The sequence below is a fragment of the Schistocerca piceifrons genome, chromosome 7, assembly GCF_021461385.2.
Source record: "Schistocerca piceifrons isolate TAMUIC-IGC-003096 chromosome 7, iqSchPice1.1, whole genome shotgun sequence".
Lineage (NCBI taxonomy): Eukaryota > Metazoa > Arthropoda > Insecta > Orthoptera > Acrididae > Schistocerca > Schistocerca piceifrons.
Genome location: NC_060144.1, coordinates 91917101 through 91989189, shown reverse-complemented (window position 1 = coordinate 91989189; position 72089 = coordinate 91917101). Strand labels below are relative to the sequence as shown.

The window sequence follows — 72089 nt, the reverse complement described above, 5'->3', positions numbered from 1 at the left end:
GCACGCGTCAGTCTCTTACCAATAGTTGGTGCCACCTTCCGTGTAAGGCAAAAGTAGACTCACTGACCAGGTTTCATTTGAAAGAACCTCATAGATATACTGAACGGGCTTCCAGTAAAGATCGTGACGATTTTACATCTTGTTTTTATTTGTAAACATCAATATGTTAGCTCATACAAAAAGGCCATTGTACTACTGCATTACAGAAAACATTTCGAGTAATGCTAGATAGTATGGAGAGATTTTGAAGCCAGCTCTTGTCAAAGATTTATGACCAGGTTCTATGACAGTGTACAGTCCTTGCGAGAAATCACTTCACTTGTTTCTTCGGACCACTGGGGGCCGAATAGTGGCGGTTTCTTCGCTACTGTCGCGTATCAATAAAGACTTCCAAGCCATTGTATAGCCGCCGCCTGTTCAGCGTTCAGGCTTTAACCACAGTCTCGCTGGTGGGCCTTGCCGGAGCGTAACTCTCAGTATCGACAAGCCATTGCAGTGGTAACCAATATAGACATCTCTGCTGCGACCACTTTATACGATTTCATACAAATGTCCACAGAGGGCAGTCTACATACAAAGTCGGTCAGCCGGCCGGGGTGGCCGAGCGGTTCTAGGCGCTACTGTCTTGTAGACAGGAAGTCTTGGTCTTCTTGTATATCTTCTCCTCCTGTACGGCATGGCTGTGTGCTCAGTGCGGCTGCCTCGAGTAAAATGAGCGTGCAGCTGCCAGTACTGCGGAAGTTCCCACTGATAAGAACTGGGCGCGGCAGGAAGTAGCCTCGGGCATGGATGTGTGTGATGCCCTTAGGCTAGGTTTAAGTAGTTCTAAGTTCTAGGGGACTTATGACCTCAGAAGTTCCCATAGTGCTCAGAGCCATTTGAACCATTTGAACAAAGTCGATCAAATCATGTCCCTTATGGATTTATTTATTTTAAAAGATTATGAAAGGATCTGTAGTGAACCATTATGGATGTAATTTTGGATATATTTTTGAATTTATTGATGCTGCAAGTCTGAACTATACTGTTTAATGTAACATACCTCACGTAATGAGTACATGACTGGTTGTCAATGATGTAGCCCCGTATGCGCTGGGTAGGAATTACAGCATAAGTTGTCGAGTAGCGCTGCCATATTCAATCCTGGAACACCATGAGCTCCTCCTCGCCTATCGCATCCGCCTCCCCTCTCCCCCCTCCCCCCTACGAATTAATTTCGTTCCCACACCTCCTCCTTTTCCTCGAACGGATACGGATCCTTTACACCTCCCGCAAACTTGATCACCCTCACCCGTTGGCTCTCCCATCCTTTCCCACCCCAGTCTTCTGCCGCGCCTGTACTCCCCTCGATCTCTCCACAGTCAGTACCCTTGCCCAGGGTGGTTTCCGCCAACACCTCCATAATGATGCCCTCATCCCTTCCATCTACTCCTCCTACCAACTTTGATCCTCCCCTTCCTCCCCCTATGTTGTTCCTCCACGGCACCTTCTTTACCTTCTCCAAAAAAATGGTTCAAATGGCTCTGAGCACTATGGTACTTAACATCTGAGGTCATCAGTCCTCTATAGCTTAGAACTATTTAAACCTAACTAACCTAAGGACATCACACACATCCATGCTCGAGACAGGATTCGAACTCGTGACCATAGCAGTCGCGCGGTTCCAGACTGAAGCGCCAAGAACCGCTCGGCCACCCCGGCCGGCTTCCCTTCTCTCCTTCCTTTCTTCTTCCCTCCCTCCCCCCGGGCTTGCACAACGCCCCCTCCTCTCTCCTCACCTACTGGCATCAACACCCTCCCCCTCTCCCTCCTACCCGCACCTCTTCCCTTTGGCAGGTCCCTGGCTTTGCGCGTGAACAATGCATCTTCGTGCGCCGGAGGTCGTCGCCAGTGCTCGTGTGTGTCTTCGCGTCAGTGCTTCAGAGTCTCTCCGTTTGTGCTCTTCCGTTCACGTGTGTAAACTCGTTCTTCCCCGTTGTGTACAGTGCGCCCGTAAACGGCTTCATTTATGTTTACTATACCTATCTCCCATTTTTGTCCACCATGTTTGTTTGTTTTTCTGTCTTTCTGTTTCCTGTATGTGTTCACTGTGGCCGAAGAGCGGCGTAGATAGGCCGCTACTGGCCTGCCTTTATTGTAAAGGTATTAAAATAACAATAAAGAAAAAACTGTCATATTCAGCACTACACGTCCGTGCACTTGCGGATATTGCTCCGTTCACCGTCACTGGGGCCCATCATGGATACAACATTTTATTTTGCAATTATTGTAGCTTTTATCGTAACTTTCATTCTAGATGTTTTTAGCCAGGTTACCACCTCTTCGTTTAGGAATCTCTGTGAATATGTATCATATTGTGTTTATGCCTTCAGGATAGTCTAAAGTATAGACCATAACTGATTCCAACCGAGAATAAATATCTGTTGCAATCGATAATGTTTCAGTGTAATTTAAAATTCAACACCAACCGATGTTCGCTCTCCACTGAAATAAAGCTTTCTAATATTTCGTTGGGTAGTGGTTTTTTCAAATATACTTAACCTCTCAAATGCTCTTCAAGAATAATTACATCTTCCATAGTGGACTTTCCAAAAAACTGATCGAGGATATCAACTCGACAGCCACTGTACCTTTGAGCTCTTGGTCTTATCAGAAACGTAAGAGCAATACGGCAAGTATCCACAATTACCGGACTTACCGAGGATGCCTTAAGAAAACGTATTAAGCCCGGCAAAGGTAGAGTGCACCTAGAGCGATTCATAAAAACTTTTTCATTGGAGGAAGAGCAAGCACTAGTGCTGCACTGCATTTCCCTCTACAAACGCATTATCGATCTTACTCTCAGATCATTACAATTACTTTTTGAATTTGCCGAAGAATAAGGGGTTCCTGGTATGTCTTTGTACGTACTGGTCCGTAGCCTCTTTTCTTCCGGTTGGAGGTAGAAGTAGGCGCTGTGTGTTCTTGGCCCTGTCCCGCGTACTGTTTTCTCACTACATGTGGTAAGAGTACGGAAAATTAATTTTTAGGGAAACTTTTTCTGCTCCTTTAATAATAACTCTATGACAATGAAGCTTTTACATAATCTTACCAAGATGTCAGACTAGACAATTTTTGACATAAATTTGTTTTTAGTTCTTTCTAAATATTAAGTAAAACAAATAATGCGTAGCTACACCCTCACCCACCATTTGAGTGCTATATACATATGCTGAAAATTAGATGGGCGTAACAGATAACTACTGAGGAGATGCTGAATCGTACTGGGAAAAGAAGAAGCTGGTGGTACTACATGGCTGACATAAGGGATCAGTTGGTGGAAGACATACTTAGGCATCAGTGAATCATCAACTTGCGGATGTTAGGTAGAAATTACAGACGGAGGCTGAAATGTACGTAGATTTCAGTAGCAAAGCAGAGGTAAAGAGGTTTCCAGAGGATATGCAAGCGTGCAGCGCTCTCATTTAAATATATGGCCGAAAGAGTCAGCCTATAGGAATTGTGAAACGCACCCTGTCGTCGAGGACCGTGTGCCACAAAGGGCGCAGATTCATCACGAGATGGGGAAATTCACAGGCGTCTGTTGTCTACTGAGGCCTAAGCGCTGTAGTGTGCGAGTGAGACAGACGAGATCCTACGTCATAGGGGACCCCAGTAGAATCCGTTTGTGGCCGAGGAGACGTAGCAGTGTTAAATATGGCGGACCTAAGATCGGCCATAAAGGGTAACTTTTATGAAAACTACTTAATTCTGTAGTAATGCAACAATGAAGCCAGATTAATTTTAATCTACCATCCTTCATAAATTTTCATGATGATCCCAATAGAACTTGAATATTAATCATATCTTTAATAGTTTAGGATTTACTGTTAAAGTGAAATTAGCAAGTTTTGTAACAAAGATGTGAATTCTTGATCGACATTTCATATAGACGCGCATCATTAAAATGAAAAACGTTGTGAATATCAACTCTGTAACTTCATTTGTTTAAAAGTTATAGTAAATTTAAGTTATCAGTATTTTCAATTAAGCATCAGATCGTCATTTCCTCCACACAAAACACACTGAACGATGTCAGTATGACACCTTATTGAATCACTAGGTAATAGAATATTTGTTGTAAAGTTTAGTGCGTAATAGTCACTTTTGTTATTTATTTATTTATCAGAAAGCACATCGGTGCAAGGTTACTGGCCGTGACATTCAAAGTTAAGAAGGAAATTGTACTGGCTTTATGTAAAAGAATTTAAGGTTTATTATGTAATGGATATTATTGTTACTTCATTTAGAACGTGAAAGTGGTCAAGCTTTGATTATTTAAATATGTCAAAATGTAAAGTAAAGTAGAATGAGCTGTAGCCAATCAGATGGACGGCTTCAGGAAAGGGAACTGCGCTAGTCAGTTGAGCGAAGATGTTCGGCGCGCGGGAAACGTGGTCGGAGACGGGCAGAGGGGGACAGTTGTGGTCTATACACCAAAGAGTACAGTTCGGCTGGAGCAACCAAAGGGACAGTTCGGACTGAGATGCGAAAGCGGACAGTCGGTCTTTATGCAGCTAGGAGTGAAACGACTTAGAAAATTTCACGTTTTTTTTTTTGTTATCGCGGGACTAATCTCTGAGCGGTGAGCAGCCACGCGCCTGGTGTGAACTCTTATAACTTTTCGCGTAGTTAACGTGGTGCAGTATCGAACTTGTAATTCGCGATGAGGTTGTGAATGATCGAACTGTGTCAAATGGATATGCGCTTGAGTTTAACAGTAACTCTAAATATGACCAATTTCGATATTAGTTTGTTTTCTGAATAAACATTATTCTAACTAAATCACAACTGTGTGGGCTACAACATTTATAGGTCGTTAATTTAGTTCCGATGTTATTATTACTGTTATTATATATTATGATAACTTTGTATTTCACAAACTTGCCATCAGCCAGACAATTTAACCGAAGTGTCACAAGTATCTAATTTAGGGCGTGTAATGCCCGAACATCTTTGGGATATTAGCTCCCACTTGGGGGCTCGTTCGGGATAATAACTTGGAAAGTGTTAGTTGAGGGATAAGAATCTTGCAAAGTGTTGGAACAAGAATGGATTTCATAAAGTGTTAGTTGCGGAATATGAACTCTGCAAGGTTTTAGAACTGTATTTGAAATCTGCAAAATGTTTTCAAAAGTATTATCTAGACATCGATAGGCAGGACCTCTCGCAAAAGATAAATGTGAGATCGGTTCAGGACTGAATATTAGGTTTTTTAAATTGTTGTGGAATTACAATCGTAATTCTCACAGTTAACGACATTCTGTGACCTAGTTCCCAAGACTGTGGCAGTTTAGGCAATTTGCGTGTGGGCTGAGCTACGAATTTTGCAACAGTTGGGTACACCGAGTTCTATCAGTGGCTAGGAGTGATAAAAAAGTAACGCGGAAGAAGAGGCGACATCCAAATCACGTGCTTCCAGCCAGCAGCGTCATCGTCAACGGCGATTCATCGCACAGCGGCGGTTGCAGTACCACAGCAGAGACTAGGAGTTCTTCAGCGTTGGCTTCAACTGCAACATCGGCAGCAATACCATGGCAAGAGGATCCAGCAAGACGAAGCTGAATACCTGTGCCGATAGCGAGATTATGTAAGATTCTGTAGTTCAGTCACCCATAATACAGGGTGGCCCATTGATAGTGACCGGGCCAAGTATCTCACGAAATAAGCGTCAAACGAAAAAACTACAAAGAACGAAACCTGTCTAACTTGAAGGGGGAAACCAGATGACGATATTGTTGGCCCGCTAGATGGCGCTTCCATAGGTCAAACGGATATCAACTGCGTTTTTTTGAATAGGAACCCCCATTTTTTATTACATATTCGTGTCGTACGTAAAGAAACATCAATGTTTTAGTAGGACCACTTTTTCGCTTTGTAAAAGATGGCGCTGTAGTAGTCACAAGCATATGACTCAGAAATTAAGACGAACAGTTGGTAACAGGTAGGTTTTTTAAATTAAAACACAGAACGTAGGTATCTTTGAACATTTTATTTCGGTTGTTCCAATGTGATACATGTACCTTTGTGAACTTATTTCTGAGAACGCATGCTGTTACAGCGTGATTACCTGTAAATACCACATTAATGCAATAAATGCTCAAAATGATGTCCGTCAACCTCAGTGCATTTGGCAATTCGTGTAACGACATTCCTCTCAACAGAGAATAGTTCGGCTTGCGTAATGTTCGCACATGCATTGACAATGCGCTGACGCATGTTGTCAGGCGTTGTCGGTGGATCATGATAGCAAATATCCTTCAACTTTCCCCACAGAAAGAAATCCGGGGACGTCAGATACGGTGAACGCCGGGGCCATGGTATGTCATGAAATATGCTAATCAATACCGCTTCAACCGCATGCGAGCTATGTGCCGGACATCAATCATGTTGGAAATACACCTCCATTCTGTCATGCAGTGAAACATCTTGTAGTAACATCGGTAGAACATTACGTAGGAAATCAGCATACATTTCACCACTTAGATTGCCATCGATAAAATGGGGCCAATTATCCTTCCACCATAATGCCGCACCACACATTAACCCTCCAAGGTCGTTGATTTTCCACTTGTAACAGCCATCGTGGATTTTCCGTTGCCCAGTAGTGCATATTATGGCGGTTTACGTTACCGCTGTTGGTGAATTACGCTTCGTCGCTAAATAGAACCCGTGCATAAAATCTGTCGTTGTCCCGTAATTTCTCTTGTGCCCAGTGGCAGAACTGTACACGACGTTCGAAGTCGTCGCCATGTATTCCTGGTGCATAGAAATATGGTACGAGTGCAATCGATGTTGATGTAGCATTCTCATTACCGACGTTTTTGAGATTCCCGATTCTCGCGCAATTTGTGTGCTACTGACGTGAGGATTAGCCGCGACAGCAGCTAAAACACCTACTTGGGCATCATCATATGTTGCAGGTCGTGGTTGACGTTTCACATGTGGCAGAACACTTACTGTTTCCTTAAATAACGTAACTATTCGGCGAACGGTCCGGACACTTGGATGATGTCGTCCAGGATACCGAGCAGCATACATAGCACACGCCCGCAATAGCCATACATCAACACGATATCGACCTTTTCCGCAATTGGTAAACTGTCCATTTTAACACGGGTAATGTATCACGAAGCAAATACCGTCCGCACTGGCGGAATGTTACGTGATACCACGTACTTATACGTTTGTGACTATTACAGCGCAATCTATCACAAAGCGAAAAAAGTGGTAGAACTAAAATATTTATATTTCTTTACGTACTACACGAATATGTAACAAAAATGGGGGTTCCTATCTAAAAAACGCACTTTGATATCCGTTTGACCTATTTCAGCGCCATCTAACGGGCCAACCACAGCGCCATCTGGTTTCCCCGTTGAAGCTATACGAGTTTCGTTCTTTGTAGTTTTTTCGTTTGATGTTTATTTCTGGAGATATTTGGCCCCGTCACTATCAATGGACCACCCTGTAGATGTCGCTAATATTAAGCAGTCGGCCAGTTTGTGTGGGTCCGAAAATACCATCGTGCCGCTTAGCCCTAAGTCGCAGCAGGAGAGCGTGATCGGTGGTGAAATTAGGGGGTCAAATAGTCCGAAATCAGGCAAGGGAGATGAGTGTGAGGGAGGGATGGTGTCGCAATTAATGAAAATGATAAGAGGATTGGGTTCAAAAATTTATTCTGTTATGGTTGCTCGCAAGAGCTCCATAAGACCAGTCTTCGTTCTGAAGGCGACGACGACAACAACAACGGAAACTATGGGGGATTGATGGAGCTTTCACTGATTTTCGTCTATTCGCTTCATGGAACACAATTTCCGATGTCATCACTAACACGTAAATTGCCATTTCCAACGATATGCTTGAGAGACCTCGAATTCCACTGCCTTCGGTAGCACTGTTATTTCTTTGTTTTCTCGATGAGTGAAATTTTACCATTTGCTAGTGTCAATGTGCACCATTCTGCAAGCTGCGCTGGGCACTCTGCATTCAACCAGTCTCGTTGCCACGCCTATGCCGTATTGCCTATGATTGTGTATCCGGTTGTACCGGAATATGCGACCAGCATCTCCATCGAACAGCAGTAGTAGTGTTTGTCGTTGGACGCTTCACTGGGACCATCGTGGTGTAGCGGCGGTAAGTCACAGCTGTTTGCCATCTGTCAAATAACTCGTACGACACCGGACTTCAGCGCCTCTACGACAGTAAAAACAGAACAAAAATAATAGCGGCGGCTAAAGACGTGTTTACAGGCCGGCAGCAGTGGAATAACAGCCGTTCGAGGCGGCTGGCCGCGTGCAGGCGCTCCTGGCAGCGGTCCACGGCACTGTACGAGTGTAAAGATGGCCCGTTCCACAGCCCGCGTATCGTGTCGCTCTCATGCACCGATCGATCAGCGGGCAGCCTCACAGGGGCAGATACCTCCAGCAGCTGGGGTCGTTTCGTTAATAATGCATGAACCGGTGTCGGCCACTGTCTTTGATCTACGACGTTGCGTGGCGACCTGAAGCTCTCCTCACACTTAACACACTCCACGTAAAATTGCTTCCGCGTTAGGAGGTCATAAACATCCTCCTCATTAGCTACTAAGCGATTTCAGGTCCCTGTCTCATTGCCAGGAACTTTCGTTCTTTTAGGAAAACTGTTTATTCAAATACTGTTGGAATTTAAATATGAGTCTTACCTGTTTAAACACGCTCCTCCTATCTTTACGCATCTATCATTCACAGCAAGTCGCTACGTCGTGTACCATCCAGAGTGCGGCTCTGCCCGTCTCAAATTTTGGTGGGCATTTGGGAGCGCAAATCTCTCGGTTCAGAAGGGCTCTGAGCACTATGGGATCAGTCCCCTAGATCTTAGAACTACTTAAACCTAACCAACCTAAGGACATCACACACATCCATGCCCGAGACAGGATTCGAACCTGTGACCGTAGTGGTCGCGAGGTTCCAGACTGAAGAGCCTAGAACCGCTCTCGGATTGATGAAATTTCATGAACTGCGTGTCCATATCGCTGTTTCTTTTTAAATATACAGGGTGTTCATTTTAATTGAAGACCTTGTAATATATCGAAAACTACACATCACATCAAAAAAATTTATAATTCCTATTTGTTTGTCTCGGAGGGGGGCATTAAATGATGCCACACATGCCCCCCGACCGCACACCGTGTATCGGTGGCGGGCGGCAACTTTGAAATCTTCTGTAGAACCTCCCTTTTTTATTGCAGATTACGATTCTACAGAAAAATCTATATACGTTTTATCTAAGGAAAATTTCTTCTTTTAGCCAAAGAGGGCGCTGTAATCGGAGGAATATAAATGGGCACACAGTTGAATAGGAAACTCTATTCGCACGCTGTATGGAACTTAGGACTACTCGACGTGGCATTGTGGCCATGGCTACATTAATATTTCAATTGAAGTAAATGTTCAAACGTAGAACGGCCAACTTCAATACGCTTAGTGATCCGCTTTTCAAATGGTGCTGGTGGTGTTAAGTTCCTACGGGACCAAACTGCTGAGGTCGATCATCGGTCCCTAGGCTTACACACTTCTTAATCTTACGCTAAGGACAACACACGCACCCAAGCCAGAGGGAGGACCTGAACCGACGAGTAGGGAGAGGGGGGCAAACCGTGGCAAGGCTCCCTAGTCCGCGCGGGTATTCAAATGGACGTTCGCTGGATAGAAGTATGTCTGCGGGAACGTCAGCACAGGCGTTTATGATGCGGTCGACCATAACTTCACAGCATGTTGTCAATTGCCGGTACACCTTGTCTTTTAAATATACCCACAGAAAAAATCCGGTGACGTCAGATCCGGTGACTTAGTGGGCCAGTTAATAGGACCACCTCTATCGATGTACCGACCAAGGTAAACGCGGTGTAGTACCTCTCCTGCTTCAGTTTCGTAATCCTGCAGTATTACCCGTAGTTCCTGTTCCAAAAGCGATCAATATTTGCGTCAATTCGACGTGCCGTCGATAAAATACAGACCGATAAGTTTTTCCCAATGATGCCACACCATACGTTGACCTTCCAAGGACGTTGATTGTCAAATTGTAGTAACAAGTGCGGATTGTCTACACTCCAGTAACGCATGTTATGCCGGTTAAGGCTACCATGGTTTTTGAATGTAGACTCATGGGAAAATAGTAACTCGGGAAAGAAAGGGGGTCGTTTGCTTTTGCTGACGTGCCGATTCACACAACTCTACCTGGTTAAGGAAATCGGCGCTATTAACTTCTTGATGCAGTGACAGATGATATGGATGATACTTATGACGATGCACTATTGTGACAATACTACCTACGGATGTATCACAGCCGCGGTGTAACTGCCGGGCGCTTATCACCAGGTTGTGGTGCAATGCTATTCCATTATCTTCTCCTGTAACACGTTTGCTTCATTTTCTTTTGCCGGTCTGCCATCAGGCATTAAGGCATTCAAAACCTCTAAAAGAACGAATAGAGCCAGCTTTCTCTGAAAAAAGCTCAGCATATAAGGTAACTGCAGCCTCAACATTTTCCTACATTCTCCGTAAATCAGGATCATTTCAGTTTTTTCTTCTGTGGTTGAAACATTCATCGTCCATTTACACGTCTGTTCTCCAAATCGTAGGTAGGTGTGCACGCAATATACACTGCCCAAAAATTGCAATGTTTTGAATCGCTATCTGTTCTACATCTGCACGATATGTGAGCTCCGGTGGCAGTATACAGCATGTTATGGTAGGGCGTAGTTCCCTCCACGGCCACGTTGGCGCGTCGAGTAGTCCCCTGCTCGATAAGTCGGAGGAATACAACGCTGCTAATGGGGTTACCAATTAGAAGCTATGAAATACTGGCATATACTATCCTCGCACAAAGGAGGTGGGGTCCCACGTTCCACTGGATATTCAAGGCCCGTTGAGTAGCATGGTGCAATTAACGATTGTATACCCATTTCTATTTCTCCGATTACAGCGTCGTTTATGACGTTACGAACGAAATCCTTCAGACAAAACGTATGGAGAATTTGTCGTTGAATCGGAATGTGCAATAAAAAAACGGAGGTTCGCATGGAAGATTTCAAAGTTGAGCCTCGCCGCCCACGCACAGGGTAGGTTGGGGTTCGTGTGTGACATCATTGCGTGCCCCCCTCCGAGACAAACAAATTGAAATTATAACTATTTTTTGATCTGATGTGTAGTTTTGGAGATATTTAAATGTCGTCAGTGAAAATGAACACCGTGTATAAGGATATGCTTATGGAGGTAGATGAAGTTGAACAGACTTCATTACGCGCCACTATGCAAACAAAGTGTCGTCTGTGATTAGTTCACTCCGCCGCAGCGTCGCAAGTGCTTCGGACTTTGCGCTTTGTTGGTTGGTTGTTTGGTTGATTGGTCGGTTGCTTGGTTTGGGGAAGGGGACCAGACAGCGAGGTCATCGGTCCCATCGGATTAGAAAAGGACAGGAGCAAGTCGGGAAAAAAATGACAACACAACAACGCCGCTCAACAACTTCGTGAGTCTTTGCTCAGAAACAACGCAGAAGTTGTTTGAGCGCTGAAAAAAGTTTACATTAGTTCATCCTACGCAGTCCAACATATCAGCAATTCCAAGGCCTAGCTAATCAAAAAGCAGGGTCGTCATGTATAATGAGCCTAGTGTTTTTAAAACCTTCCGAACCTAGGGTAGAAAGTATGCGTGGGTGACTGACAAATTGTTACTACTGTTTTAAATTTAAGGAGTAGTCACCCACACTATCAGCTCCTTTTTTTATAATTTTATTATTATTTTAAGTAAACAGATGATGGGGAAAATTAGATTAAAAAAAAGTAAAGTAAGTTTAAACTTTTATATTTATTTTAAAATTCATCAATGTTCAATGAAACGTATAACACATGCTAAGTTTGTCTCAAAGCTGGCTCCCTATTTACTCTTGCGAATTAATCAAGAAAAGTGTTACTCAGAGGGGGTTCAATTACCATAAAACGTGATTTTCAAAGAATAGGACACAAAGAATAGGAAACAAAGGATAGGAAACAGGATGAGATACTGCATTCAAACAATTACACAAAGATAGTTCAAGGGTACACAAAAAGGAACTGAACCGTAACCAGTCCATTCTATTTAGGCCAAGGAAATTTCTCTCCTAGCACAGCCGTGTTCCCAATGGATAACCACAGACTGGTACTGGCAGTTTAAACAAAGATCACGTGGTTTGATATATCCACAATCTTACCAAAATGCTCTATAAAAATCTTTCTAGAAATTGCCAAATAGTAATACTGCTCGCGATAGAGATTAATTATGTTTGAATTCGCGAAATATTATGTAGAAAAGTAGCTGAGGGCTAGTATTGTTACTACACCACATATTCCACGTGTACAAGTAAATTTACAGAAAATGTGTAATTCCACAACGATTTTAATGACGAGATCAAATCCAAACACATTAGTTACAAAAGAAACTTCCGAGCTGCGTTAATAACAGCATAGTATTGGCCTGATGGCTCAAACAGTTTTACGAGCACGTTGTACTGCTACTACAAAGCACACACCACTTGGGTTGAACACAAAGAGAAATCATCAATTTCAAAAACTTCAGCGAGAGAAAACAGCTACAAACACATTCACACTAATGAACGATGATGTTAATCAGAATTACGCCTCATGACAACGTGATTCCACTTTCCTTTATTGGACTGGAAACAAAGCAACTACCGCAATACACTCCGAAACCAACACTGAAATCGCACTGCATCCCAATTTAAAATAATATATAAATCATTTTCGATGTAGATATGTAAGAAAAGTATTAATATTTCAGCTCGGCTGAAAACTTAAGAATTTCATTGTCCTTCGTACTCACCAAACACGCGCTTACCCGTAGATGTTACCACTTGAGAAACTGCCTGCAGACTGGCTAGCGTGAGCCCTGTCCGAGGGTGTCCCACAGATACAATAGGAAGTGACCAAGGATTCCTTTACCAACCTGATAAGGGACGGACAGAACCACACCAAGGAGACAAACCTCTTTGCCTCAGAAATCGTATCTACCTACTCAGATGTTGGTCCTACTGTTCTCCAGCAGACAGAACTTCTCTGCTATCACATAGCATGTAACTACAAATACACTCATTCATCCTTTCACACCAGAAGGGAAGGAAATGACATTATCTTAAGACATCATACAGACTACGTAAAGGAGGCGGATGTGGGTTTTATAGGAAACTGTATGATAAGAATTACACTACTGGTCATTAAAATTGCTACACCAAGAAGAAATACAGATGATAAACGAGTATTCATTGGACAAATATATTATACTAGAACTGACATGTGATTACATTTTCACGCAATTTGGGTGCATAGACCCTGAGAAATCAGTACCCAGAACAACAACCTCTGGCCGTAATAACGGCCTTGATACGCCTGGGCATTGAGTCAGACAGAGCGTGGATGGCGTGTACAGGTACAGCTGCCCATGCTGCTTCAACACGATACCACAGTTCATCAAGAGCAGTGACTGGCGTATTGTGACGAGCCAGTAGCCCGGCCACTACTGACCAGACGTTTTCAGTTGGTGAGTGATCTGGAGAATGTGCTGGCCAGGGCAGCAGTCGGACATTTTCTGTGTCCAGAAAGGTCCGTACAGGACCTGCAACATGCGGTCGTGCATTATCCTGCTGAAATGTAGGGTTTCGCGTGGATCGAATGAGGGGTAGAGCCACGGGTCGTAGCGCATCTGAAATGTAACGTCCACTGTTCAAAGTGCCGTCAGTGCGAACAAGAGGTAACCGGGACGTGTAACCAATGGCAGCCCATACCATCACGCCGGGTGATACGCCAATATGGCGGCGACGACGAATAAACGCTTCTAATGTGCGTTCTACGGGATGTCGCCAAACACAGATGCGACCATCATGATACTGTAAACAGAACCCTGATTCATCCGAAAAAATGACGTTTAGCCATTCGTGCACTCATGTTCGTCGTTGAGTACACCATCGCAGGCGCTCTTGTGTCTGTTGCAGCGTCAAGGGTAACCGCAGCCATGGTCTCCGAGCTGATAGTCCATGCTGCTGCAAACGTCGTCGTTCGTGCAGATGGTTGTTGTCTTGCAAACGTCCCCATCTGTTGACTCAGGGATCGAGACATGGCTGCAAGATCCGTTACAGCCATGCGGATAAGATGCGTGTCATCTCGACTGCTAGTGATACGAGGCCCTTGGTATCCAGCACGGCGTTCCGTATTGCCCTCCTGAACCCACCGATTCCATATTCTTCTGACAGTCATTGGATTTCGACCAACGCGAGCAGCAATGTCGCGATACGATAAACCGCAATCGCGATAGCCTCAACCTGACCTTCATCAAAGTCCTTACACGAGGCATCACAACAACGTTTCACGAGGCAACGCCGGTCAACTGCTGTTTGTGTATGAGAAATCGGTTGGAAACGATCCTCATGTCAGCACGTCCGTAGCACGTCATCTTTGTGGTGAAACAATTTTAATGGCCAGTAGTGTACATATAAAAACTTGTTTGAAAGTGTTGTATGTCAAGTTGTTCTTGTTTATATGTGAATATAACAAATTCCTCTGCCCAGTCTCCTCCCAGATAAATTTATAAATACTACAGTAAATTTAGAGGTGCAAATACATGACGTAAGCAACAATAAATCGAGGAAAATAGCATGAAAGGAATGTAACAGAGACCTTTCAAGGTACCATTCCGGCATTTGCCTGATGCGATCTAGGGAAATCTCGGGAAACCTAAATCAGGATTTCCGGACAACGGACGTGTCCCCCCCCCCCCTCCCCTCCCTAGTTCGGCTAAACACTGCGCCTCCTCGCTTGGTCTTCTTTCTGTGTTTGATATCGTCATTGTCTCATCTCATTCTCCGTTGGTGTGTGTCGGACGGCAGCCTAGTCCGGTCCTGGTTGTTTCTAATGGCGTCTTAGAGTGTTTCATGCAAAGGTACTGTGAGTTTTTAATTCGGGAAGTCGACAAGTACCGTGCAGCGCCGATGTTTAGAAATCCATGACTGGTTACTTGATACTTTTCACGCTTATAGAACTGCTCAAATATTTTGTACTTCTCATGTTACCTCAGATCGAGTGCATACTGCCTATTTTAACAGTGAGATTTATGTTCTGTGTGAAATTAGTAGATCCCTTGAAGTAGACAAGTTCCTGTTAAATCATGGTAATCAGGTTTCCTTTCTGGAGTATAGATGATTCACGCAGCGCGGCAAAGGTTGCGAATGTCGTGTGGTTCAAAAAAATGGTTCAAATGGCTCTGAGCACCGTGGGACTTAACTCCTGAGGTCATCAGTCCCCTAGAGCTTAGAACTACTTAAACCTAACTAACCTAAGGACATCACACACATCCATGATCCATTCCCGAGGCAGGATTCGAACCTGCGACCGTAGCGGTCGCGCGGTTCCCAACTGTAGCGCCTAGAACCGCTCGGCCACCCCGGCCGGCGTCGTGTGGGTGAGTACACAAATTAAGTTCACTTGCTACTAAGAGTGCCGTCCATATTCGTCACTAGTGCATAGTGTTTGTATTTACTTCACCAGGCGCGATTGTATTATCACGGGTACAACGTCTCTTGATAACACATATTTTTGTTTGCTCTTGTACAAAGAGTCCTACCGTAAAATACACATTTACGTGTACTACTTCACCACTGACAGTACTGTTTGCCATTGACAACTTATTACTCAGACTCTGTCGGTATGTGTCATGTTACTTACAAATATGTTCAAAGAAAAATCCCACAGCTTACATACTCTGTTGTAGGTACTAACTGTATGATTTACATAGTGCTTATGTTCTATAACTTCCTAACTTTTTCCTCTTACAGTTCTCCCCGACATTGATTTCGTTGTGTGGCTGTTTAAGGTAGTGAAGCCTAGCGTTACAGTGTTTATTTTTCCAGTATGTAATGCGAGTTTAGTCATTACTACTGGAGCTAAGAACGTTGCATGGGGGCTTAATTATATACAATGCAAATATTTTTGGTAGCTGTATGTCCGATTACGCTGTGTCTCGTAAACGGTTGGCCCTGACTAGTATTTGTACGCAATCTGACTGCATAGAACAACAACAAAGAATGAAATGAAAATTTTCGTTAACACAATTAATTAATTAAGTCCCCAGCAACTATAAAACCTACGAAACCAAAACACAAGTGTAATTGTTCTGTGTGTGGGAGTGTGATTCAACGTACACATCTGGCACGGTTCTTCTTCAATAAGACAAGAAATTTCAAACACCATTTATACTGACATAATTGAAAAAAAAATAGAAATACTATAATTGCGCAAGAAAACCAGAATTACACTCTAATACAAGAACACAAGCCAGATGCTTTGTTGACTGAACCTGCAATGACACATTATTTAAGACATTGAGATAATAAAAAGAAAAGGAAAAAACATTTTTTTCTTTTACCTTCATATATTGACGAAAAGCACTCTAATCATTACAATATATCTCCACACCGACTTGCTACTACCACATCTCAACAAGAACTCTCCACCACGACCTCTCGGCAAGCACTCTTTACTACGACATCTCAACAAGCACTTTTCACTAGCACATCTCAACAAGCACTCACTACTACGAGTTCTCCCCGAGCACTGACTACTACGAGTTCTCCCCAAGCACTGACTACTACGAGTTCTCCCCAAGCACTGCCAGTGGAGGCGGCTGAATAATACTCTTTGGCGCAATCTCTGGCGCAGTGGCTCAGTGTAGCCACCTTTCATATGCCCCTCCTCCACGGGTCAGAATTTGATGGTATTTTTGCCAGCATTGGTGGTGAAAATACCACCAAATTCGTCCACAAAATACAGACAAAAATAAAAGATAATATTAATACGTAAATATCACATAATTAGATAAAATTTTGGCTTTGCACTGACCTTTCAATAATCTAATATATGAAATACAGTAAGCAATACAACTTCTTTTCATACATGTGACTTTACATAATAGTTCACACAATACACAAAAAATCAGTTTGTACAAATGTTCACATAAAATGCTTTCAATGATTAAAAAAAACCAGTAGTTGATAGTTCCAGCAGTAGCACTCAGCAATGGTCAACAGGTGCAAATACCAACAAGTGACATCATTTTAGTAGAAGCAGTCCATCAGTGGCACCCAGCAATGTTGAACAGGTGCAGACACCAACAAGTGACATCATTCAGCAGAAGCAGTTCCATTAGTGGCACCAGTAATGTTGAGCAGGTGCAGACAGCAAGAAGTAACATTATGTCAGTAGAAGCAGTTCCATTAGTGGCACCCAGCAATGTTGAGTAGGTGCAGACAGCAAGAAGTAACATCATTTCAGTAGAAACAGTCCATCAGTGGCACCCAGCAATGTTGAGCAGGTGCAGACACCAACAAGTGACATCATTTCAGTAGAAGCAGTTCCATTAGTGGCACCCAGCAATGTTGAACAGGTGCAGACACCAACAAGTGACATTATTTCAGTAGAAGCAGTTCCATTAGTGGCACTCACCAATGTTGAGCAGGTGCAGATAGCAACAAGTGACATTATTTCAGTAGAATCAGTCCATCAGTGGCACCCAGCAAAGTTGAGCAGGTGCTGACAGCAACTAGTGACATTATTTCAGTACAAGCAGTCCATCAGTGGCACCCAGCAATGTTGAGCAGGTGCAAGTGACATTATTTCAGTACAAGCAGTTCCATCTGTGGCACCCGGTAATGTTGAGCAGGTGCAGACACCAACAAGTGACATCATTTCAATAGAAGCAGTTCATCAGTTGCACCCAGCAATGTTGAACCGGTGCAGACACCAACAAGTGACATCATTTCAGTATAAGCAGTCCATCAGTTGCACCTAGCAATGATGAGCAGATCCAGAGAGCAGTCCATAATATTCACTATCACTGATCACACTGTTCATCAGAGTTTATAAGCAGAAATTAAACATGTCCTAGTGGCACCAATCATGTAGAAAAAGTACAAGTAACAGTCCATAATATTTACTATCACTGATCACACAGTTCATCAGCAGAAATTAAACATTTCTAAGTGGCACCCATTATGTTGAAAAAGTGCAGGTAACAGTCCATAATATTCACCATCACTAATCAGACAGTTCAGGCATGAACAATAGTTTGAATACACATACATATGCTTTTACACACTAAACATATAAATTCTAATAAACACACAAATGATATCAGATAATTGTCATATTAACTATTACAAATACTCAAATATCAGTAAACCTATAATATTTATGGGTGTCAGTGCAAGCCACAACAAACAAGTAAAATAATATTTAGGAGATGGGTTGGGACTAATTATTTGGGATTAGGAAAGGAAATCGCACAAAACACACTCACTCATCTTTCATCCACAGTAAGTACTACTGTCCAATTGAATAGTGTTAACTGTGTAAATGTAATTCTGTCAAAATTTGATGTTCGACATGTGTATCAAGTAGGAGTGGCAGCAATGTATAACAGTCAATAATAGTTAAGTCAACGTCATAGTCATCATGTCAAGACCAATGTTTGCCAAGCCAGATCAAAATGTACGGTTGCTGAACAACTGTCAGTGAGCCAAGATATGCAAATGCTTCCTCTCTCCAAAAACAGTATATACTGCTTAGTGATTTAACAAAGTGTGTGTGTAGACTATCTTCCTTCTACTTGAGTGTTCTAGTCTGCTATCTTCATCCTCCTTGTTCCATATAACCCAACAAAAAAAAAAAAAAAATGCACCTCACTTACTTTACCTCTTAACCACCAAAACTCCAATAATCATCAGCATCACATAATCTCAATACTTCAATAATACCTCTTACGTCGATACATATAAATCTTATCATCAATATCATTTACCTTACCTCTTGTCCACAAAAACTCCAATAATCATCAACTTCATATAATCTCAATAATACCTCAATAATACCTCTTCAATACGTCGATACATATAAACCTTATTACCAATATCATTTCACTTCCATAACAACTCTTTCCTCTAGTCAGTCTCCTCGAACAAGTACAGATAAAATCCTAATGCAAACCTCATCATCCCATACAATCCGAAGACACAATATCCACACACAACCTCTGTGTAAACCATCTGACCCAAATCTTCTGTCCACCATTAAATAAAAGAAATGCATACATGACCTCTAACAGACTTAGTTCGAATAACTCTCAGTAATTAAGTACGATTACGGAGTGTGAATGATCATAATATTTCACAGTGTGTACACCACTTCAAGAATTATGGCAAACAGAAGCAAACATGTGGAGTATTTCTTGTGTCAAGTGTCACTTCCTATTTCAATTGCTCACGAAAAATGCAGTGTAATAACTGTCAATGGTCTAAACCTAGTTTTCGTCTGTCATGTCGTTAGCTTCCTTCCTATTAGCATAAATTTATACAGCTTCCATAAAACCTCCAGCTCATGTGACTTCTATGAAGTTTCTTGTACTAATGTCGTTTATGTCAAATTATAGTAGTTCATTTTCCTATCTTAAAAATATAAGGCACTGAGCGTAAGCAAAACATGCAATAGCGAGTAAATATACCAGTAGAGAACAGAATGTCAACAAGTGGATACAGCACAATTCTTACAACGAGGCTCTGCCAAGCGAACAGTCTATAATTAATACAATAATGTGACCTAACCTCTGTTTGTACACAGTATATCAGCATTTCTATATACCAAATTAAAGAGTAGTTATGACAACAAACAGAAATGTATAAATATGCAATCCATACGCATAGCAGCAAACATATATCTTACATACTAAACAGGTCATTAGCATCATATCAGCATAAGCAAGTAAATGTTCATATGTCATCTTAATAAGTAAACATGAAGGCGCAAGCAGATAAATCACAAAGTATAACTTACATACATAACCACAGTCAGCACAATTAATCAGGTGACAATTATAATTTAAATAAATAAGCACAGCAGACACATAATAAAAAAAATATGACATCAGTGAAAAAGCAGTGCAGCCAAGCGATGCATAATATATACAAATAACAACCCTGTTCATTATTAAAACATTGACAAAAATCAGCAAATGTACGCAAGCACGTCGCTTCACAAGTAATTTCATAGAACATGAAATTTAACACAAAGTATGAATCACGCAATCGCGAGCAGCAAATTACGTCTAAAGTACGTACCTAAGTGGAAATATGTTACCTGAAAAAATAAACTCAATTAATAGTTACCTTTTTTAGTTTATTAGTTTCTTCTTGGAAATTACATTCTTTCTGAAATTTTCTCGATAGCAAGTCGTCTTAATGTCGGACACGCACAGAATTTACCTGAAGTTCTTAAATATTTTATAGATCCGTATCCTGAAAAATACTGAACGTTAATAACATAATTCATCAAGTCACTGTAGCTTTATACTGAATTTAGTCGGAGAAATTAGACTGTGTATTTGTTTACGGCTGTCAGTGCATTCGCACTGAGTGCTCGATCAGCTGTAGGCGCGTGACGTAGGAAGCAATTGTTTGCGGTCAACGACTGCCTTGTGCGGCGCGCAAACTTGACTGTTGCTTTGAGTATGTGCCGCCGCCAAAACACAGCACGGTATCCTTGTATTCTCTGCATGTTTACATAAACTGTTGGTTTCTCGAAAGTATGTCATTCCACAAAAATTTTAACGTTTGATATATGATGTATTCCCTTAGAGCGTCGTGATTTAAGAGTTTCTACTTCAACAGTGTTATCATGAATAATTTGCGAATTCTATATGGACCGTTATAAAGCAGAAAAAATTTGCGACACAAGCCTTTTCCTTTATGAGACAAACGATGAGACTTAATTAATACCTTTTGGCCAACTGAAAAAGTTTTTAAACGACCAGGACGCTTAGCTGATTTCTCTCTTCTAGCAGCCGCAGATGCAATATTTTGTAGAGCCAGGTTGACAAATTCAGAATGCCGCAGTTTCCGTGAAGGCGGAAAAGGAACGATTTCAGAAATGCGATTTGTCGGTGCTTTGTTTTTTAATATCAGTAAAGGCGGTAAACTGCAGCGATCTCCTTTAATTTCGCTGGAATGATAGGAAACAACGGTGCTCTGTGAGAAATTGTTGGCGGCTTAGCCTTTTGACATAATTTGCATTTGGCCAGAACAGATCGAATGCGTTTTTCCATATTACTGAAGTAGCAATTTTCCCGTAATTTGTGAAAGCATTTTCTGGGACCAAAGTGTGCATAACTGAAATGCGTGTACCAAATTAATTTATTGACCCACTCATCAGGAATATAAACTAACCAAACAGAGTTGTCGAGCGATTTTCGTTTAAAAAGAACTTTCCAGATAGATCGCAAAAACGAGGTGTGGCCAAATCGTCCAATCTAACAAAGCGTCTAAGAAAATTACAGACACCAAGGAAACTACGAACATCACGTTTTGTGGTAGGAACAGCATAATTACGAATAGCGTCTAGTTTCTCTGGATCAGGAAGAATACCTTCTGTAGAAATAATGTGACCGAGAAATTTCACCTGAGAACGACCAAATTCAGATTTTTCCAAGTTCACTGTAATGCCAACTCTTGCAAAAATACCTAATAATGAATCCAAAATTTTGTTATGCTCACTCCAAGAATGTTTAGCAATAAGAATATCGTCAACATATGAAGTAATATTGTGACGAAGATAAACAGGTAAAATTTCGTTTAAGCTACGAATGAATGCTGCTGAAGATACAGTAAGTCCAAACGGTAATTTCCGAAATCACTTTTAGGTAAAATAGTCATATCCGGTTATTCTTTAACGATTCTCTAGATAGATAGATAGTAGAAGAGTTGTTTTGACAGATGCAAAGAATAGTAAGAGAGTAGGCAGTGGTACAGAAAACTAAAAGGGAAATAGCACCACTACAGCTCGGGGCCCTATGCACGCTACGGCACATATTCACTTAGAGTAGTGAATCCCCTGAGGACTTTAATAGCCGCACATAATATCTAGTTTGTGACTTAGAGGCAAATTTGGCGGAAGTGCGTACATAAATTGATCTAACCATGAACATGGATGTATGTCATTCTTAGAATTACGAAAGATCTTAAATTTCCGAACAGTCAAAAAGTGTTTATAGTCAAAGTTTTCTCCTCGTGGCGACAAAGACCTACCGCGTCCGTCCCAGTCCGAATGTCGATTATTGTCAAGTTCGCGCGCCTGGCGCTCTCTTGTTGCATCCCGTAAATGAAACAAATTATTTTCTTCAAACCCCTCTGGTATTCGTGATTCTAAATTTCTTTTGCTGTCTTTTCCTACGATTTCGCCTTCAATTTGTTTGACCTGCTTTTTTAATGCCTCAAATTCCCTTTTCACGCGTTCATTAAATTTTCCCTGATTTTCAACATGCTTATTTATGTTCTGATACTCTTCGGTTTCTGCAAATGGCAATGGTGCTGTATCATCCAAATCTCTGTCCCCATGTAAACTAAGATTTGTCAATTTATCTGAAATCTCCTCAACTCTTTCCGATAAGTCACCTATTTGTTCTTTCTGTTTATTTACGTCTTCCGTAAGTGTCGTGACTCGGGTTTCAGTATTGACACATTTGGTAGTTAACTGTTCATATACTCCAGGAGGACCTGCAGAGGATTAATGCATGGTGCGACAGCTGGCAGATTTCCCTAAACGTAGATAAATGTAATATAATGCGCATACATAGGGGCAGAAATCCATTCCAGTACGATTATGCCATAGGTGGTAAATCATTGGAAGCGGTAACGACCGTAAAATACTTAGGAGTTACTATCCGGAGCGATCTGAAGTGGAATGATCACATAAAACAAATAGTGGGAAAAGCAGACGCCAGGTTGAGATTCATAGGAAGAATTCTAAGAAAATGTGACTCAACGACGAAAGAAGTAGCTTACAAAACGCTTGTTCGTCCGATTCTTGAGTATTGCTCATCAGTATGGGACCCTTACCAGGTTTGATTAATAGAAGAGATAGACATGATCCAGCGAAAAGCAGCGCGATTCGTCATGGGGACATTTAGTCAGCGCGAGAGCGTTACGGAGATGCTGAACAAGCTCCAGTGGCGGACACTTCAAGAAAGGCGTTACGCAATATGGAGAGGTTTATTATCGAAATTACGAGAGAGCACATTCCGGGAAGAGATGGGCAACATATTACTACCGCCCACATATATCTCGCGTAATGATCACAACGAAAAGATCCGAGAAATTAGAGCAAATACGGAGACTTACAAGCAGTCGTTCTTCCCACGCACAATTCGTGAATGGAACAGGGAAGGGGGGATCAGATAGTGGTACAATAAGTACCCTCCGCCACACACCGTAAGGTGGCTCGCGGAGTATAGATGTAGATGTTAGGTTATTTAATCTGTCATTTGGTACGGATTCCTCGATTCTCTCAAATATTTCTTCCTTATCGTGTGCACGTTGTAAATTTAACTCTGAAAATTTTTGTACTATCACGCGATCTCTTTCTTCCTGTTCTCTATCCTGTTCCTTTTGTCTAATCTCTGCTGTAATTAATCTATTATTGTGAGAATTCTGTACTTCTTCTCTGATTTCTTTCTTTAATTCATCTTTCATATTTTTGAAACATGTCCCTATTCGTGAATCTACCCGTGTTTCCAAAGTTCCCATCTCTGTTTTAATTGTTCCTATCTCTGTTTTTAATTCAGATCCCAACTGTGATCCAAGTGAGTCTAACCGTGTTTCCATTGTTCCCATCTCAGTTCTAATTGTTGCTATTTGTGAGTCTAACCGTGTTTCCATTGTTCCCATCTCAGTTCTAATTGTTCCTATTTGTGTTTTTAATTCAGATCCTATCTCAGTTTTAATTGTTCCTATCTCTGTTTTAAATTCAGATCGTAACTGTGATCCCACATTTAATATAGCGCTCATCAACTGCTCCACAGTAACTGTTTCAAAATTCTTTTCACCCCTAACATTTCCCACGAAACCAGTTTCCTTCGTCATAACTGCAAAGCTATCTGAGTTCGATACTATTCCAGAATCTTCTGTCGTTAATCTCGGATTCTGAAAATTTTTTGATTGTGAAAAATTTTGAAATGGTTCCGGACTATTTTCCCGACTTATTACATTGTTTTCCACTTCATTATCCATCATACTGTTTTCCCCTGTTGGCGAGTTCGCCATGTTAACAATTTCGTCATTCTCACTATTCATCATTTTTGCCTTTTTCATCGATCGCGTAATCATTTACAAAATATACAAAACTCGTCACTGTACGAAAATTATACACAATGACTCTTTATCTCCACAAAATCCATTTACATGAAATGTTTCCCTCAAACACGATTAATCGAACAATTGAAATAATTGCACTAAATTGTCAAACACATATACAAGGCAATAAAAATTAAATTTTGAAAAATGCCATTAGAAGAATGCCAATTACCAAATCTACACATGCAAAATAGACTACAATTACTAAACTACAAATTACTACAACAATACTACTGTCTACTATTTTTACAATCAGAAGAATTTCAAGGGACGATCCGAAGCAGCGGTCGCCATGTGCATGGGGGCTTAATTATATACAATGCAAATATTTTTGGTAGCTGTGTGTCCGATTACGCTATGTCTCGTAAACGGTTGGCCCTGACTAGTATTTGTACGCAATCTGACTGCATAGAACAACAACAAAGAATGAAATGAAAATTTTCGTTAACACAATTAATTAATTAAGTCCCCAGCAACTATAAAACATACGAAACCAAAACACAAGTGTAATTGTTCTGTGTGTGGGAGTGTGATTCAACGTACACATCTGGCACGGTTCTTCTTCAATAAGACAAGAAATTTCGAACACCATTTATACTGACGTAATTGAAAAAAAAAATAGAAGTACTATAATTGCGCAAGAAAACCAGAATTACACTCTAATACAAGAACACAAGCCAGATGCTTTGTTGACTGAACCTGTAATGACACATTATTTAAGACACTGAGATAATAAAAAGAAAAGGAAAATTTTTTTTTTCTTTTACCTTCATATATTGACGAAAAGCACTCTAATCATTACAATATATCTCCACACCGACTTCCTACTACCACATCTCAACAAGAACTCTCCACCACGACCTCTCGACAAGCACTCTTTACTACGACATCTGAACAAGCACTTTTCACTAGCACATCTCAACAAGCAGTCACTACTACGAGTTCTCCCCAAGCACTGACTACTACGAGTTCATCCCAAGCACTGACTACTACGAGTTCTCCCCAAGCACTGCCAGTGGAGGCGGCTGAATAATACTCTTTGGCGCAATCTCTGGCGCAGTGGCTCAGTGTAGCCACCTTTCAACATCACTGTTTTTACCTTACACAAACTGGTGTGTGCTGTTGAAATTAGTCACGTGAACTAGTGCGGAATACAAACTTGCTTACATCTACATGTGCATATATACTCCGCTAGCCACCAAGCGGTGTGTGGCGGAGGACACAATTCGCGCCAGAGTCATATCCCCCCCCCCCCCCCTCTGTCCCACTCGCGGATCGCGCGAGGGAGAAACGACTGTCTGGTACAATGTTGCCATTTCCTTACTAAGGGACTAAAATCTCAATATTTTTATCACTTAACTTTAAAAACACAACCCACAGTAGCTTGCTGTTTATGTTTACAAACTACATGTTAGGCATAAATAGAAAATTATTTTAAACTACATATCATTGCATCTGTACAAAACGTAAAATCTACTGTTAGAAAAGCTTTATCGTCTGTATGGCTTCTGCCTTACTTTCTTTACTTAGAATTGCATATCAAAAGAAATGGAATAATTTCATCCATGAAAAATGTTGGTACGATTACATCAAAACAAGTTTCTTGTTTACTTTTGTTTTCTTAATATTAATGAAGTGACTTTACTTCGGTAATTATTCCTGAACGTCTGCTATTAATGCGAAAATTTGTTGTTCAGCAAAAGGTTTTCTTAAGATGTACTTATGCAGATGAATAAAATAAATTTGTCTTAAGATTATTATGTACATTGTGAATTGTCTTATATATTAACATGTTTACAAATTCTCATAATATTTACATAGGTACATCCACTCTACGAAATGTCTACTCAGCAAAATATTTCTTTATATCTTGGTGTAGATGTAAACTTTTGATCTTGTTTTATTTTGGATATGCTAGCAGATATCTGGAACCATGTGGTTTTGCTATTACTTTAAATATTCTAGAAAATAACATCCGCCGCTTCTTGTTTCTTTTCTTTGGTAGTGAGGGTTTCACATGAGTCCTAAGTGTCACCTTTTCCCGTAAGTTAAAAGTCTGTAATTTGGATAGTTTTGCCTGATGTATTAGAGAAATTACAGCTTGTTTTATTTTCTCATATCAACGAAATTCTTCTCTTTGTATACAGGGCAAGGGTGATAGCCATTCGTTATTTTCTTTAGCATTAAACATAAGCTCACATGGAGTATATTTGGTTGACATATGAGTTAGGTTGTGTACTACTTACTGGTTTAGGCACTGCAAGTAGTAGACTGCTATGTGGTGACATGGATGGTTCTATAATATCCCATCCTAACATGTGAACATGTGATGGATTTCATTTGATACAGCTTCTCTGTTGGCCCACAGGACAATTTAGGTAGAGTGGCGAAAGGTTTCTTGAAGATTTACTTACACTGTATACACATATCTTTTAACTATATGCAGCTTTTCATCAAATATATATATATATATATATATATATATATATATATATATATATATATATATATATATATATAGCAGTTCATCATTTCGTTTTGTTGTACAGCATTTGAGTAAAATACACATGTGCCACAAGAAAGGTCAATTACGGCATCTCTTTCTTGTAAGAAATCTACTCCCAATATGAAGCTCACTGATAAACCTCCACAAACCAGTAATGTGCTCTCTATAGCTCCATTACCTGCATCAACTAATACTTGTGTATGCATACGTACTCCCTTTGACTTATTTCCAAACACACCAATGATAGTACAATTGTGTACCAGCAACTTATGTTGTGTCTGAAGTTCTCAAATCTCATTATAGAATTTTAGAGCCATACAATTTGAGCTGTGCCCGTGTTAACAGTAGCTGTGGTTGGTATTCCACCTACTACGGCGCGAAATGCAGCTTGGATTGTTCCCTTTTCTGTTAGTTTGCACAAATGGGTTTCTTCTCAAAGTTCATCGCTCAGATTTTGGCCCTGATTATATCTTGTTAAATACACGCTCTCACGACATTTGCCCCCTGCATCTTCCGCGACCGCCGTATGAGGGCTGTATGAGGGCACGTTTAGCTTAACGCCTCTGAAGTGCTGGGCATAGCGTTGGCCACCACTTCTTTAATTCTTACTGGTGGCTGTTTTTGTCCACATCTGTTGTGTTGAGCGGCAGTGTTTGGTGGTACAGAAGAGTCAGCTGATTGTGTATTGGTAGCTAAATTAGGATGCCAATTACTGCTGTGGTGTTGGTTGCTGGTGATTTGGCTGATTAGTGTTATTACTATTGTAATTACTGTACCCTGGATGATATATGTTGTCTTGCCTACGGCTCTTGTTAAAAGGAGGAGAATTTCTTCCATCCCTTTTCCTGGGTTATTATTACCATTGTAAGACTGAGGCAAAGTATTCCCATTTTTGTTACCATTGCCATTTTTATTATGATATTGGTAGTAGTTATTACTGTTGTTGTCTGATACTTGGGCATTCCTGCCCCCGTTCAATTTTGCTTGATCATGCAACAGATCAATACAATCAAGCGTTTACATGAAAAGTTGTACGTCTGAATCTGGTACATGAAGTAGTTTTTCTTTTACTGAGACTGGTAATTTTGATTTTAAAACCCATATGACTTCTTGTTTGGGTATTTGTTCATCCCAATATTTCGTCTTATTTATACACTTCTCAAAATATTAACGCAATGTACGTGCTTTACTATTGTTCATCTCGGGATTATACATCTTACGCCTTAAACTTTCTTGTGTTTTTGCTGTCCAATACTTACTTAGAAAAGCTTCCTCGAATTCCTCATAAGCATCGCAATAATCTATTACTTCACTTGGTCATAAGGCTCCATCACCTTTAATATGGGTAGTGAAAAACTATATTTTCTATTTATCTTTCCACGATTTTGGTAGTATGCCACGGAAGCTTTTGATAAAAATGACAGGGTGTGGTATTTTGCGATCTGGTGTAAAACTTTCGAACTGTCTGTATTTTTGGTAAATTCTCTTCCACAAGTATGTCAGGAAGAGAAATGGGCGCCCCCTGTTCAAAAGCGACGTGAGCGGTTTGCGGACAGGGTATTGTTGCCGAACAGCTGATTGATGTCGCTGCTCCAGATGTCACAGTCTGCGTCTCTGGCAGTTTATTGACACGCAAATCAGACTCGCATCCTGCGTTTTTTATCGCTGTATATTCCTTTTTTACCGCCTCTACTTCTTGTGTGTCTGTTTCCATTCAGAAACCGGTTCAGTGTTTTCACCTAACATGTTTTCTGCAGACAAAGCTCCGTCTGTCGCTTTCTTTACGGTCACAGGCAGTTCGTTCCGTAAACATTCTTGAAATTGGTTGTCTTTCGCCTTCAACCAGTTTACAAAGTCAAGAGTATTTCTCCTGTTCGGTAGCGAGTGTCTGTACCTGTGTAGCTATTTGCTGCACAGAATTTTCTAATGTACTTTGAGCTGTATTACTTTGCGCGACCTGCTTGGTTACGACATTGACGGCTTCGCGCAAGTGCTTGTATGTTTTTTGCATTTCATCAAATTCCTCACTAATATTTTTGAAGTTAGTTTAAATTTTACTGAATTTTGTATCAAGGTTATCACTAATTTGAGTGGCAACATTTTCTTGTATGTGGTTGATTACTTCTTTCAAAATTTCGTTTACTAATATGGTTATATTATCTTGAATTACAGTGACCGCAGTTTAAAATTTTCCATTCAAACAGTCAGTCACATTTTGAAGTTTTGCGTCTAAACTACCAGTCATATGAGTTTTGATTTCAGTGGCTGCAGTTTGCAGTTTTGCATCTAAATTGTCACTCATATTTGTAGTTTTGCATCCGCATTGCCTGTTACATTTCGTAGTTTTGCATCTAAACTGTCTGTTACATTTTTCTGAACATCTTTAAAGTGTGTATTTTGTTAATGAACAGCACGATGTAAACCTTGTCTATGTTCTCTGAAAAATGCGAACAGTTCCGCGAAATATGTAGGTACTGATTCACTCTGGGTGAGTTTTTCAGTATGTTCGGCCTCAAGTGCATTTTCAACCGCCGATAATTCATTATTTTGAATTTCGTGCCTCAGCATATCTTGCTCGTCACTATCTGTCTCTGTCTCTACTCCGGGCGGTGTAGCCATTATAATGTTTCTAGCAAATTTGCCCATGAATTTAGAAAAATACACTTCACCTAATTTAATAAAATTGACTGTTAATTCTACTCAAGTTACACAGAGCAAATTTTATTTAATAGGAATAACTGTTAATTAATGTCAGTTGAAGACAAAACAATCCAGCGACGATTCTCAGTCGTTCTAGAAAGCGGCCATCTTGCCGACATTTCGTTTTGCAAAATTCACTAAAAGATTTGCAAGCTATTGTGAGCAACGTTTGGAATTTAACACTCCATAACTGACTTTTGCACACCAAGGCAAAGGCAAACAATAATTCCTTACCTCCTTCCTTTTTGCGCTTCAGCAACGTCTCGTATTACCCAATTTGCTGAAATTGTCTCGTATCTCGTTACAGTGGATTTTCATGTAACAGAAATATACAGATTTTTTAGATACCAAAATTACAGTGATACATATACATTCATATGTACATACATTAATAGGTCCTGTACAAAGGCAGCCATTTTAATGGTTGCTTTGTATTATTATTTATTATTATTTAGTTTTAAAATTAGTATTTACTTTTGTATTATTCTGGCTTTTAAATGTTTGAACTCAAATGCAAGTCTGAGTCAAATTAAAATTATCTTAGGCTAAATGAGTGTTCAATTGAAGCAAGAGAATTACGTACTTGAAAAACCATGTAAAAATATGTTTAAGTATTGAAATTTGAATGCAATTTGCCAGATATTACCACCATAATAATTAATGTAGATACTTTTTAGCTAGGCTCCTCTACTGGGATTGTCTGTGGGTTAGTATAATTTTGGCACGTGATTTACGCCTAAAAGTTATTGGACTTCGTTTTGTGAAAAGTGAAATTTTATATGCAGGTCCTATTCTGAAAGTATACCAAACGTATTACACTAATTGGTGCTGTTAATACGCGATACACAAGGTAAGCCACATTTAAGTATCAAGTTCATGAAAAAAACGCTGAGGGGAAAAAGATATGATTAGTCGTAATAACGAACACACTGAAATTGAGCAGTCATTAGTAGGCAAAATGAGCACAAATAACAAAATCTCTACATAACATAGACCAAGCTATGTATTTTAATACCGTACCAGACAATGGCTGAAACGGAAGAGAAAGAACAAATAGTTGCGAGTCCTTGTTCTCTTAAATTACATAGATAATCCAATTACAGAGATATTAATTTCATTGTAATCGCAGTGTCTATTGTCATGGTAAAATCGTCTCAGCGCTACTGTGTGAATGCACACAGTCATTAAATTCACTAACATTTGTGGAAACATTTCAAGCAGAGGGTTTTAAATTTGCTATTAACAGAGTTGGACTATTTCCACCATCTCGATTTTTTTAATATACTGCTATGATTGGCTGGAGATAAGGAGTACTGCATTCGGGGTGGTTGGAGGTAGGAGGAGGAGGATATGATTTTTAATTTTCCACTAATGTATTCGTGCTATTTCCGCCATCTTGGGTTATTCAATACTGCATTATGATTGGCTCATGATAAGGGGGCATGGGGGGGGGGGGCTGGCTTTACACAGATAAGGATGATATCACCGATAAAAACAATGTTGTCACTGATGATATCACTAATAAAGCTGATAATGTCACCTGGTCAATGACCTATATCACATAACGTAACAAAATCAAACAAAGTGTTTCAAAATGCGTATAGCCCAACTACTTGCATCCGTTAATGAAAATGTCAGCGACATACTGTGGCCTCTTGTAATCTCTCAGAGGTTTCCTTAGAAATTTCTGACACACAAGATTCGTCTCCAAATGTAGCTCAAAAAATCCAAGTTTGATACCTCACCATTAGTAAATCATATGTACATATTTCCTCTTGACGATCAAGTTACTCATTCTAAACATGCTGAGGGAATTAATCCACAAATTACCCTCTTCAAAGGAGGCTCTCTCTGATAAATCCTTGATACAAAATCTCTCTCTCCTTTATACTGGCTGCAGTAGGTTGGCACCATCGAACTGCTTCCACGAAAATCCTTACATCACCCATCTCTATAAACTTCAGCACTGATTAATCTTCCACAGTGAAACGCTCTGCTAAGCCCGCAGGATAGTACAGGTAGTTTAAGTTGTGGAAAGGGGCCAAAATAAGCGGCATTCAGTTGCACTGGAACATACAACCTGCCATTTTATTAAACATTACAAAAGTCAAGATTTTTTTAATAAAAACACAGCTTTAGTTTTTGACCTTAATTAGCGGCTGAATGCGCCTTACAATCTCATGCCTTAAGGGCAAGACCACTTTAATTTAAAAACCAATAACTTATATCTCAACCAAAATCATAAATATAAAAGGCAAAGCCTTATCTCAAAAGAGTTCCTTACTGAGGCTAAAGGCCCAAAGAATCTGACACTTTAAGAGCAAACAACTTAAATTCAAAATCGGCTGATAGCCCAACACATAAGACTCAATAACATTAATTATAAAAGAGTGCCAAAGGCTTCACGTAAAACACTTCTTAAATTAGGCTGAAGGCCCCAACCCGTCTGACGCCTTAAGGGCAAAATAACGTTAATCTAAAAGTCAGCTAGAAGCCATACAAGTAGAAACAACAAGAACAAACAAGAAAAGGCAGTAAACCCAAGGGTGCTCAGAAGTTACGAGGGTCGGCATTGAATTCAGACACTAACGCTCGCTTCGGTGAGACAAGCAGTCGGCCCAACCATTGTTGATCCGACGACAACCCAACCGACAGACAGTCAACGGACCAAGCGTCAGGATTACTTAACTTTCGTGTCCGGTATCGGTGAGCCACGGACCTCGTAGCAACGGGAACAGCCCCTCACACCTCGACCGCGCGTGGACGCCAGCACCTGCCCCGGCCAAACTACCAGCACCTGCCCCGGCCAAACTACGCACCGCGATTTCCTCGCTGCTCCACGTCAACCGACCAGCTGCCCAGGCCCGGAAACGGTGTAGGACCAAATATACGTCGGCTGATGAGACGACCAACCGAACGACCCACCAACGGTCGTCCCGCTCCAATCTCCCTCCGTCGGACAGTTCATGTGTGTCGCCAGCACTGGCTGTCGGTGCCTCACCGGCGCTCCGTCCCCGACTTCACTGCTCCGTCTCCAATTCACTAGTCTGACACACGACGATCCGGAGAAAGTCAGTCGCTCCAGAGATGGTACGACAGTGCGCTTATCGATACGCGCTGCTGCTGCCGCTCACGGGCAAGTAAAGCAGGAAGTTAGTGACGCCTGTAAGTGGAATAAGAAAAGAGGCGACAGTACCGTAATAGAAGATGACAAACAATAAACGGGATAAACGCGATCCGTGCACGGCTCACACAGGTTACACGCTAAAGTACATCACATACAATGGATGACGTCTTTCTACATCAGTTTCCATTTGTTGGGAAAACCACTGAACACTATTAAATTACACACAGCGTAGCCACAAGGAATAAATACGCAAAATTCTCTCAACTGATCTCTTAAACGACTGTTATTACAGTGACAATTAGTTCTATATTCACAAATGATCTATCAATACGGTCACACATCGGGAGAAAGCTGTATACTCAGTCCTTTTCCTTGCAGCTATCCTTGCTCATTTATATCACTGTGATCACCTGCTCCCTCTTCCCATCAATAAATCATCTTAAAAATACATCTTACATCTAATACATCAAACTATAAACGGAAAAACACTTTTGTGGAAACAAAATACTAGAAGAGTCTGGGTAGCAGCACAAAATGTAAAACGGAAATGAACAGTGGTAATGGCTGGGGTCTTTGGATTTCCATATCCGTTATACATCCGGATAATATATTCCCTTGAAGAATCTGTCACTGCACTAAAATACTCTATCCGTGGTCAGCACTAGTGGTGCCAAGACAATTCTTTTTTCATAGTGGCATCGGCACTTCTAATTTCGTCGACCATTGTACGTATCACATGTTGGCTTCTATGTCGGCATCGAGTGCATCAGAATTCCATTTTTTATCTATACTCTCCAAAAAAACTCACGAAATAGACATTTCACCAATGAGACGGCTACGCGAAAAATTGACCAGTGATATTCTTGTAATACACCGGTCCAGTTGCTCTCCTAGCAAATGTTTTATAGGTTAAGCAATGAGATGCTTTCCTCCATATACAATTCTTAGCAAACTTCTCAGATACCTGTTTTCCTCCACATGAAATTTCTCGAAAGCAGCGTTCTAAACTCACTCTTGCAGACATATTTTATATCAACCAATGAGGCACATTCGCATATTGCGAGAGCGACAAATCCTCATTCCATACGGTGCCCACCTGTCGGACGTCCTCCCCGGTAAGGGCGTAGAAAAATTTTCCAACAATAAACGGCCATCAAACTTCGCATGAGATAGCACAGATGAATATCTCCTAGTCAGGCTGGCTGCCTCTACTTTCCTAGTCACAGCGTTACTGGCAGAAGTTTCATACCTCGTTCTGCCGCTGATCCACTTTTCTGGCTTATTGAGAAGAAAGTCTCTGGACGCCAGATTTTCAAGTTTAAGCACTTTCTGTCCGTATATGATTAAATTGGTTATGTTGCAAATGACATCTATACTTTCATTAACTGCAGCAGTGGATGCCCATACCGTAATTTATATATCTAACGATTCGTCTACTTATTCAATATTTTCAGTCCAAATTATTACTTAGTGTTAGATTCTCAGAGTAAATGACTCTGACAAGAATTTCACAGCTCAAACTTTGTCTCCCATTGTACAAGTAATCATCTAACATTTAGTTTCTGTTTACACCATCGACTCCCGGCTCTGTTATCATCTTCATCCAATGACTTTGCTCTTGATCCATCCTCTCATACGTCTTTGATATATGCCTGTGTAACCCTTCTTCTACCGTTCTCTTATTTCTCCTTTCTTGATCTTTTCCATCGATTTCAATTCAATGTTCTGTCTTTTGTTCTTCTCCTCTTTTATCATGTGAAAGCCTCTTCTGTATCAAAAACTTTAAAACCTAGTTGTTTCACGGTAAAAAGTCAAGCACTTCTTATTAAAATGACATTCACATCATCCATTCTGACTCATCCTTGTGCCACTCCATACTAACTCCCAAAAGGTGCTTGTCACTCTCTCAATACTTGGAACCTTATCTCCACACTTCACCATCTCTCCGTTACCATAAAATATTTCCTCCCTTCCACAAAAGAATGTTTTCCATCCACTAGCTAACTTCCGTGTATCTCTGTCCTACTTTCTACCTCTGACTCTCACTGTTAAGTGTTTCACTGCTCGATGTTAATTTACAGAGAAATTTTTCAGCTATTTGGCTGCAGAACTCGTTTTCTACATCAATAGAACATAAAATTTAAATATCTTCAACACTTCGCCGCCTTGTCGCCAACTGTGTAAGTATTAATTTTAATTTTAGTAATTAACAGCCTCAGTGGCACCGTTTACCTAGAATTTACCTAGGTTTCAGTCCGGATAACCCAGCCTTTTTCAGCAGAACAGTAACTACCGTTTGTCCATGCTTGACGATGTCCACTATGGACAAACGGTAGTTACTGTTTTTCTGAAGAAGGTGGGTTATCCCGACTGAAACTTAGGTAAATTCTAGGTAAACGGTGCAACTGAGGCTGTTAATTAATAAAATTAAAATTAACATAGAATTTATACTAACACGACAAAGAACACAACAAAACAAATATTCACAGGGAACAATTTTAGAATTTGGTGTATAAAAAGTCTATCTGATACGTATTACATTAAATCATGGTAAAAACATTATCCATAACTGAAAAGATACAGCACTAATTTCCAGTTAAGAGATATCTCCGTAGTAATATTTCGTCCAGGAATGTTGGCTACATGGCCACTCCAAACGTTTAATAATTTTTTAGGTTTGATTAATCTTTCTCATATGAAAACGGAATGGAACAGAATGACTATTTATAAGACTTAGCTGACGTTAAGGACGTTAAAATGTGATATTTCTATCATCGTCTTGAAATCCCAGACTACTCAGAGTAATTTAATTTCTCCCAGGCATCCATAACTACTAAAGACCAGTTGCCAGCACTAAACAGACAACTGTAGCTCTCTTCCAGAATAACAGAATCCGGAAAATCCTATCAGGGAAGAGATTATTGTGGAGGAGGGGATATGGCACGAAAGCGGTATAAAATGAGAACAGACGCCTTCATGAAGTCGTGTCATCTTACACACCATGTTAGACTTGGCTAATCATCACTGGCGTCACGAATCGGCTTCCAGTCCGTGGTAACAACACTCCCATACAGCAACAGGTAATTTTGTACCTCCAATGGGCTAACAATCAACACACACACACACACACAATACAAATCATCGAGAATGTTACATGAGGCACATTTACTTAGCATCGAAGACTGTTATCGAATGGAAACTTGGGAAGTGACTATTAATTTGTTATGTAAACAGTCCTAATTGGCGTCACCCACTGTATACAGTGTAATTTACAGCAAAATTAAGGCATTTGCTCAAGCACAGACAAGCTTTTGTATCGCTTCATAGTGGAGTGCTGCTATTAGTATGCTTAATTATGATACGACGACACCTTGAGGCTTCTTGTCGTTTGCTTAACACTGTGATGGTAACAATCTGTCCATTTCGTTGAAGAGGAGGCAATTGAGGAGGCAAACTGGGAAGTACAGATGTTTGTCAACAATTTCCCCGACAGTCATGTGAAGATTTCTCGATTATTAGTGACAGTTTGTGAATGAGCATTGTACAGATATGTTCGTGGAAATTAAAATAATAAATCTACTCATTCAGTAACTTTCTGTCGTCGCTTTTCTTATTTTTTATTTCAGTCTTTTTCAAAAGCTGACCGGTGACTGTACATGTTAGATTAGTTCTTATCTTATCACGAAAAACGCTCCACAATTTATTATAATTCTTAAAAACAAAACATTATTTTGAATTTCACAGCTTATGTATGTTCGGAATTTTCTTCTTCAATCACTGCAACCAAATGTTTGCTCATACTGCCCAGCTGAAGGTTCAACAGATTGCAACCCTTTGTCATGCAAGACACAAAGAGATAGTGAACCTCTCTCGTCGAATTCCGTATGTGTTCTCGCTCAAGCTGCATCTGTGGCACAGTAAATGTAGATACGTATTTTTATTCCTGTGCTGGGAGCAAACATTTTCTTCTAAGTTGCCACCGTAACATGGTTTGTGAAATACCACAGTTTGTGAAATACTACAGAATGTGTCATTTCAAAGCTGGTCGCTGTGGTCGAGAGGTTGTAGGCGCTTCAGTCCGGAACCACGCGGTTGCTACGGTCGCAGGTTCGAATCCTGCCTCGGGCATGGATGTGTGTGATGTCCTTAGTTTAGTTAGGCTTAAGTAGTTCTATGTCTAGGGGACTGATGACCTCAGATGTTAAGTCCCATGGTGCTTATAGCCATTTGAACTATTTTGTATCATTTCTGCACATGTAGACTGAAGAGTTGATAACCTGCACAGCTGGGGAAAGTCATTCACTAACAAATAAAATAAAACATCGATATCACATAATGTCATAGAGGCCTCCACAGGGATGACGTTAAGAACGATACTAAGAAGACAGCACAGACAATATTAGCGTTCCTCTCAGATCATTCGCTGTAATGTATGATGTCAGCACCGTGTTGAGGAAGATTCCTAACAGGACAGTGAAGAGGCAGTAAGAAGAAAACTACATACAACGTCATTTCACTTGTGCTTTTGTTCAGTTTGTGTCTGCTACAAATTTAGATAGTAAACTGCTTAGTAAGTTTGTTAATGTCTCATTCCCTACAGACATGCATACTGTACAGAAATTACAGTTACCACATATGTTATGAAAGGCATTGATGTAGAGTGGTGCAGATACACATGTGTGTTGCAAAGTGCTAGCAACTGGCTGCTGGTGATGTAGATACTTTTGTATGTGCGCTGCAGATGAGTGGTAACTGGCTGCTGGTGATGTAGAGTGTATGACCTTCCAGCATGCTGGAGTATCTGTAGGTCAGCAACGTCAGTTAACCAGTGCAACGAATACCCGATCCAAAGTTGCATATTTTACTGTTCTTTATTCACTCGATGACTAGTTTCACGCTCAAAACAAGTCATCGAGTGAATAAAAAAAATTTGCAATTTCGTTTTAGTGCTGTTGAGCATTGTGCCTATGTGCTGCAGATAATTGGCAACTTGCTGCTGCCGGCCGCGGTGGTCTAGCGGTTCTAGGTGCTCAGTCCGGAACCGCGCGACTGTTTCGGTCACAGGTTCAAATCCTGCCTCGGGCATGGATGTGTGTGATGTCCTTAGGTTAGTTAGGTTTAAGTAGTTTTAAGTTCTAGGGGACTGATGACCACAGATGTTTAGTCCCATAGTGCTCAGAGCCATTTGAACCATTTGAGCCAACTTGCTGCTGGTGATGTGGAATGTTGTGCCTGTGTGCTGCAGATAGTTGGAAACTGGCTGTTGGTGATGCAGAGTGTTGTGCCTGTTTGCTGCAGATGGGTGGTAAGCGGTTGTTGGTGCAGTGGGAGCGGTACGAGTCGGGTGTGCTGGCGCATCTACGGCGTTTGCTGGCAGCCGAGGCATTCGTCGACGTCACGCTTTGCTGCCAGGGCCACCGACTGCGCGCACACCGCGTGCTCCTCTCCGCCTGCAGCCCCTACCTACAGGTCAGTGCTCTCTCTCTCTCTCTGCCTTTTTTGTTGACCTCTTACAGGAAAGCTTCACAGTGTGATTTTATGTTGCTCACTAGAAACTAAAAGTGTGTAGTGCCACTTGCACAACAAATCATATCATAGGGCCGACTGCCCGACATGCTACCAGCTCCAGATTTAGTCATATTGTACGTTTGGATACTTGGGTACTTTCTTGCCACGTTTCCTTAGGTGATGTAACTGTACGATCCTGTACAACTGAGTGAACCACATGTATATCCTCTCGAGTGGTAGCCCCTTGGAGCTTTTAAGGCCTTGCATGGCCTTCAGTACGATTCTCCTGAAACCATCGAATCAGTATCCATATGACCAAAGCAGGCAGCAATATTGTGGAACAATAAACTGTATTCTCAGTAAGCCATGATTCTGCTGATGTGAAATTCAGACAGATCCGCCATCATCAAATTGTGTTTTTTGTATTATCATGTGAGTCCTCAGATCTAGCAAACCTTTAAGAACTTGCCCCTGAGGCACTCGAGACTTTCAACAATGAATGAGGAAAAATTTTGTTTTGAATAGTATTTTAACACTAGAAAATTTGAGAGAACATAAATTTAAAGGACAGTTAGCCAAACAGGCACAGTCATTGGCGTCTACTTACAGTTTTGGAACGCAATTTAATGCAGGCATTAGAATTACCACCACTGAAATCTTTCAAGTGACAAAAATATTTAATTCAAGTTATCTTTTCAATTCTTTAAGACATGAAATGTTATTAAGGTGCTAAAAATTTTAAAATTACTTAAAATTACGACAAACCAAAAGCCAAATTCTTGGATTACCGGACTGGCAACTTAGGTAAAAAGAAACTGAAATCTAATGTATTGCCATGACCTGGCTCATTTCGGGCTATTACACAACAGGGTGTACTAGCAAAATAGTAAAGAGGGGGCAGATTAACTGTGGGGTGTACAGTCCGATAGTGGTAGTACTGACAGGGGTTTATTCAATAAGATTTATGGTGTACTACAGTGCTGCCCCTATCCTCCGTTAGGGATTGACTAGGACAGTGACCGCGAGGGTGCACCTTCCTCAGCTAGATCGTCGATTGAAGTTCCTCAGAGGGCAGATGTTGGTCGGAAATCAGCTCTGTGCATTGTTCAAGTTTTCCATATGCCACAGCCGCTGAGCCACAGGTAGGTGCCCCTCACTGACTCCATCAGCAAATCTTCATCTCCAAGGGTGGATCGTCATCCCTGTGTAACTCAAAAGCCAGTGATTCTCTCTGGTTGAAGAAGAAGTCAGAACAGTGGCATGAGCCCCTATGCTTGATTGCTTATGCCCATATAGGTACACTTCTGGCGTAGTCCTAATGCAGGGAGACGAGTAGTTTTGATTCATATTGTCCTTTCAGGTGTTCATAGCTCGCTTTGCACCGAGCACATGTGCCATTTAAATGTGAACCCTGTGAGTTTCTCGTTGGCACGCAAGAGCCCGAGTTACAAATTGTTACTTTATTCTCGTTCACATTGTGTGTGACTCGACTGTCGACCGATAGTGCAAACTCCCGTCTGCCCTGGGTGTTTTCTTGTAATGTCTACAGTACCATCCAGGATATCAGCTGGGCTGGCCTCTCCTGCGTGGCCTGCAGTAGGAATAAAACTGAGAAGTCACACGCCGAACGTTTATGAGATGCAACACTCCTCCCCCCCCCCCCCCTATTCGAAACGTTCATTCCGAATCCTCTAGAGCGAGTCTTTAATTAAAATTACTCTAAGCCCTAAAAAAGGTGCTAAAGGCAACACCATCTTCAACCATTAGCCGTCCCACATGTGTTTCTCCTTTACTCTCTACTAACATGAGCTTACTCACAAAATGTGGTGTCCAGAACCTTACTACAATACAACACATAATCTAATGTTTATACTACTTAAGACAGAGGTTTTACTTCCAACAGCTATCCTCGCGGCTTCTGCTGGCTGATCACTCGACTGGCAGGTGATGCGTCAGTGTATCTGTGGACTATGCATGTCTGTGTTTATTACACAAATAAAATATGCAAATACGTTGCAGCAACGTGCCGCCACTGATAGCTCAAATACTTATCGACATAATCTTTTGCAGACGATTTTCTTGAAAATCTTCGACGTGTACTCCATTTAAATTTTCCCCTGCTGTGATTCGATACTTTTGTCTAATGAACGCATAAGTTCACGGCTGAGGGTGGCGTTAACATAAGTTAAAGTCTGGGTGGATAATACCCTCATTGAGCGTTCCAGCCAACAAAACGCATTCCGCATTGATGTCATGACAGTGGTACAAGTGAATATAGCCGGAAGGCGAAAATCCCTCCCCTATATCTCACAAATTAGAATTTCTGGGGAGTGGTATTCTCAACCTGTCGGGTTTCTCTTTTTCATAGTCATTTGTCAACACAGTTTCTGGTGGGAAGATCAAGTACCGAAAATGCTTCTTGAAGTAAGACAGTGTGGGAAAGATTTTCCTTTTACAACTTGTCACATTCGTTCTCCCTAAAGAAGTCCTGGATTCACATGTCTGCGTATCATTGTGTAACGGTGTGGTTGGACAGACAACAATACTGTCATGAGTGCACTTCCCCTAATCCGCTAATGACATAAATACACCAGGTTCCCACCATCCGAAATCATAAATAGTTCCTGGTCATTATTCATACCCATTTCCCTGCTACCACCCTTTCACTGGATACTGGTGAATGATGCAACACTGAAATTTCGTGCGAACTCCTGCTATATGTAAAGCCACTGCCATTTATGCCTTTTCCCACTTAACCATAAGGGAAAATAACGGTAAAGTGAAATATCAGTAACTAACATCAATCGTTCCACGATTGGTCACCTGAAGTACAAGCAAACGCAGTGAGAGAATTTGTTGGAGTCTAGGATATAGCAGTGGAAGTGTTTCAACCTATTGTCAGTAGATGATTAATAAATAGCGCCATACAGACATGTGGTCCAGTGACGAGTGAAAGATTTCTGAATTGTGCAGGAAATTGCCAAAAGCGATACTGGGAGTAATTGATAGTGGACTGTGGAAAGATAGAGACAGTTTGCTTAGAAGGGTACATTGGACAGAAGCAATCCTTAGCGGCAATACTGCAACAGAACCACATACAAATTACACGACTTGATCAACTAGGGACAAGGATATAGATGGACAAGGCGGATACAGTCGAAATATTCCAAGAAATAATTATCAAAAATGGAACTATGGGAAACTATAGGTAAAGAGTATATGGGGATATTTACCATAATTTACTGCAACACAGAGCTATGTGTGAAACAAGACGAGCTGCAGAAAAGTGAACAGACTGGGTAAGGTCACCTGCCATGACACATAATGAGTAGCGATGAACATAAAAAATGGCCCCAGCAATGAAGCTAATGCAACACGAATGCATCAGAGAGACTGAACTTCAGACAGGGAGATGGGCGGTATCAGGTCACCAGCCAAAGTGGCATCGTCCAAGTCAACACAGAGCCCAACAGAGGACAGACAGAGTCCGACAAACACAGTCACAGACGCTATGATTGGTGGGAGGCAGGATCGTTGCAAACCAAAGTTCCAGAGGCAGGAGAGAGTGTGTAAACAGCAGCCAGCAAGAAGTGAGTAGTAGGGTTATGAAAAACAAATACTAGTAACTGGGTGTGAATTGATACGATCCCACTGTGCCTTGTTGACAGATCTCTCAAAGGTGAAGGTTCAAGGTTACTGTGTTGGCAGATCTCACCAAATAGTCTTTGTACTGATGTGTCTGATCCCATTCAAGGACAATGGTCAGCTGATCCTTGCTCGAATTCCCGTGGGAGTTATCCTCCTTGAAGCTCAGGCCTCTTGTTTGCCTTGATCGAAGTCTTGACGCAGTTGTCCCATTTCAAAGCCAGTGGGAATGTCCTCTGTGGAACAACGACACATTCTCCTCTACAAGTCAGCCACAGGGTCTAGCCTCTTTGTCTCATATAAAATATCGTATGTAATTATTATTATCAGTCACTCTTATCACCATTATTTGTTGGTTAATTAAAAGCCTGTCATAATTTACAGCCTAATTACAATAATATCTTAAACAAAACTAATAATATTCCACACCACACCAAACATCAGACTGCTTCCTGAGTTGTGTTCTGTTCACCATACAGAGTGTTAGTGACTAACCATCAGGCAGACAGTGTTATCAGTGACTACCCATCAAGCAGACAGTGTTCTCACATTCAATTTCTGCCTCTTTGGACATCTGACATACGCCATCATGTTTTATGCAGTTTTTTAATGCAGTCTATGGCAAAGTTTTGAGCTACATGATTTTTCTGCAAGCAGTCCATCGACTAGTCTTCTTACGTTGCTATCTTCAGTTTTGTTACAATTTTGCTGATTTTTCATAAAATACCCACACTTCGAGGTAACTACTAACTCCAGTATAAATTAAATAAAAAGAGATTAATTATTAAAAGAAAGGGTTAAAAATGGATAGCCCAAAAAACTAATAACTGAAAAAATAATGAACCAGACAGCAATAGCCAATTCGAATTACACCAAAAATTCTAGATCATGAATTTCACTATTATTATTTGTAAGTTTCTTCATTCCCTTGTATCACAGTTTAATATTTCATCTTCAAAAAATTGAGAGCTCCAAAGACTATTCATTATCAAGCACCATACAATTTTTTTAACATGTTTAGTTTTTACTTATTAACAGCCAGGAGTGTAATATCAATTATTTACTTCTAACTCACTAATCTTTTCAAACACATTAGAAGTGTTTTCGTTATGGAGCTTCTATAGCATAGCCTCCATTTCTATAAATTAAAATTTTATTAAGATTAAAAAATTTTCTCTCAAAACTCTATGCTGAGTGTTGTATGTTAAATTTTTCTTATCATACATGATATTTAGGCAAGTGTACCATTCTGAATTTTAATATTGAATGTGACATACAGCTTCAATGTTGTTTTGTGGACATTTAACACATTCAATCTCCTACATATATTTATGACACTCGTAGAATAATTTTTGATAAAACTGAAGGGACTTATATTGACATTACTAGCCAATTGTGTGACTCTCTTACAATCTAGGAAAGCATCATATGCTATCAGATAGTTATTTGGTGGAACTAGATTCCCCATTTATTGAGGAAAAATGTTACTTTTTCCATTCTTTATATAAATAGTCTGTAATTCGATGTGATCGAACAAGGAAACATCAACTGATTATTCTTCTTTTTTGTGTGGAAAGCAAATAAGACGAAATAAGGCATATCAAATTCTGCAGGATTGTAGTTATTGGTGGTATCTAGTTAAAAATTTCTCTTTCCATTAAATCCAGCAATCTGTATGGTTTGTGGTTCAGAGAAAATGTGGGATTCTTCGAATTTATTAGTCTTTCTTACTGTATCTCAAGTGAATATTCTGGCTCATATATAACCACAGTGTCATGAATTTCCATTGGTTTCCACACAGTTTTACCTTGCTTACATGGTGTGGTCACATATTCAACACTGTCTTCATTATGGTCAACTCGTCAGAAAATGGAATCATCACTGCTTGCAGACCATGTAAAAATACAGTTGAATCCTTTTCCCAAATAATTGTTGTAAAACCCATCAAATATTTCTGAACGATAAATTACTTCTATTTTCTTACATTTTATCTTCCTATTATTGAGTATATTACCCTCCATGACTCAATGGCATGAAATGAAGTCAAATGCTTGACAGATGAAGAAATAAAAGGATGTTCCATTCTAGGAAAGATATTGTTTCCTTTGTCTCTCATCATAAAATCGAATGGCTTTGTCATGTAGTTGTCAGACAATTTCTTATTGCATTTTCTATCATACGTTGGATAATCTGTACCATCATCCCCACTATTATTTTAGTTAATGTACAGCATAACATGTTTAGGATGAACCCAACAAGTGCCAATACTTATATTAATCTCTGTGGTCTTGTTGCGAAGATTAAGGTTATTTTTAGTCTCCTCATTCAAAGGGAATGAGTGAAATTGATTGCTGTTTATTTTTTCGTTATTTATTAAAGGCAAAAATTTATTCAGGCATTTCTAAAATAAATGTTACTGTAGCACTATTGAAGTCGATTAAATTATCGTTTTCATCAGTCATAGTTATTTCTGAATCCATAAGAGGATCAGAAATTGGAATATATACAGGATAATGTGTAAATGTTTTAATGGTCCACCAAATTCTGCATTAGGCTTCAATGAATTGATAACAGTTTCTCAAGAAAAATGAACAGTATGCTTTACAAAAGCTAAATCAGCTTCAGCTAAATTATAATTTATGTTGATTAATTCTGTGGAATCAGTCTATGCACATCATTAGAAACAGTTCTGTTTACGAGCTTTAGCAGGTTGACCACCAAATCCAAGTACACTTTCAGTACTATCTTTTATGTCTGTATATAATTTAACATCACTCTTAATAATTGGTTCAGATTCTAAGATAAGAATTGCAGAGGAAGAATCAAACTATAAATATGGTAAGCTCTAACCAAATTTTATTTGACATGGGATAATAGAACCAAGTGGTTGTGGAAAAAGAACACTAATGCTTGACAATTATATATTAACTCCAGTATAATTGAACTGGAATAAAATCAATCACTTGTATGTTCAATCAAAAAGCTTAGATCAATCAAACTCCTCGGTATTCATAAATAGATGTAAAATATTGAAGCTAAACTAATAAAAAAGCTACCTTCATTGAAAACAATGATGACATTATACCACTAGATGAATGTGAAGATAGTAAAGTTGTTATATTTGACAATTTCATTCTCGAAAATCAAGATGTAATTAGAGAATATTTTGCTAGAGACAGGTATGAGCAATTGAATGTTTTTATTTAGTTCAGTTTTATTCAAAAATACCAAAACAATTAGCAAGGGATAGTAAAAAAAATTTCAATATTTTTAGTCAGGATGATAGAAATTTAAGTCATATACATCATGAATTTGTTGGAGGCGATTTAAAATTTTATGATTTCAGAGGTAAATATAGTAAATGTTGGAAATAGGACCAGATTGGTAGTATTACAGTAGACACAACTAAGAAGCCTAAAGAAGAATAAATTTCTTAACTAACAAAAATTTTTTTTGTTTTTATCCTCAATAGATGTTTGCAAAATATGACCTAGAGATTTTTATTAAAGATACATGAACAATTAAAAGAAGAACTTTAAAAATGGAAGAAACAACCTAGAAAAAAGTATGAGAATATAAAAAGAAAATGACTCTCTTATTGGCACAATGAGAGAAATAGGAGATAAAGTTTTGAACACTATTGAAAAAAGAGTTGGTTCCTTATCAATATCACCACAGTTTGATGAATTTGACAACATACCAATGACAATTACAAATACAAGAAGTATTGATGAAATATGAAGAAGATGTTAAATATCGAACAGGTGAAAGAATAAAGGAGGGTAATGTTAAAAATAATCTATAAGCAAAAGATTGCTACAATACATAAAACACAGTGAAGACCAAGTGTTTTGATTAAGACCTGCTGGTGCATTTAAATTTCTAGGCACATTGCCAATAAAATTTTATGGAGACAAAGTAATATTTTTGAGATAGGACATATAAACATACAAATTGAGAGATGAGTCTTATAACAGACAAGAGACTACTGTGGAAGTTATGCACACAGAATGTGCTGTTGTTCATTTATCAAATTATGCAGATATTTTGTACCATTCAGGCTCATTATAATCTGAAAAGGATCCAAATAAAATAAAATCAAGTAGATTTATTAAATAAAAGAAAATGATAAAAGAAATTGTTGTTGTCTATTTCCATAAATTGATAGCATGTTTAGAGTCCAGTTTCGATGAGAATGCAGGTGAAGGCATAGTAAAAAAATTACAGGAGAACCAGATAGATTAGCAGTAATCCATTGTGAAGAACTAGAGAGAAATAAAACTTTTGTATTGAGAATGTTGGAATAATCGAAATACAAACAAATAAATTTAACGATTTGATTATTAATAATCCGAAAGAAACTTTATATTTGATCTGAAATTTGAATAATTTACCATGTACATTTTGGAAAAGTAAATGGATGGAGAATAATTAGTAAACTGGGGTTTAAATAATTTACCAGTGTGGGAATTGCTTCTAGGATGTTATGCAGACTGCAGACGTTTTACTACCCTAAATGAAACGTTAGCACATGGTGATAAAGGCTTAAATCTATTAGATAAAGTTTGCAAAGAACATCATATTGCATATAGAAATAATAAAGATTTAGAAAAAAGACATGAAGTGGATAAAGAACGTCAACTAGCTGTAAGGGAAAGAATCCATGCTTCAGTTGGAGAAAAATTAGCTGCTACAGCATTTACAGGAATAATGTACGGAAATAGAAAATTAGGAATGGCCAATGATGATGATGGTTGGGATCGATGAAATCCCTATACATTTTTTTATCTATATAAATTAATACTCATTTCTACCTAGTGGCAAAAATTAACCAAAATCAATTAAAGTTAAAATCATTAATAGTTCTGGTAATTTTTAACTTATGCACAAAAATTTAAGGAAGCTGGTGGCAATTGGCTCATATCGCTAGGTATTCATGTTGTAAACCGATTAATGAATATATAACAAAAATCAAAGAAGGTTCAGGACCAACAAAACCTGAAGGTGATTTTGTTCTATTACTTTTGGCAGCATTACCATATCTATCAACTGTTGGTTCACCAGCTGATTGAGCAGCTGATATTGGAAAAGCATTAATAGTTTGATATAGAAAAACATTCTAAAATGTAATATTAAACACTTTTGTGGTGTTTTTATGGTTGATGAATTAACTAATAAAAGAAAAAAATAATGAATGCGTAGGAGCTAATTTAGCTGATCGTCTTGGCACTCACTGCATATATTGCTATAAGAATAATAATAAAAAATGTATTCAATTCATTTGCTGGTATTACACCAAAACAGCTAGTTAATAATTAGACAATACAAAATTTTAATGAAATGACGTGCAGTTATTTGTGTATATATGATTTAAAACTGACTTCAGATAATCATAAATTTAATGAAATTTTGAGTCTATTAAATAGACATGATCAGAAATAAGGTGCTGCCTAAAGACTGCATCTTCAGCTGAAAGATGAATCAGAAAAACATAAAAATCTTAGAGAAACTAAAAAAGAATTGAGAAGAAAAATATAAGATTTTCAATCAAATGTTATTATCTGGTACATTTGGTGCAGAATATTTACTAAAGCACATAAGCTTCACAGAATAACAAGTAAAAATGATTAAGATCTCCGTACAGTGTGCAAGATCAAAATGGGTAAATTTGTTAAAAAACTTTTGTTGCTGATGATCTGAATATCTGGGAAGAAATTATTATTGAATTACATAAACCTATGACAAAAAATTTTAAATGAAGTAATATTGTTTCATTTTGTATAGATAATGTATGGTAAGCTCATCTAATAGAAAAGGATTAAAATAAATTAGAAGGAATATCAAAAGTAAATAAAGGATATAAATATTTATTACCTGTTATTGAGGTTTTTTTCCAGACTTCATGGGCTATTCCCCTTGTAGATAAAACAAATATAAATGAAGCTGATGCTTTTGAAAGAAAATTTGATGTAAGAAAGAACACCAAGAAGTTTGCGACATATAATCAAAGAGAATTCTACAATAAAGATTTTACGTAACTCATTAAAATATTCATGAACTATTACTCAACTTATGAAATAAAAGTATCATTTGCAGAAATATTTAATGAAACACTCAAAGAAAAATGTGGAAAAACTTGACTTAGAAGGAAACAAATAGACTTAGTTTCAAAATTAGTTGATAAATACAATACACAAAACATTCAAGAATAAAAATGAAACCAGGGGAGTTAATGATAAAAATTATAAGCCAACTATCTTTGTTTGTAATAATAATCAACCACAATTTGAAATAGGAGATAAAGTGAGGATCAGCGAACTTTTTGAAAAGGGATACAGAGCCCATTGACCATCAGAAATTTTTTTAGTAGAAACTGTTATTCATTCTGATACAGCCACATATAAATTGAAGGTAATGGATGGGGAAAAAGGGGGAAGAAATTTTTATGACCAAGAAGTGCAGAAGACAAAGCCATATGTGAAATGGTTGGGATTCGATAATTACATAATAGTTGTGCAGGGAAAAACAAAAGTGTTTTATAAAAATTTTATATATGTAAATGGAATCTGTTGTTTAAAATTTAGACTCCTTCATATTGATAACAATGTTGGTTATGCTATTGTTTCCTTAAAGAACTGAAAGTGAATAAAAATTACATATGGCCAGAATTATTTGAGAATTTACAATTTTAGTTGAATGAATCAGATGGATTTATCATGTGTAGTTGAAAGATGTATATAAAAGTTGTTATTAATGTAATATAAACTTTGAGTATGAAAATATGTAGTTGGATTTTCACTTTTATTGATGAAGTTTCATTATATCACTAACCAATTCCTCAGCCATCCCTAAGATTAAAATAATTGTGCCAACATATAATATTCAATCTTTCTCTCGTCCTCTCGTTCTTATTGAGTTGATATCACAATTAAGTCTCAACATTTCTTCAAAGTTTGCGTGATTTTCTCTGGTATGGTTGAACTGTTTTTGGAAATTTCTTGTTTGTTCTGCAATGACATAATAATGTACTTGCATTTATCACCAAATAATCTTCAAAGAACGACATTCAGGATTAAATTTTGACTGGTAGTCTCAGGTAAAACAAGTGGTTATAGTCTCTCTGTTTCTTTCATTTCTTGTCTCTAAAGCAAATTAACAAATCAAATTTTCTATTAGATTCTCCTCAAATGTAGTTATTCCTTCATTAATTTTATGTATTTCGTTGGTTGGTTGATGTAAGGAAGGGACGAAACAGCAAGGCCATTGGTCCCATTGGAGGAGGGAAGGATGGGGAAGGACTTGGGCATACCTGGCGTTTGTCTGAAGCGATTTAGGGAACTCATGGGAAACCTAAATCAGGATGGCTGGACGCAGGTTTGAACTGTTGTCCTCTGAGAAGTGGGTACAGTGTGCTAACCACTGCACCACCTCCCTAGGTATTTTTTAATATTTTGTGTAATTGTTCTGTAATGTTATACTTCTGTTCTATTTGGCTTCTGTAGGCATCTTTAATTTTTTTCTTAACTTATATTCTCCATGTTCACAAATTGGGGGTAAAACTTCTTCAGTTACCTAATCATGATATTTTTCATATAATTTCACTTTTGATTTCATAATTAATATACAAAGACTTAGTTCATTCATACAATTTGTATCTGGATGTAAGGTTATCAACTTGCTACCCTTCCAATCCAAGTAACTTTTCCTATATTTTTCTCTAATATAAGATACAAATGTTTCATTTGTATTTTTATTTTCTAATATTTCAGCTGCATCTTTAGCTTCAAACAAAGGATTCTTAGTTTTATAAATAATCCTATATGGAGGCTTAAAATTGTATTTACATTTCTTGTTGACAAGATCTACAATCGACTCCATTCATATAGAACAAAAACATATTAGACAAAATATTGTTAGGAAGATTCTGTAGCAGGCTCAGACAAAATTCCAATATGAATATTTTTCCTCATCTCATTTACATCATCAGAAATATTGTGGGACAGTTCACATTATTTATCAACAAAATAAGATAGATTGTTGAAATAAATGTTGTACAATTATTTACTTTCATCTATTTTGTGTACACCAAAATAAATATTAAGCAATGTTCTTGCAATTTATAATGCTTTATTCATAGTTTCTGACAGAAAATATTTGATCTTTTTAAGTTTTCCACTGTTATAACCAGACAATGTTACTGAAAGGTTTTTTTAGACAATGCACATTAAATTTAAAATAATTTTTCTTGGCATACAGCTTAGATGTGACAATGTAAATAATTTGTTTCTACTTCACCACTACTGCATCAGAAATTCATAGTTAATGAATATAAACTTGGTTCATTGATAAAAATTGTGTATGAATGCAAGATTAACTGACTATGTCTCTTCATATCTTTGTAGTTTTTCCTATATTTTCTTGAACATTATCTAATGTTGCTTTCCTTTTGTCTGCATATTTAAAAGTTTAGGAATATCTTTAGCTTTAAGCTATGTATTGTATTCTTTATTAATTATCACTAACACTACCTTTTATTATAAACAAGCATGTTGCTATTATTGTGATTAATATTCATGAAACTAGATGTGTCTGGGGAATCCATTTATACAGAATAAATTTTATTTATTAAATTTTAACACTGTCTAATGGATGGCAAAACTTCATGTGTAACCCAATTTTTGAATAATTCAGCTTTTCGATAAAATTAAAGATTATAAAGCAGATCCAGTGGTAAACACAGTTCTTTTCTCGTTATATGTTAGAACCAGCTCAGAAGCAGATCTGGAAATTTTCCCGTACTTTATTTATCTTCTTCCTATTTAAAAATAAAGTGTTCAGTTTTTCCATCCATTGATACATCCCAGTAATTAGGATCTCTTTCTTGAATCGATTTAGTTTTGCACTTTCCTTAAGAGTGTGTCTAATACTGTTTTATTACAGATCTGATTTTTTTCATGAAATGTGTATTGCACTAAAAACTCGTAAATGAAATAAAAACACATAGTAGAAATGCTAGTGACAGTTAAAAATCGGGTTGTAAATATTTTATGTATGCAGTTCTCTAGTGCACATTGATAAGAAAGGGGATTCATTTATTTTTATAAATTTTTATTTAGAATAGGGAGATCTGAATTCTAATTTCCTGCAGCTAGAGCATCATTTTACTTAGATCTGTGAACAAATATATGGTTATGTCACAACAGTAAATACTTATGGACATATTTCCATATCTAGTAAATCACAACCAGGGCTGTATCGAGTCCATGCCCCGCCCCCCTCCCACAAGAGTGCAGGCACAGAAGGGGGACGCGAAACCAGACAAAAAAACAAGAGATGCAAGAATAAACCGGAATGTGTACTTTACTGCTCGAGTTCCCATCTTCAGCCAGCGAGGAAAATCCTTTCCCTCTGCCAGTGACTGTAAACGCAAGATGCTTTCACAGTGTCATGTAGTGCAAAGCAGCATCCTAAGGATATAACTCCTACTATCTCCTATCTGTTCAGCAGCGTCGCATTTGTTGTGTGTCATCAGTGCGCTAGGTGAGTATAGCTGCATCCCACAGTCTACACAGTTAGCTTATGATCCACAGTGGATAATTTACTGCTACTTCGCGACGGTATTGTAGCGTCTCCAAGATTGGCGAGCTGTTGCAGAATCAAATGGGTTATTTGAAGGAACGCTTCCAATGTTTGTCGGTTTCTGGCAACCGAGGACTGGCGTGATACTGTTTTACCTAGCATGTCTCCAAGTGTTTGATAGTCTAGCAAGCGAAATGCGAAACGTATCTCTCATACACACCATTTCATACCTAACTGCCTGTCGGGAACACCATATATAAGAGCTCTATTTCGTTTTGAAGAACATACATCAGATTCTGGTGCGAAATATAGCATATATATAGATACTGCCGAGCTAATTATCGAAACTGTGGCTTTAGAATTTCTGTAGGAAGAGCTGATCAAGTGCACTGACACTGCTTCACATTTCGAAATTTTGTAGTTATTTTTCTCTGTTTTATTTTTCTCCCCCGCTCAAAGTGTGAGTTACAAGATATTTACAGAAGCAGCTTTAAGGACGTTTATGATAATACCTGTGTTTGCAGCAACCTGTCAGGGCAGTTTCAGTAAATTAAAGATGATAAAAAATTACTTACGGTCCTTCATAATCAATTTATTAAATGTATCTTACAAAGTAAAAATTTCCTAAATAAGTGTAGAAAAAATAGGAGACAGGTACTTTTTCTGGGGGTGGGAAGGGAGCTTCAGCAGTTCTGACAAGGCACAGCTCTGTCCATAACAACGGTGGCGTTATGAGGCCAGTGAGTTAACGTTAAATAACGACGCACCGAAGCACTTCCGATAACCCACATGTAGGATATCAGGTGTTCGCAGCTGTGTGTAATGTGATTGGCTGAACTTTCTTCCATGTCACGAGCAGGCACGTGGAATGAATGGTAGTCAACTGGAACAGCCTGCGTGGTCCACTGTAGAGCGGCCACCGGCAGCGACCGACACTTTACTTACAAGGAAAACTCCCCGTCACCCCTCCCCCTTAGAATTAGTGGTAAGATTGCACAGTGTATAGCCCGTCAAAACTGAACACAGATCAAGCATGAAAATAGGAAGAATGTGTACTGAACTCTGAAAAAATAAGCAGAATAGTAATAGTGAATGCTCCAAGCTCCCGATGTGCAACATCGGACCAAATACGAGAACACAGGCGACGTGTTTGTGCGGTCACGGTGTTACACTGCAAAGGGAGAAATCTCTGTACAAATCTCTGTCGTGCCCCATTTTTCTTTTTTTTCAGTAAATTATTAACTTTCCTTCCTCTCACTGACATGTCTGTTCTCCTTCTGTAGTCTTGGCAACTGTCATACTATACATTAGTTATAAAATATAAGTCATGTGGTAAGAATATGTTACCGTCGCAAGTGAATGTGATGAATAATGAGAGCAGGCGAGATGCAGCATAGACCTCCCACAGAAATGAAAACCGTAAACAAACTGGCGTGGACTATATTGCAACATAGGAATTCAAGAGTCAAAACTCCCAAAACGGAACGCAAGAGTCACAACATGTGGTACTTGTGTGGATCATATGAAGGGCTTATTTTAATAGTGGTAGAAGTCCATTTTTGTTTATTTTGAGATACAGAGTCTTAAAGTTAAATGAGCACTGAAAAATCTGTAGTTGACATACCAGACATATTCAAGCATATGTCTTCTTGCTAGAGATGAACCTTTCTTTCTGTGTGTTTGGATCATTTCAGAAGAATTAGAGGCAGAAGAGTGGAGGTAATGGAGTTGCACCACTATTGAAATAAGCCCTTAGTATAGGAGGTACGTACATCTGGAGGTCCTTTCCTCACACCTCGCTGTTGCAAACGGGCGTTACACCACGATACATATACATATTTGAATACAGCGAACAGATATGTCAATGACCGGACGGAAAGTTCATAACTAGTTGAAAAATTTTTAAAAAATCTTGGCCACGAGAGACATTTCAGCACAAATCTCCCACTTTGCAGTCCAACATCGTGGCCACATAACCACGATGCCATGGCTCTTCAAATTTACTCGATGTTGCACGTCTTGTTGTTGGACCGTTCACTGTTTTCTATTTTGCTTGTGTTTTCACAGTTCATTGCACCTTCTTCCCGTTTCCATTCTTCATCTGTGTTCAGTTTTTGAACATCTACTGGGTGCATGTTAGCACTAAATCTAATGGGGGGGGGGGGGGTGCGATTGGGAGTTTTCCTTGTTAGAGGCCGATAGTGCATGGGAGAGCTTAAGAAGTTTTCAGCAGGTGGGCTGGTGTTTCAGCAACCGCCTGGTGACGAGTTCCACCGCTGATCAGCAACTCAAAATAGGCGATGGGGGAATCAGAGGCTGACCGTTCAGTCGTTGATTAAGGAGCAATAGGGCGTCGTACCAGCACGGTATGTTCGGTGTTAGCTGGCGGCCCCCACATTCAAGGTGAACGTTAAAGAAACCAAGAAACTCAGGGACAGATCCCTAACTGGGAGTAGAGGAGAAAAGATCCTATGAACATGTGTCCGAAAATGCATCAATATGACGGTAGACTGCGCTGACGAATGACAGTTCCTCTGACCACGTGCCTTTTGTTTCTTGCGTGCTGCAGGTGACAGGGATAATCGCGGCTCACGTGTAGGCTACGCATAATCGTAGTCTGGCTTACACCATGTTGCCGGGCAGCTTGCCTGGAGCTTTCATTGGGGTTCGCCTCAATATTCTGTAGAACCCGGACTTTCACATCGCGTGCGCATACAGTCCGTTGCCTCCCTACACGTTCGTCTGTCTGAAAGGACACATGACCACACGAATGTCCTAAAAGGTCGTGAAATGTTGTGTGATCTGGCTGGTGTCTCTGAGGATACTTGTTTTGGTATAGCCGTCCTGCCTCACGACCATTTCCATCTGCGTGGACATACACAAACACCACATCGACTTGTTCCCGACATAAATGCCGGACTATTCTTCTGCTTACAGTACGCAGCGCCAATCACATAGCCTGCAACACACAAGGAACAGACGGCACGTGGTCTGAGGAAGTGTCATTCGTCAATCCCATGTACCGTGCAACGATGCATTTCTGGACACATGTTTATAGGACCTTTTTCCCTCCATTTCCATTCAGGAATCCTCCCTGCTGTCCGTCGGTTGCATTAAAGTCCTTGTACAACAAACTAACAAATTGCAAGAACTGATACTTTTTCTCACTAAAGACAGAATTTGTACATTTTTTTGTTCCTTACACGTTTTTATGTTTACAGAATGTTATACTAACTAAGGAGTTTCTCTTGTATAAACAGACTAATACCTCAGCAACTTCCACAAGTAAATTCATCAGAAAATGCTATTTAACTCAAAGAATTTTCATAATGTTTGTATTAAATTCACATTAGATGCAGTTTCCGCAAGTATTTAACACGTTGATAACTGATATGCGTCTTCCTACACATATAAAGCATTGCTTAACATAAATTTTAGAAATACATCTAGTCATCTCCCAGTGCCCTATTGAATATTTGAACTTTAAAAGTATAATGTATTGGATGAGATTAATATCTACATGTTATACTGATATAATATCACTTAATTTATGTATACATACAGCAAATTGGAAAGTTTTGATTTCAGTGTGCTTTTCCATAATTTATGTCCCTCGTGAGAAATTATAATAATAAATGTTGTAAAATCTCTGGATGCAGGGACGGATGAATGTTGGTGTGAATGTATTTTTTCTTTCAATACCAAAATTTTCTGTAGAATGGCTGTAAGACGAGGATGCCATTCACATTTTGTATTTTATCTAACATTTTGGTTTCTTTTGTGATTTTTGGGTTTAGAGAGTCTTGGTTAAGGTTTTGGGTTTTACATTGGGTACCAGAGGGATCCTTTTCGTTACTCTCCCAAATTCTCGGTTCTCGCATTGTGCAAAATACTTGTTGGAGGAGGGCTGTAATGGTAAAGATACGAGTTTAGTTCCTATGTATCAAATGTAGCTCTTATTCATCTCGTCCGTAATCAAACGATTAAAAGTTACTACCATATAATCAAATAGATAGAAAGTGTTGCTATATCTCTTTATTACCTCGATTTGTTTCGACGTAATCTTCATTAGGCTTCACACCGACGTAATTCACTACAGTACCCAACTTCCAACACGCAGTACTTTAATTAATCTCAACTGTGATTTAACTCCTTTAGAACTCACTTCAAAGCCAGTAGATCATCGTTAACGCCTTGCTCATGTCCATCTAATCAATGATAAGATACGCAGATGAAGATACTTACTTGACACTGTAGTGCCTCACAGTTTCGACATTGACAACACAAGTATACACACACTGAAACCATATAACAAATCATTAACGTGGAATAATAATAACAATATACTCATCTTATTGTCTCTCTGTACCGATCATTAATACAGAATAATGATACTAATGATAACAGTAATAACAATGTACTCGTATTTTCGTCTCTAGTGTACCAATCACTAATACAGAATGGTAATAATAAATAAAATAGTATGTTATCTGTAATGTACCTGAGTGTAAGTTACTTACTAAGTCTAAATATAATGTATCATGTTCACATAAGAACTTCTGTTATGCGTATAAATCTTGTTATTTCATGAACAGGGCAGGCGGGTTAACTTAACATAACGCCAGAGTTTAATCACAAAACTTCGGTGTTACTTGACCTCTAGAAAATACACAAGTTATCTTCAAATACGTCTACATGAAGTTAACTGGCTTTGCATATATGTAAGTTGTATGGTACTATATTGTGTGAGAATTTGTAGTGTCTATGTTGCTACTAAGCTTAGACTTCCTACTGTTTGCTTGATTCTATTTTTTAAAGTGCAAGGCTATTATTTTAATTTATTTTCATTATTTTAGTTTTTACTGAATATGAATGTTTAGAGATTAACTTAATTCACTCGTCTAAACGGGTTTAGTGATGTCAGCGGCGTTTAGAGTCGTGGTAAATAAGCTGTCACAGTTGTGTTTCTGAGACGCACCTAACACTGTCTGAAGACAGTTGGTCGTAGCAGGATGGTATGTGAAACGCGCTGTATCGCGCTGCCATTCCAGGTCTGAGATTGCTGTGAAAATGGCGGCTTCTCTATTTCAAAATACCAAAATTAAGAATTTAACTGAAAACACATGTGAGATTCCGCTGCAAACTGTAATTTTATGCATAGAGAACGCCATGAATAACCAGGGTTAAGTTCAGAATTGATTGAAATCAGGTATTTTGTGAATAACGCAACTATATGTCTTCGTATAATGGGCCTTAAATTGCTCATGCTGATTGCACACTTACTATAACTTCCATTTCTCAGACGCAAATTGCCTTCTATGCCCTCACTATGTTGACTGCCCATCTACTTAAACTGAATTTTTCGGGCACAAATTGCCTGCTGTGCCTTCAAAAATGATAAAACCAATCTAAATTATCCTTCAGATAGAAAATGAGTGCAGTAGTCGCTGATTTAGATAATCAGTTTCTTCATTTGCCACAGTTTGTCCATGTGACACAGTCTACGTGTACCATCCACTTTATCGACATAAGAATTCTTGGCTGCTTTTACCGTTAGAGTTTTTCATTTCACCCCCCCCCCCCCCCCCGCCAATCTGTCTCCAATAAGTATCCAAACAGTTAATAACTTTCAACTTGACGTAGGTACAGTCCTCCATTAAATAACTCCCGATCTCTTCGATCTCTTCTGTTATTCTCCTTTTTCTTGAGATCTTCTACATAAATCTGACACAATTTCTTGTCCCATACGTCTATCCGTCTGTCTTCGTTCTTGAACCGCCTCAACTACCTCCGAATACATTACGCACTTAATTTGAGACTAAAAGCTAACCAATACATTCTAACACGACATCTATGCTCTGTCTCCAGCGATACTTTTCATTACATCGAACAGTTCTCAAAATAAAGTTAAATCATCTGCTCCCTGTTTCAATATTTATTTCCGAATTCTTCTGGACACATCACAGTCTATACATTGCTACAAAATATTTTTTTTCCTTTCTCAGTCCATAACAGTCCCTTCACTAACATATTTGCTTCGACTTCTGTACACCAACAACTATATCACCACTCCTGCGTCGATTACAAAACACATACATTAATCTTGATCTAACGGTCATAATACTTGATTACATACATTCAGTAAACTATTAGTACACAAAAGTACAATAAAATGAATAGATTTGCAAATGAAGTTCCATAAATGCAGATACATTCTCCATATTTTACGTTAGTACTCCAATCTCAGTAGTAACAACTCTCTCGCACGCAAACATTGCCGTAGTTTGTCAGCACATAAATACATAGAACATAAACCAATAAAATATTGCTGTAATTTCCATATCTTATCATCTTCCCTCAATAAATTATGTTTTAGTTGCTAATGGGCCCTATTTAATTTATTTCCTCCACCTACTGGTTTCACCTGTTCAGCCAGTGAATCATTAATTTGTCTTTTTAGTACGTATGCTGACACTTTGGCTTGTCAGTAGGCACCTTCAGCAATGCTTTCACCTTCTTCCTCTTCCAGCTTGATTAACAAACAAAAGACTTTTTGCGCATGCTAGTAATGCTTCTTTCCTCATAATAAACAATTTCATTTCGCAAACACCAACGAACGCAGAACAGTGAAAATACGTGATGTCTTGCATCTTCAGATGTGTGTATCTGAAATTAAATTTTCTGCTCTTACTAGTCCCTCCACTTTTCTCTCTCTTGTTCGTCCCTGCCACTTGTGCTTCTCCTTCTCTTCGTCTTCTTTCTTCTCTGTTTCCCCTTAACTGACATATCCTTTCAGCCAAAATCACCTCCTTCTCTTCTGTCGATGCCAGTTTATCCTGTGGAAGCCTTTTCGTTTCTGCGTAATTATCGCCATCTGTCCATTGAACCTGCTTCCTACATTCATCTCTATAATTTTAGCCCCTCTCCCCGTCCCCTCCTACCTTTCCTCCATTACGAAATCTACGATTCCTTGATGGCCCATGATGTGTTGTATCAACTAATTCTTTCTTTTAGTAAAGTTGTGCCATAAATCACGTTTTTACCCAGATCGATTCGGCACACCATCATTTGGTGTTCGATCTATCCATTTAATGCTAAGCATTCTTCTCTATCGCCATCTTTCAGAAGCTTCTTTATACCACGAGCTGAACACGGTGAGCTGCACTTAATTATTTATTTGCGAAGCTGGGATTCGGGCGACACCCATCGTTAGTGGTATGTATCTCTGTAGGTTGGCAGTGCTAACAAAACTCATCCTCTACGAAATGTCAAATACGATGGAGGAGGGTACATTTGAGGGCAAGTGGCCCAGATCCCGTATCAACCGAGTCGAAAGTTTGAATCGAAAATCGTTGTGATATCTCTGATAGTGTGCCTATTCAACTGCAAACTCCTTGCTTTTCCTACTTTGGGAGGAGTTTTTGTAGGCCAAAAGAAGAAAAAATTTCCACTAAACAAGTTCATACCTTAAAGGCTATGATACTCTGAAACACAGCTCTTCTAATGAAAAGGTACTCACAGCTCCAAAACGCTCCCAGCTCCGGTTACAGATATACCGACGTCATCTGTGGGTTCGCACCTGTGACGAAGTTTTTCATCTTTCTGTGTGTTAATTCGACTGTAGTTTCTCTTTTGTGAATTCTCCTTGTTTCCAATGTAAAGTTAGTTAAATGTGAAAACTGAAATAGCGTTACGGAATGTTGGAGTAAAGTTACCAGATGATGCTGTGAATACAAAGACCAATATGTAACCTATACAGCAGAAAACTTAAGTTTTCAGTATTCAAGAACCAACATTAATATAAAACCAGTGTGGGACTTTACAAGTGCTCATTAAATGATCTAGCAGTAAATACATTGTTTGAGAGTATGTGTGTACTGTGTAATGACTTGTCTGAAATGCCTTATGATAGTAATTATAATTAAAATTAATAATGTAATATAATTTTAACACCATGAATCATAATCCGAGTTCAGAGCTTTTCCGTCATTGTTTTTCGAGTTACAGGTTGAAGTGTAGAGCAGAAAGCATGCATCTTTACCTTACCTCGATTTCAATCCGAACACTTATCTATTTGTTTTCTGTTTTTATTGCTGATCCTTTGTTCTCTTAAATATTGTGTATTACTTCTATGTTTGTGAGAATTTCAGACATCTTGCGCCTAGCAAATTTTACTCTGCTTTTGCTAGAGCTACAGTTTCTATGAAAGCCCGTTGATTTTATGTTAAGTCTTGATTACATTATGAAGCCTAATGTGGGACTGCCTTTCAGGCACGATTAGTTTCCCAAAAACCAAACTGATCGCCAAGTAACAGCTCGTAAATTTTATTTTCAGTATTCTTTGTCTCCTTGATGCCATAGCAAAAATGTGGAGATCCCAGCTGCTACACTTTCACTGTGGAAAGTAAACGTATTTATTCCTATTTTTTGTGCCTAAATGGCTGCATTTATTGTTTTCCACCAGATGCAAAGTCTGAAGAGTTCATGGTCAAAGAAACAGCACGGAAATAAGTGAGATGTCGCTATGCCCATTGCTGTATAGCTGCTAACCCATGATCACATGTTACACTTGTGGCCTTTAGATGAATTACAGTTAGTGACAAGTAGCACATAGAAAGGTTATGATATAAAAATAATGAAAAAGGCGTAAGTAGGTTTTACCTTTCAGTGTGAAAAATTCATCTGCGTATTTTTCAAAGTGCTTGGATGTCGACTAAAGTGTCACTTGTTACTTTTTATGCTGATGCAGCCAGTGTTGGTTGTGTTACAGCGCATGCTGCTAGAGCAACCGTGCGGCGTGGGCGAATCAGTGACTGTGATCCTGCACGGCATCAGTCATGAGGATATGCGCCGCCTGCTGGACCTCATATACACCGGAAGCACCGAGGTGCCGAGCAGTGACTTGTCGCGCTTCCTGTGCACCGCTAAGGAGCTCGATGTCAGCCTGCTGCGGTCAGCGGCACTGCGGATTTGTGAAGTCGCCGCCTCACCAGCCGCAGATCCAGACAGGAGACCCACTGCCGGCACTATCCCCTCTGTCCCCTCATCGCTGCCGAAAACGACGTCAGACCCTGCAGTGTCGCCTGCAAAGGAGCGTTCCTTGCCACGCAGCCAGTTGCAGCTGATGGCCCCTCAACTCTGTGACACTGGCTCTACGGACCACTGGCAGCAGGCGCCACCTACCGGTCCGCCTGCACCACCGCCGGCGTGTCGGAGCCCTTTGACGCACTCGTCCTTGCCACCCACAACTACCCACAGCTTTTCCCAGGCTGCTGCACAGCCCGCGATGCAGATGCAGTGCCACTTCTACACCCCGCCACCTACTGTTACCTTCGTGAGCAAGTCGCCCTGGACCGCGAGTATGAGCCGGCACATCCAACCCTGGATACCGCAAAATGGTGACGCAGAACAGGTGTGGTCCTTCACCTGAACTTTCACACTTTGATTACCAGTGCTAATCTGAGGGTACAAAAAGGTCTTGGGATCACTAAACTACTGAAAACAACGAATTGTACACATTTATCCTTTTATCATTATTTATCATTTAACAGCTCCAGTTTCCAGGACTCTGTCTGCAGGCAACTTCCATATCTTCCTATCAAGACTATTGCTCATGACATCATCCTTTGATCCTGCTGTCAGGGCAATGCCCACCTTTATCAATGTCTATATCCAATATCTGCAAACCACTGCGACAATCATGGCAGAGAGTACTTCCCACTGGATCAGTTATTGCGACCCTTCCCAATCTATTCACATATGGAGCATGGTAAGAATGATGGTTTAAACACCTTTATACATGTCATAATTAGTCTGCTTTTGTCCTCACGATGTCTGCAGTAGCAATACACGTGTGGTTAGTATATTTTTTCCTTCACCAGTTGAGACTGCATATTGAGTCTCTGTAAGTAGGCTTCCTCTAGATAGTTAGCGTCAATCTTGATGTGTCTATCACTTCACTTTCTTTAGCACCTCCGTCACATTATCCCATGAGTCAGAGCAACCAGAGACCATTCTTGCTGCCCTTCTCAGCATGCATTCAGTATCCCCTGTTTGTTCCATTTAGTATGGGTCTTATAAGGCAGTTGCGAGTCACCCTGACTGCTGTATACCCAACTGAAGGAATTTTACTACCTTGTACGAAATACAACCTTTGACAGATGAAGCAAATAGGACTAGAAAGCAGACTATCATAGGAAAAGAGGTATTCCTGGCTAATACAAGCCTGCTACAGCATTCTATGGAAGTTAATTGTGGAAATGTGGAAAAATCGAAAAGAAGAGAATCAAAGCGTTTGATACTATGGATATATGTTGAAAATTAGACTGATAAAAAAGGAATGAAGGGATTCTGTGCAGAATCGGCAATACAAGAAACGTGTGAAAGACGCTGACAAGACGAAGGAGTGATACAGGATTATGAAACATGTGTTAAGACATCAGAGAATGTCTATGGAAGTGAATTATGAAATACTGAAAAATCAACAAAAAGAGAATCAAGGAGGACTCCCCAAAGACATATACTAGACATTTCAAAGGTACCTCAGGAACCATCGTCTGTTATGTCACCTCGAAAGTATGGGAACTGCTACTACTCATCTATTTGTGGCGTATCAATGACAGGGATAGGCACCATGTACAAGGTAGACAGAACTCGGAGTGTTACTCCCATTCCCCTAACCAAAAAGTTCAAGGTGCAGTATACCACTGAAATCGAAGCTGTGCCAACGAGATTTACTTCAGACGTTGGGAAACCTCCTGTGTCAAACGAAGAAAATGCAGAACAGTTAGCGCTTATTAACTGGAAGGAATATCAAGTGCGCTGTGTGGATGTGCACAGGTCTTATCCCATATGTTTGAAATGCTATTCTGGCACTACTGAAGGAACAGTGTGCAACCAGTTGCGGATTTTAGCGAATGATGGAACAAGCAATTCCTCTTCATAGCCATACCCATATTGTTCCTGTGACTGGCAGAGAAGATTGAGATTGTAATAATGCTGGCCCATTACTGGTGCAGGGGCAAGTTAGATATGCATGATGACACCACTTATGACATCATGCAACACTGCCAAATTCCTCACTCCACTCATCCCACTACCCCTGTAACATAATAGGCCAGTTGCCCAAAATAGATAATGGGGATAAATTCGAAAATACAGGATGGCAGACTTAGTCAATTCTCCTGAGTATAAAATCGAAAATAGCGGACAGGCCACTAATCCTATTAGGTTTGCTCTGGCAATATGAAACACAATTCAAGATTACGATCCAAAATTTCAGACCCTGGGATAATGGTGCATACCTATTGGTTTCTAGGTCCTTTTTACTAAGAATAGAATCTAAGACGGCGAATCAAGACGGTCATTTGTGCTAGAGGGATTTCCCAAGCCCTATGGCATCGTAGACTAATATGCTGACCTGGGGATAATGGTTCAGCATGCATGGTTGCCAGATCACTTGTGCTAACTACAGAATCTGATTGTGTTTTCGTAGCCCTGTAAGGATAGAATAAAAGACGACCAATCTCAGTAAACTGGAGGAATCTAGATGGTTGCCAGATCAATTGGCCATAGGTATACAAGGAGCTTGCATGTTCAAACAATTTTCCCCATCCGTTAATATCTCACTCGTGGTGTTTAAGCAATTGCATCATAAAGTTTGGTTCCCAAGACCTGCCTCGTCCTAAGTTTATAACTGTGCTCTGTGAAAAAATTTGCAGTAGGATAGAAAGGAACAGTTTTGTCTTCATTTTAAATAAAATGCAACGGAGCTTCTTTGGTGGCCATGGAGACTGCTATGGCGCTATGCCAGAGATGATAATCAGTCGACTGCGAGCCGCCACTGAACAGGCCATGTCACCATGCCTAGTTTGCTGCTGCTGAGCACTTGGCTGGCAATGGGCACCGTTAGCTTTGAGTAATGCCATCAGTGTGCTCAAGAGAGCACCATGTCAGCAGTTCAGCTGCTCCCACAGATTATCCCACGCCTCCACAGACCATTGGAATAGATTCCCAAGTTTGAACCCAAGAGTTCACTGGCCGTAAATTATAAATAATGGGATATTCAATATCCAGTATAGTGGTTAAGATTTCCACTGTAACATGTTGTTCCTGATGGTGCTGCAGTTACCCACAACACAGCTCTAATGCTAGAACCCATGTGAGCATAGTTAAAATGGTGGGAACATGGGAAAATGCAAGAAGCACACATACACTTTTGCCCAGATTGAAAAAAGTCACGAAATTTAAAATGGCATTAGTTACGTGACAGCCAACTCTTGCACATACCACGACAACACCATGTTACTTCGAGTTTCCTCATAAATCACACAAGCACATTCATTTTCTAGGGAGAATTTGTGCAATGGTATTGAATGCCAAAGGGTTATGAACACTATTTTTAAAATTTCTCAACAAGGTATTAATTTGTGAGAGACTTGGTGGCTATTAAACAAGCAGATCTCATCATCATCCAAACCCCAAAACTGAATGAAGTTATAAGTATGAAGCGTGGCTCAACCATCTTTGAGAGCTAAGCATGTTTATATGAAGTGACAAGTTGATTCAGAACCATCAAAAAGGATATAAATAAATGCAATATTAGGGGAGAAGTGGTCGGTGACCAAGTTGCATGTCACATCCCTAGAGAAAAAATTGAGCAGTGGTACACTCAGTACCACAGAACATCACAGTAGTGGCAATTGGGAGACTGACAACCCAAAGAGACACTGATGGATTCACATATGGCAACACGAGACAATCACATACGCCAGCCATGTCTGCTAGAGGCTTATGTGGGAACTTGAGGGGCCACGAAGCTGTTGTCAAACGCTAGGGCCAAGGGCCCATACACAGAATCACATAAGTGTGGATCTGCCTCCTATCAAAATGTGGAAGCTGTTGTGTCAGCTCTGTGGGAGATAGCACTGACACAAACGAGGAAGAAGAGTTGTGATGGCCAGTGGCATGAATCCAAAATGATCTGTACATAATACTTGAATATTAAATGAACACCTTGTTCCTAAAAAGAAAATAAACATAACTTCTCTTTATGAAGTGGCTTCCTGTGCATCCTACTTACAAGTACTTTAGCCACCATTACCATTCGCAGAAATGTATTGATTCTCTCAAAGTCTGTGACTGAAATGTGCCGACCAGCGATGGGCGGCCTGTTAAATCTTTTTAACGTGGGGCGCTGAACTCTGTCTTCCTGGAGGTATAACACTACCTGCTCTTTCCATTGACGCATGGGTCAGCGCCTTCTTGACGCCATTTCACAACACTGTGCAGGTCGGTGTGTAGTCGAGGCATATGGGACTGCACAAAGGCTAGTGGTGCTATGGCAGGATTCCAGTGCTGCAGCACAAGCCACATCCTGTCTGAAGACGAGGGGTGCTAAACAGTGGGCCACTTTGTGCATCCATCTGAGCACATAGCTATATATGCAGACATGTGACTCTCATCATAGTTTAACTCACCATCTTCTATTGCAATGAAACCATATCTTCCGTTTCCTCAAGTGACGCAACGCGTAGCTGAGATTTAGTTCAGACCTTAACCGCAGGAGCGTCCGGGAGCACAGTTATTGCCCATAGCGCACGTGCGGATGGTCTTTCTGCAGCTCCCAGTAGGGGGCACCAGGAGCGCCGCTTCCTCCAACTATGAGCGTCTTCCCGCGCACGCGTATTGCCTGCTCCCGTCATGATAAATTCCGACGCCGCCGCGGGATTACCATCAGTCGCGCCTTGCAGCAGTAACAGCACCAGCTACCACCAGCTGACGATGTCGAGCAGTTGCATCGAAGAAATATTGTGCGATTTACACAATACGATCCGGCGGAAAACCCGAGAAGCGTATTTGCAAACCATATCTTTTTGATAATGATTGTATTGTTCCTTAATTAACACTGAAATCATCAGATTTCATGATGAAACTCATGTTGGAGTGCTGTGAAGCAGAATCCCTGAATAGTCCAGTGCCAGACCAGGGTTAAAATCCTGTTGATGGTGAACCGAAGGGTTTGGCATCATGGTATCAGGGACACTGAAGTTCAAGATGAACTGACGAATGAGGTGCTGTATGTGCTTGGAAGGCCCCAGCTGGCTAAGAAATATTCCCACTGTCAATAAGTCTACTATGGCACAGTGTGATTGGTGTGGTACTGTCGTTCAACACACACACACACACAACACAGCCCTGGGGTACACAATCGTGCATTGCTACGTTACTGTGGAGGCAGCTATTTGCATGGGCTGCATCTATGCTTTCAAGCCCTCTGGCGCTGCACATGAGCTGTGACCAGCTGTCCATGGGCTGTATGACATACAACGTGTGGCCACATGGCAGCAGGCACCACCTTCCCCTCCACACAATGCCTTGCTGTGGTGGTGTACAGTGAGAGACTATCGAGGTTGGGCTGCAGACAGGCTAGGATCTGGAGCGGGAGACAGCTGACCTGCATTCCAGTATCTCCTGTGTGTGTGTCCTGAAAAAACCAGATAAAAAACCAGTGGCAGGCTGCATCTTCTGCACGTTCAGGTGTGAGCACTCCATGATGGCATAGGCCTGTCCTCTGCCATGGGCGTTTCAGTAGACCATCGTGAAGGGGAAGGTGGCAGCAGCTATGATGGCAGGAGTGGTGGCATCTGGGAGTGGGGGGGGGGGGGGGGGGTACCACAGTGAGTGGTGTTCTGCTGGGTATGACGATGGAGGTACCGACGCCGGGGGCTGTGGTGACTGGAGCTGTGGGGGTGTCCACGGCTGAGGTGACCCAGATTTCCAAGGCTGTAGCAGCAGAAAAAGTGGTTGCGATGTAGGAATGATGCTGATAAAGCCAGAAATCTGGTAATAAATATGCCAAAGATAATGGGTGGGGGGAGACACGATCTGCCAGTGCATCTTCTTTAACAGAAAGATGCAGAATGAGCAAATAACATAGGTTACTCTGGCCACAGGTCGGACTGCAGGCCAGGTTCCCATGAAGGACCATTGTTGAAAACCTTGTAATGCACCTAGTTAGTGGCCTGGAATTTTGGGGAGGATGGGATAGAATCTGGGTAACTCAGATGGAGGACATGCAGCGTTGTCCTCTGAGATCTGACAGGTAGAAGTTCCCCTGGCATCTTATCTCCCTGAGGTGTCCTACAGCATTTCGATAAGAAAAAGAACAGAGAATTTTGCTTGCAGTGGGACTGCCACAATTGTGACATTTGTACATTGAAGGTACGAGGAATCGTTCTGCTTCACCATTAGACCGTCGGAAGAAAGATGCTGAGATGCGATGTGTGTCGCCTTTGGACTTACTGAAAAGTGCCAATACTCTTGAAGTCAGTTGTGGGCCACTATCAAATACGATCATGGTTGGTTATCTGTCTTGGCAGACTATAGTTGCCAAAGTTCGAATCGTGCCGGTTTACATTGCGGAATTCAGGAAACCACAAAAGAAAATTTGGAAAAGTGTCCAACACAGAAAGATACTGCAAGCTCAAAACAGCCCTGCAAAATCGATGTGAATTCATTGCCAGGGGCGTCTGGTCAGGTTCAGTCGAAAGACTGTTAGTGAGGAGCAGGCAGGTTAACAGTGTACCCCTCGAAATGCGACTTCATGTGATCAACGTCGTTGTCCATATCGAGCCATTTAATGTGCTGCCTGGCGAACTGCCTTATATGCACGATGCCCCAATGTCGTTTATGAAGAAAATCCACATCATATTGCTACAAAGATACAGGGGACAGCATGCTGATTTATTCATTTGATGCGTGTAAAAGCAAAACTAAACTTTTGACAGAAAATGTATCTTGCTGAGGAAAACAACGACAAAGAGTCCCATTTGGAAGTGACTTCCTATCTGAGGGATAGCAGACTGAGTAAACTGCCGAAGAAACCAGAGGGGTACCATCTTGCACCGTGGCCATGGCGCTTTGATGGTGACCAATCTAGAGGTAATCGCTGTGGCTTTCTTGATCTGGTCAATGTGAAAGCAATCCCCCTCAGAAGAATCAAATTCAGCATATTGTGCGATAGGAAGATGAGATAATTTATCAGAGCTGTAGTACTGACCATAAAGAGACTGATGATATTTGGAAATGCAGAAGCTGATTGCCAAGGGGTTCTTCTCCAGGTGAATGTAATTCACCTTAGCTTTGTTCAGCTGTTTCCATACGAAAGCAGTTAGATGACCCATGGTACAGTTCTTGGGACAGCACCACCCTAATGCTATCGGAGAAAGTATCCACCATGAGGGCCACAGGGTTCACAGGATCAAAGTGCACTAGAAATCAATCGCTAAGCTAGAAATTTCGAAGATTTGGAAAGCCATATCTTGCTCATACGACCAAACGAAAGGAACATTTTTTTGCTAGAGACCAAGTAATGGTGCAGCAAATTGAGCTGCGTTAGGTATTTAGCGAAATTAACACTATATTTTATCTAGAACAGTTTGAATTTCAGCGATATTTTTCTAGGAAAGGTACTTCTGAATAGCCTCCAAATGTTTGACATAGGGACGAACACCGTGGGCATTAACTGTGGTATTCCATTTGGGTACAGAAAAATTCACATTTCTCCAGATTGCTTCGGAGCCCTGCTTGAGACGACGATGATTGGAGCAGGAGAGCACCTTTGAAATCATTTGCTGCAAAAACTGTTGGGAGATTGCTGGAGTAGAAGTGCTCCCATAGGGGAGAAACTGATATTGGGGCAGCGTGATCGGAGCTTTGATGAAAGGGAAGGGTATCACTGCGTCACACAACGGTAGTTGTAGTTCGAGAAGAACAGTTCTCCTTGTAATCTGTTCATTGATCGTTCAGGGCGATGGAGAGAGTAAAAATCCACGACGGACTGTGCATTCATGGTTGACATGAAATCTGTGCAAAGTTGAAGTTATCCATTGGATTTTCTGACTGTGATGACAGGTGACACTAATTGACTGGTGGACATGAGTGTGATAATCCCCGGATAACATGACTAAACATAGCATTACCACTCTGAAGCTTACTGTCAGCATTTCAACGTGGACAATAAATATTAATTTCTTGTTTCAGAATCACTGTAGTTATTAAAATGCATTTGATAATAATGGTTATTTCAGTTTTCCGTTTGGATCCTTGCGTTTCCATTAGTCGATCCTCTGCTGAGACCATTAAATTACATACAGTTAGATGATCATGTATCAAATATATCCTTGGCTCTATTAAGATAGTCTAATTTATCAAATAGTTGGGCTGTGCTTGTGTCAACCTGTCACAGACAGTCTTTTGCTTACTATGTCTAGTAAGTTGGTTATAAGTATTTCTGTTAAGTATAATTAGTTTACCAGTTCATATGTTGACTGAGATGGTATTCCACAAAGTTTGTATCTCCATCCCAACTTTCACTGTATTTTTGAGGACAAGAAATCTGAAGCAACAATTTAGTGTGTGCGTTTTCAGAACAATACTTAGCTTTAAACGAACGAGTAATGCCCTCAAAAGTGGAAAACGACTCAAATTCCTCATCGCACACAGTGAGGCACTAACCTGCAAGTGACTAAAAATAAATCTTATGCTCTTAGAATTATACCAAAATGACGATAGCGCTCCCTGGAATTACTTTAAGAAGATAACAGAATATACAGATCCCCTTGGTTTGAACGACTGAAAATGAGTACTAGTATTCTTCATTCCTAATTTAAGTACCTTCACTAGATTCCACCTAGATTTTTGTAACTGGCCCCTCTGCTCATGATATAAGTTGGAGTTCAGTTACCTATGCACAGACGACTGATTTCCGCTAGCGTCATGTGGACTACCCTCATTTTGACTGCATCGAATTGAAGTCAATCAATCTCCATTACTCGAGCTTCTGGTCGCTTTCGACGGAGCGTATTCCATCTGAGAGATTAACTTCTGTTACACGTAAATCAGCCTGTTTTATTTTCTCTACGATCCATTTCTGAGTTTTATGTAATTTATACTCTGCAGTGTATATATATATACATACATACATACATACATACATATATATATATATATATATATATATATATATATATATATATATACTGTGCAAGGTTTTTTATTTTACTCTATTCCATGATATTATTTTTACACGAATTTCAAAATTCTCTTAACAATTGACTGAAAAAAGTTTATCACTTTAATCAATTATCAAACATCACTGAGTACGTTCTACTCAAAATTCAAACCCTACGACATGATTGTATTTAGGCACATCCTGGAAACCTAGAACTTCATGTGCTGTTTCGGAGTAATACCAAGGTAATTTTATTTGAAACTTGTCCCAGGCCATTGATGCTGCATTTTGCACAGAGCCTAAAATACTTCCAAACAGCAGGTGAGGCTTCGATTACTGGTATACAGTTAATATTAGAGAAAACCAATACTGTGCAAACCGTGTCAGGATACAATGCTTCAGTCTTGCATACGTCTGTGATGAAATATGTACGTGGCCAGCCCCTAAGACTGCCATCTTTTCGAGCAAAACATTAAATTTCATCTATTGTTAATATGTTAATATGTATCCGCAACTGTGCACAAAACAGAACCTGAACTGTTTCTATAAATTCTAAGTATCAGGTATCATTCAGTTATTGGGCGTGTGTTGATCATCATTAAAATAACTGGTAATATGTTCGCTACAGTTTCATGTATTAGGTACTATGTATTTGGAAAGCTATCAGTATAGTTCTTTATAAGGAATTGGACGATACATGTATTATGTATTAGTTACTAGCACCATGATCAGTTGATCATTTATGTATAATGCTTATGTTGATATAACATAAAAGTAGTTCAATTTAATTAATAAGTGTTAATGATCAGTTTAAAATGATTTTTCAAATGATATTTAGTATCATACACGAAAGATGCAGCATGTAACGTTGTGCACTCAACCACAGTTATTTCACTGACTATTTTGAATGACTTAATCACGTACTCACAGTCTTTTGTAATACGAAATAATGGTAGCTTCACTATAAGTTGTGAATTAATGTTGTTTACAAAAGTGATTATTCACCACCAAGTCAGTGATATAATGTCAGTTTCATCTGCAACTCGTTTCGATAAACGAAATGTATGTCTTTCTTTCTTTCTTCTTCTTTTCCGAAATATTTATTACAAAATAGTTCTTGGAACTCAACAACCTATAATGATAACATTCTCCTCTTTCATTCACTTTTAATTCTATAAATTCTACCCAAATAATATCGTGAGTCAGACTTATTACTAATATACTGAATCTCTGAACATTGTCACTTTCGTTGAAGTAACTAACAGCAAACAAATAATATCTTTACATGTACATCTTTCTTTCAAAACACTTCCTTTTTATAGCTTTAGTTTTTTATTTGATTTTATTATTTCTTTCTTTAACTACCTAAATTGTTTCAGGGATAACTTTATTTTCCCTTAAATACTATTGGAGGCTCTTCTTTCTTCAGTGTACCAAGCCTTCATTGGCTTTCTTCGTTTACATCAGAAATTGGCAGTTCTGAACGAGTACCAGAAATTCTATGTCCCCAAGTACATTGAACTGGCATACACAAACAAATTCAAACAAAAAACTTGAGCATCATCACCACTTTGACCCTGATGTGATGCAATCCAAACAAATTTAAGCTTTTTCAGGTGTTGGCAGACTGCAACCCACTATCGTTTCCTACATTAGTGGTCAGTCGCCACTTCACAGTAGAAAATAATGATAATACTCTAACGTTCTACCACAAATGGTTCAAGTGGGTTACTGTGCACTGTTAAGAGAAAGATGTTCGCAGATTACATGTCATCTACACTACACAACCAATATATAGTTTCGTTCCGAAAGTGGCTGGTGCCTGTCCAGTCAGCTCAATACAAACCACCAGTCGATTCTCAACGCAATCAATGCATCAGACTATCCCGTTATTGTCGGCAAATCTTCCAAATATACACAACAGAGTTTCTTTCAGAGTTTTCTAGTCACTTATACAAAAACTCAGCAAACGTTCCATTATCTCACAGGTTACTAAATAGGAGCACTATCTCAAAATCTATGGAACAGTTCCGATTAGTGTTTGACTGTAACTCAATTCACGTATCAACAATAAGTACTTGGTCTTAGTACAGTGTTCTCAATGAAGGTTTCAATCATTCCACATATTTGTTAAGCCAACGTTTTACGCAATTACTTAGAAAGGTCTCCCTCACTGATTCATAGTGGATCCACTAGATCATAGGTCGTCAAACTTCTTTGCCGAAGCGCCAATAGAGGCATTGTGGGATGGCATATCACGCTGCATATGTACCGACCTTAATATTACTTGGTAACCCATATAAATTAATATCTCCTGTGGCCCCAAGAGACTACAATGAGGCCAAAGCAAGTTGGCAGACAGCCTCCAGGTACTGATTGTGAAGAGTCATCACCATTCAGAACACTTCATTTGATTGTTCCCTGTCTCTGATTGATGCCATCCTCGGCCAACTCAAAGTTGTGAGACTGCTATTGCCTGGCGAAATCATCTTGTGCCATCTGTGGGGTAGATGATTAACTGATTAGTGACCGTGTTGAAATCATATTTAAATGAATTAGACAATTTCAGACACTACTACAAATGTTTACTAAATGTTCTCATGTCATTTTTCTTCCACTCATTGCATTGTATTGAAACAGCTTTAATTTATTTTCTTATTCCTAACTACAAATACGTCCTGCATTTGAAGATGAAGACCTCTGTAAAGTGCATTCGC

The 72089-nt window shown here is 39.7% G+C and overlaps 1 protein-coding gene across 1 annotated transcript; it reads left to right on the top strand.

The window, feature by feature from the left end:
* Positions 1 to 37925: 37925 nt before the first annotated feature.
* LOC124805463 (protein bric-a-brac 1-like) lies at positions 37926 to 60789 on the top strand. Its single transcript, XM_047266027.1, has 2 exons — positions 37926 to 38096; positions 60130 to 60789. The coding sequence occupies exons 1-2, from the start codon at positions 37926 to 37928 to the stop codon at positions 60787 to 60789; spliced, it is 831 nt and encodes a 276-aa protein (XP_047121983.1).
* Positions 60790 to 72089: the final 11300 nt, after the last annotated feature.

Bases quoted from the DNA above. Each gene is read 5' to 3' on its own strand.
- LOC124805463 (XM_047266027.1), top strand. From the start codon at position 37,926: ATGGGTGGTAAGCGGTTGTTGGTGCAGTGGGAGCGGTACGAGTCGGGT. The intron at 38,097-60,129 runs GTCAGTGCTCTC...GTTGTGTTACAG, and splicing joins CCTGCAGCCCCTACCTACAG to CGCATGCTGCTAGAGCAACC.